The sequence below is a fragment of the Triticum aestivum genome, chromosome 6A, assembly GCF_018294505.1.
Source record: "Triticum aestivum cultivar Chinese Spring chromosome 6A, IWGSC CS RefSeq v2.1, whole genome shotgun sequence".
NCBI classification, from domain to species: domain Eukaryota; kingdom Viridiplantae; phylum Streptophyta; class Magnoliopsida; order Poales; family Poaceae; genus Triticum; species Triticum aestivum.
Window position 1 is genome coordinate 549,332,225 of NC_057809.1, and position 71,021 is coordinate 549,403,245.

At 43.1% G+C, this 71,021-nt stretch overlaps 5 protein-coding genes and 1 long non-coding RNA gene across 11 annotated transcripts; 1 reads left to right on the top strand and 5 right to left on the bottom strand.

Moving 5' to 3' along the window:
- The first annotated feature begins 11,329 nt into the window (after window positions 1–11,329).
- Window positions 11,330–14,345, top strand: LOC123130986 (cation/H(+) antiporter 15). Its single transcript, XM_044550768.1, has 3 exons — window positions 11,330–11,746; window positions 11,846–12,865; window positions 12,964–14,345. The coding sequence occupies exons 1-3, from the start codon at window positions 11,495–11,497 to the stop codon at window positions 14,269–14,271; spliced, it is 2,580 nt and encodes an 859-aa protein (XP_044406703.1). The 5' UTR covers window positions 11,330–11,494; the 3' UTR covers window positions 14,272–14,345.
- A 237-nt stretch (window positions 14,346–14,582) lies between these two features.
- LOC123130987 (uncharacterized) lies at window positions 14,583–18,882 on the bottom strand. Its single transcript, XM_044550769.1, has 3 exons — window positions 17,167–18,882; window positions 16,820–17,072; window positions 14,583–15,021 (listed from the first exon to the last, which is right to left on the bottom strand). The coding sequence occupies exons 1-3, from the start codon at window positions 18,757–18,759 to the stop codon at window positions 14,747–14,749; spliced, it is 2,121 nt and encodes a 706-aa protein (XP_044406704.1). The 5' UTR covers window positions 18,760–18,882; the 3' UTR covers window positions 14,583–14,746.
- A 3,874-nt stretch (window positions 18,883–22,756) lies between these two features.
- Window positions 22,757–29,579, bottom strand: LOC123128409 (uncharacterized). 3 transcript variants are annotated; one of them, XM_044548396.1, is made up of 9 exons: window positions 29,419–29,579; window positions 28,889–28,980; window positions 28,655–28,729; window positions 27,950–28,441; window positions 27,198–27,560; window positions 24,741–24,832; window positions 24,601–24,647; window positions 24,441–24,529; window positions 22,757–23,203 (listed from the first exon to the last, which is right to left on the bottom strand). In XM_044548396.1, the coding sequence occupies exons 1-9, from the start codon at window positions 29,435–29,437 to the stop codon at window positions 22,787–22,789; spliced, it is 1,686 nt and encodes a 561-aa protein (XP_044404331.1). In that variant the 5' UTR covers window positions 29,438–29,579; the 3' UTR covers window positions 22,757–22,786. The 3 variants fall into 3 exon arrangements, with proteins under 3 accessions (XP_044404331.1, XP_044404332.1, XP_044404333.1); XM_044548397.1 differs by having other exon boundaries at window positions 24,486–24,529; window positions 29,419–29,542; XM_044548398.1 differs by lacking the exon at window positions 28,889–28,980 and having other exon boundaries at window positions 29,419–29,536.
- A 1,595-nt stretch (window positions 29,580–31,174) lies between these two features.
- On the bottom strand, window positions 31,175–38,281 carry LOC123128410 (uncharacterized). Of its 4 annotated transcripts, none has more exons than XM_044548400.1 (10): window positions 38,177–38,281; window positions 37,647–37,738; window positions 37,413–37,487; window positions 36,708–37,199; window positions 35,957–36,319; window positions 33,500–33,591; window positions 33,360–33,406; window positions 33,200–33,288; window positions 31,504–31,962; window positions 31,175–31,280 (listed from the first exon to the last, which is right to left on the bottom strand). In XM_044548400.1, the coding sequence occupies exons 1-9, from the start codon at window positions 38,193–38,195 to the stop codon at window positions 31,546–31,548; spliced, it is 1,686 nt and encodes a 561-aa protein (XP_044404335.1). In that variant the 5' UTR covers window positions 38,196–38,281; the 3' UTR covers window positions 31,175–31,280; window positions 31,504–31,545. The 4 variants fall into 4 exon arrangements, with proteins under 4 accessions (XP_044404335.1, XP_044404336.1, XP_044404334.1 ...); XM_044548401.1 differs by having other exon boundaries at window positions 31,178–31,280; window positions 31,510–31,962; window positions 33,245–33,288; XM_044548399.1 differs by having other exon boundaries at window positions 31,178–31,280; window positions 31,510–31,962.
- Window positions 38,282–39,789: 1,508 nt separating this feature from the next.
- Window positions 39,790–45,063, bottom strand: LOC123130988 (uncharacterized). The gene is made up of 6 exons (XM_044550770.1): window positions 44,701–45,063; window positions 42,257–42,348; window positions 42,117–42,163; window positions 42,002–42,045; window positions 40,260–40,718; window positions 39,790–40,036 (listed from the first exon to the last, which is right to left on the bottom strand). Exons 1-5 carry the CDS (start codon window positions 44,869–44,871, stop codon window positions 40,689–40,691), a joined length of 384 nt encoding a protein of 127 aa, XP_044406705.1. The 5' UTR covers window positions 44,872–45,063; the 3' UTR covers window positions 39,790–40,036; window positions 40,260–40,688.
- Window positions 45,064–45,875: 812 nt separating this feature from the next.
- On the bottom strand, window positions 45,876–47,022 carry LOC123130989 (uncharacterized). Its single transcript, XR_006464045.1, has 3 exons — window positions 46,920–47,022; window positions 46,156–46,230; window positions 45,876–45,942 (listed from the first exon to the last, which is right to left on the bottom strand). It is a non-coding gene; the product is annotated as an uncharacterized lncRNA (long non-coding RNA).
- Window positions 47,023–71,021: the final 23,999 nt, after the last annotated feature.

Consider the following 71,021-nt stretch of genomic DNA (forward strand, 5'->3'; position numbering starts at 1 on the left):
TCTCAAACTACCCTGCAACCAAATAACAAAGAGTCTCTTGTGTCCCCAACACACCCAATACAATGGTAAATTGTATAGGTGCACTAGTTCGCCGAAGAGATGGTGATACAAGTGCAATATGGATAGTAGATAATAGTTTTTGTAATCTGAAATAATAAAAACAGCAAGGTAGCAAGTGATAAAAGTGAGCGTAAACGATATTGCAATGATAGGAAATAAGGCCTAGGGTTCATACTTTCGCTAGTGTAAGTTCCCTCAACAATAATAGCATAATTGGATCACATAACTATCCCTCAACATGCAACAAAGAGTCACTCCAAAGTCACTAATAGCGGAGAATGAACGAAGAGATTATGGTAGGGTACGAAACCACCTCAAAGTTATTCTTTCCAATCAATCCGTTGGGCTATTCCTATAAGTGTCACAAACAGCCCTAGAGTTCGTACTAGAATAACACCTTAAGACACAAATCAACCAAAACCCTAATGTCACCTAGATACTCTAATGTCACCTCAAGTATCCGTGGGCATGATTATACGATATGCATCACACAATCTCAGATTCATCTATTCAACCAACACAAAGGACCTCAAAGAGTGCCCCAAAGTTCTACCGGAGAATCACGACGAAAACATGTGCCAACCCCTATGCATAGGTTCATGGGTGAAACCCGCAAGTTGGTCACCAAAACATACATCAAGTGAATCACGTGATATCCCATTATCACCACAGATATCCATGACAAGACATACATCAAGTGTTCTCAAATCTTTAAAGACTCAATCTGATAAGATAACTTCAAAGGGGAAACTCAATTCATTACAAGAGAGTAGAGGGGGAGGAGAAACATAAGATCCAACTATAATAGCAAAGCTCGCGATCCATCAAGATCGTGCCAAATCAAGAACACGAGAGAGAGAGAGAGATCAAACACATAGCTACTGGTACATACACTCAGCCCCGAGGGAGAACTACTCCCTCCTCGTCATGGAGAGCACCGGGATGATGAAGATGGCCACCGGAGAGGGATTGCCCCCTCCGGCAGGGTGCCGGGACAGGGTCCCGATTGACTTTTGGTGGCTACGGAGGCTTCTGGCGGCGGAACTCCTGATCTATCTTGCGTTCTGGAAGTTTTAGGGTATATGGAGTTATATAGGCAGAAGAAGCATGTCAGGGGAGCCATGGGGGCCCCATGAGACAGGGGGTGCGCCCCCCACCCTCGTGGGCAGCTCCCGTATCTTCTGACGTGGGGTCCAAGTCCATCAGGTGTGTTTCCTTCCAAAAATAACTTCTCCAGTTGATTTCGTTCCGTTTCGACTCTGTCTGATATTCCTTTTCTTCAAAACACTGAAATAGGCATAAAACAGCAAATCTGGGCTGGGCCTCCGGTTAATATAAAAGTGGATAATAAAGCCCAATATTGCCCAAAACAGTAGATAATATAGCATGGAGCAATCAAAAATTATAGATACGTTGGAGACGTATCAAGCATCCCCAAGCTTAATTCCTGCTCGTCCTCGAGTAGGTAAATGATAAAAAGATAATTTTTGATGTGGAAAGCTAGTTGGCATAATTTCAATGTAATTCTTCTTACTTGTGATATGAATATTCAGATCCGAAAGATTCAAGACAAAAGTTTAATATTGACATAAAAATAATAATACTTCAAGCATACTAATAAAGCAATTATTTCTTCTCAAAATAACACGGCCAAAGAAAGCTATCCCTACAAAATCATATAGTTTGGCTATGCTCCATCTTCACCACACAAAATATTTAAATCATGCACAACCCCGATGACAAGCCAAGCAATTGTTTCAGACTTTTGATGTTCTCAAACTTTTTCAATCTTCACGCAATACATGAGCGTGAGCCATGGATATAGCACTATAGGTGGAATAGAATGGTGGTTGTGGAGAAGACAAAAAAAGGGGGAAGATAGTCTCACATCAACTAGGCGTATCAACGGGCTATGGAGATGCCCATCAATAGATATCAATGTGAGTGAGTAGGGATTGCCATGCAACGGATGCACTAGAGCTATAAATGTATGAAAGCTCAGCAAAAGAAACTAGTGAGTGTGCATCCAACTTGCTTGCTCATGAAGACCTAGGGCACTTGAGGAGGCCCATTACTGGAATATACAAGCCAAGTTCTATAATGAAAGATTCCCACTAGTATATGAAAATGACAAAACAAGAGACTCTCTATATGAAGAACATGGTGCTACTTTGAAGCACAATATATGAGACTCGTTATATGAAGAACATGGTGCTACTTTGGAGCACAAGTGTGGAAAAATGATAGTAGCATTGCCCCTTTTTATTATTATTTTTTTATTTGGCCTTTCTTTTTTTATGGCCTTTCTCTTTTTTTGGCCTTCCTTTTTTTGGGACAATGCTCTATTGAATGATGATCATCACACTTCTATTTATTTACAACTCAATGATTACAACTCGATACTAGAACAAAGTATGACTCTATATGGATGCCTCCGGTGGTGTACCGGGATGTGCAATGATGCATGAGTGACATGTATGAAAGAATTATGAACGGTGGCTTTGCCACAAATACGATGTCAACTACATGATCATGCTAAGCAATATGACAATGATGAAGCGTGTCATAATAAACAGAACGGTGGAAAGTTGCATGGCAATATATCTCGGAATGGCTATGGAAATGCCATAATAGGTAGGTATGGTGGCTGTTTTGAGGAAGGTATATGGTGGGTTTATGGTACCGGTGAAAGTTGAGCGGTACTAGAGAGGCTAGCAAAGGTGGAAGGGTGAGAGTGCGTATAATCCATGGACTCAACATTAGTCATGAAGAACTCACATACTTATTGCAAAAATCTATTAGTTATCGAAACAAAGTACTACACACATGCTCCTAGGGGGATAGATTGGTAGGAAAAGACCATCGCTCGTCCCCGACCGTCACTCATAAGGAGGACAATCAATAAACACCTCATGCTCCGACTTTGTTACATAACGGTTCACCATACGTGCATGCTACGGGAATCACAAACTTCAACACAAGTATCTCTCAAATTCATAACCACTCAACTAGCAGGACTCTAATATCACCATCTCCATATCTCAAAACAATCATCAAGCATCAAACTTCTCTTAGTATTCAACACACTCATAAGAGAATTTTTATTATTCTTGAATACCTAGAATATTAGGATTTTAAGCAAATTACCATGCTATTTAAGACTCTCAAAATAATATAAGTGAAGCATGAGAGTTCATCTATTTCTTCAAAATAAAACTACCACCATGCTCTAAAAGATATAAGTGAAGCACTAGAGCAAATGACAAACTACTCCGAAAGATATAAGTGAAGATCAATGAGTAGTCGAATAATTATGCAACTATGTGAAGACTCTCTAACATTTAATAATTTCAGATCTTGGAATTCTATTCAAACAGCAAGCATAGCAAAATAAAATGACATCTAAGAATAGCAAACATCATGTGAAGAAGCAAAAACTTAGGATCAACTGAAACTAACCGATAATTGTTGAAGAAGATAGGTGGGATGCCAACCGGGGCATCCCCAAGCTTAGATGCTTGAGACTTCTTGAAATATTATCTTGGGGTGCCTTGGGCATCCCCAAGCTTGAGCTTTTGTGTCTCCTTAATTCCTCTCATATCACGGTCTCCCTAAATCTCAAAAGCTTCATCCACACAAAACTCAACAAGGACTCGTGAGATAAGTTAGTATAAACCATTGCCAAAACCTTATCATACTCTACTCTAGCAAATCACTAAAATTATTATTCAACATTGCATACTAAATGCCTATGCATATTTAATAGTCCTATCCTCAAATAGAATCATTAAAGAAGCAAACATATGCAAACAATGCAAACATAACAGCAATCTGCCTAAACAGGATAGTCTGTAAAGAATGCAGCAACATCCATACCTAGATCCAAAAATTATGAAAGAAAATTCTCACTGTAGTAAATTTACCAGAGCTTAATATGCAAAAGGTTTCAACATTTTATCACATTCTGACTTTTCTAGGGAATTATTGCAACAGAGGTAAACTTTTTGTTTTCAAACAGCAACATGTATACTTGTAACATAGGCATAGTAAAGGCTATCAATGCCACTTTTATTGAAATAAAAGATGCAAAACATTGTTCTAAATAACAGAAAGCAAATACTAACAAAATAAATTGACGCTCCAAGCAAAACACATATCATGTGGCGAATAAAAATATAGCTCCAAGTAAAGTTACCGATGAACGAAGACGAAAGAGGGGATGCCTTCCAGGGCATCCCCAAGCTTAGGCTCTTGGCTATCCTTGAATATTACCTTGGGGTGCCTTGTGCATCCCCAAGCTTAGACTCTTGCCACTCCTTATTCCATAGTCCATCGAATCCTTACCCAAAACTTGAAAACTTCTCAACACAAAACTTAATAGAAAACTCGTAAGCTCCGTTAGTATAAGAAAATAAATCACCACTTCAAGGTACTGTAATGAACTCATTATTTATTTATATTGGTGTTAAACCTACTGTATTCCAACTTATCTATGGTTTATAAACTCTTTTACTAGCCATAGATTCATCAAAATAAGTAAACAACACATGAAAAACAGAATCTGTCAAAAACAGAACATTCTGTAGTAATATGGATCAAACGTATACTTCTGGAACTCATAAAATTCTCAAATAAATTGCTGGACCTGAGGAATTTATCTATTAATTATCTTCAGAAATAATTAACTAAATATCACTCTCCAAATAAAAATGGCAGCAGTTCTCATGAGCGCTAAAGTTTCTGTTTTTACAGCATGATCGCAAAGACTTTCCCGAAGTCTTCCCAAAGGTTCTACTTGGCACAAACACTAATTAAACACATAAAACCACATCTAAACAGAGGCTAGATGAATTATTTATTATTAAACAGGAACAAAAAGCAAGGAGCTAAAATAAAATTGTGTTGCCTCCCAACAAGCGCTATCGTTTAATGCCCCTAGCTAGGCATGATGATTTCAATGATGCTCACAGAAAGGATAAGAATTGAAACATAAAGAGAGCATCATGAAGAATATGACTAGAACATTTAAGTCTAGCACTCTTCCTATGCATAGGGATTTTGTGAGCAAACAATTTATGTGAACAATAATCAACTAGCATAGGAGAGCAAAACAAGCATAACTTCAAAATTTTAAGCACATAGAGAGGAAACTTGATATTATTGCAACTCCTACAAGCATATGTTCCTCCCTCATAATAATTTTCAGTAGCATCATGAATGAATTCAACAATATAACCAGCACCTAAAGCATTCTTTTCATGATCTATAAGCATAGAAATTTAATTACTCTCCACATAAGCAAAATTCTTCTCATGAATAATAGTGGGAGCAAACTCAACAAAATAATTATCATGTGAGGCATAATCCAATTGAAAACTAAAATCATGACGACAAGTTTCATGGATATCATTATTCTTTATAGCATACAAGTCATCACAATAATCATCATAGATAGCAACTTTGTTCTCATAATCAATTGGAACCTTTTCCGAAATAGTGGATTCATCACAAAATAAAGTCATGACCTCTCCAAATCCACTTTCATCAATATAATCATCATAAATAGGAGGCATGCTTTCATCATAATAAATTTGCTCATCAAAACTTGGGGGACAAAAAATATCATCTTCATCAAACATAGCTTCCCCAAGCTTGTGGCTTTGCATATCATTAGCATCATGGATATTCAAGAAATTCATACTAACAACATTGCAATCATGCTCATCATTCAAATATTTAGTGCCAAACATTTTATAGATTTCTTCTTCTAGCACTTGAGCACAATTATCCTTTCCATCATACTTACGAAAGATATTAAAAACGTGAAGCGTATGAGACAAACTTAATTCCATTTTTTATATAGTTTTCTTTTATAAACTAAACTAGTGATAAAACAAGAAACTAAAAGACTCAATTGCAAGATCTAAAGATATACCTTCAAGCGCTAACCTCCCCGGCAACGGCGCCATAAAAGAGCTTGATGTCTACTACACAACCTTCTTCTTGTAGACGTTGTTGGGCCTCCAAGTGCAGAGGTTTGTAGGACAGTAGCAAATTTCCCTCAAGTGGATGACCTAAGGTTTATCAATCCGTAGGAGGCGTAGGATGAAGATGGTCTCTCTCAAGCAACCCTGCAACCAAATAACAAAGAGTCTCTTGTGTCCCCAACACACCCAATACAATGATAAATTGCATAGGTGCACTAGTTCGGCGAAGAGATGGTGATACAAGTGCAATATGGATAGTAGATAATAGTTTTTGTAATCTGAAATAATAAAAACAGCAAGGTAGCAAGTGATAAAAGTGAGCGTAAACGATATTGCAATGATAGGAAATAAGGCCTAGGGTTCATACTTTCGCTAGTGTAAGTTGCCTCAACAATAATAGCATAATTGGATCACATAACTATCCCTCAACATGCAACAAAGAGTCACTCCAAAGTCACTAATAGCGGAGAACGAACGAAGAGATTATGGTAGGGTATGAAACCACCTCAAAGTTATTCTTTCCAATCAATCCGTTGGGCTATTCCTATAAGTGTCACAAACAGCCCTAGAGTTCGTACTAGAATAACACCTTAAGACACAAATCAACCAAAACCCTAATGTCACCTAGACACTCCAATGTCACCTCAAGTATCTGTGGGCATGATTATATGATATGCATCACACAATCTCAGATTCATCTATTCAACCAACACAAAGGACCTCAAAGAGTGCCCCAAAGTTCTACCGGAGAATCACGACAAAAACATGTGCCAACCCCTATGCATAGGTTCATGGGCGGAACCCGCAAGTTGGTCACCAAAACATACATCAAGTGAATCACATGATATCCCATTGTCACCATAGATATCCACGGCAAGACATACATCAAGTGTTCTCAAATCTTTAAAGACTCAATCCGATAAGATAACTTCAAAGGGGAAACTCAATTCATTACAAGAGAGTAGAGGGGGAGGAGAAACATAAGATCCAACTATAATAGCAAATCTCGCGATGCATCAAGATCGTGCCAAATCAAGAACATGAGAGAGAGAGATCAAACACATAGCTACTGGTACATACCCTCAGCCCCGAGGGAGAACTTCTCCCTCCTCGTCATGGAGAGCGCCGGGATGATGAAGATGGCCACCGGAGAGGGATTGCCCCCTCCGACAGGGTGCCGGAATAGGGTCCCGATTGACTTTTGGTGGCTACGGAGGCTTCTGGCGGCGGAACTCCCGATCTATCTTGCGTTCTGGAAGTTTTAGGGTATATGGAGTTATATAGGCAGAAGAAGCACGTCAGGGGAGCCACGGGGGCCCCACGAGACGGGGGGGGGGGGCGCCCTAGGGGGTGGGCGCGCCCCCCACCCTCGTGGGCAGCTCCCGTATCTTCTGACATGGGGTCCAAGTCCATCAGGTGTGTTTCCTTCCAAAAATAACTTCTCCAGTTGATTTCGTTCCATTTCGACTCCGTCTGATATTCCTTTTCTTCAAAACACCGAAATAGGCATAAAACAGCAAATCTGGGCTGGGCCTCCGGTTAATAGGTTAGTCCCAAAAATAATATAAAAGTGGATAATAAAGCCCAATATTGCCCAAAACAGTAGATAATATAGCATGGAGCAATCAAAAATTATAGATACGTTGGAGACGTATCAATAACTAAGATGATGTTTCGGCATTAATGACTGCATGCGAATAAACTAAACGACCTACAGACTCCTTTAGGAGTAGAAAATTGGATCGTCCGTCGGTGATTGTTCGGTGGCGTGAAGTAAGATGTTGTATAAGCTTGATCTCTCAAAGGCTTATGATAGGGTGGACTGAAAGTTCTTGAAGTAGGTGATGCAAAAGTTCAATTTCTCTCACCGGTGGGTGGACTGGATAATGTCTTGTGTCACATCAGTGAGATATTCTGTCAAACTTAATCGGGCCCTCTTGGATTCATTTGCACCGACGCGTGGGCTTCAGCAAGGCGATCCTCTTTCTCCATTTCTGTTCCTTTTTGTGGCTGACGGCTTGTCTGCAATTCTTAAGCATTATGTGTCTTTGGGTGATATTACTCTGGTTAAGGTGTGTAGAAGAGCTACTGGGATTTCACATATGCTATTTGCTGACGACACTATGTTATTTTTTGAGGCGTCACGTGTTCAGTCCGAAAAAGTGAAGATGGCATTGGATCTTTATAGTAATGCAATAGGACAAAGTTTGAATTATGATAAGTGTTCTATTCTCTTTGGTGTTGCTTGTCCTATTGATTCTCAAATGGAAGTAAGAGAGGTACTTAAAGTTACTAGTCTGGTCTTTGAAGAGAAGTACCTTGGTCTCCCTACCCCTGATGGACGCATGTCAAAAGGGCGCTTTCAAAATATCCAGATGAGTTTAACAAAATGGTTGATTCAGTGGGGAGATGGTCTCCTCGCCCAGCCTGGGAGGGAGACTGTCATTAAGTATGTCGCTCAGGCTTTACCTACTTATACAATGGGAGTTTTTAAGATACCTTTTTCGGTTTGCGATGAACTTACTAGGATGGTAAGAGGTTTTTATTGGGGAGCTGAGATGGGCAAAAGGAAAGTTCATTGGCGTGCTTGGGATGAACTTATGCAACCAAAATGCAAAGGTGGGGCTGGTTTCGTATCTTCGACCAAGCACTATTAGCTCGGCAAGCATGGAGACTGATTTCTAAACCCAATAGTTTATGTGCACAAGTTTTGAAGGCCAGGTATTATCCGGATGGTAAACTTGAAGATATTGTGTTTCTTGGGAATGCATCTTCTTCGTGGCAAGCTATTGCATATGGTCTTGACCTTCTGAAAAAGGGTCTGATCTTGAGGGTGGGAAACAGAAGGAGTATACAGGCGTGGCATGATAATTGGATCCCATGACCCTTCTCTTATAAATCAATAACAATTCAAGGAATGCGTAGAATCAGATTTGTCTCGGACTTTCTCAATGAGAATGGCTCCTGGAATCTTGCGTTGTTACAACAATATTTCCTTCCGGCGGATGTTGTAGAGATTTTGAAAATTCGTGTGTCGCCACGGCTAGGAGATGACACATTGGCTTGGGGTCCAGGAAAGTACGGCGTGTTTTCTGTTAGGAGCTCTTATCAGTTCGGTTTTGAAGGCACATAGAAGCTCATCTACTGGCTCAAGTTTGCGCCTAGATGGTCGGCGATCTTTCTAGCAATTCATTGGTCCACTGATATACCCCCAAGTGTTCGGAACTTTACTTGGCGTGTGGCTATAGACTCTCTTCCGACTTGGAGAAACAAACATATTCGGGGCCTTGAAATAAATAATCTATGCCCGGTATGTGGAACTGAATCCGAGGATAGTTTTCATGCACTCTGCCGCTGTACGTTGTCAAGGGTTCTTTGGGACGTAATGGCAGAAGCTTGGTCATTGCCTTGTATAAGCACCATGCAAAATAATGGGAAAGAATGGTTGCTACATGCTTTACAGCCTCTTCCTGATATTGAGCGTTCAATGTTGCTTATGCTCCCTTTGGATGTTAGCATTCAGGCCTGGTATTGGGTATTGGCATTCGTGTGGGCCGAATATCCCGAATGCCACCGTTTGGTTGGCCTTGGCATTCGTGTGTGGCATTCGGGCTCGATATCGAGCAAGGCTTTGCTAACGCAAAAAACGCCTAGCCCAATTCAACGGGTAAGTGCTCGACATCGGTAGGTATTGGAAACCAGCCAGGATCGTTCCTCCCATCCCCACTCGAGACAGGTCTCGCCCGTGAGTGCCCAGGAACGGCGGTGGCGCACGCACCCCATCCCGCCCACCTCCACCCCGAGATCCGATGGCCGGCCTGCCTCCACCGCGAGCTCCAGCGGCCAGGCGCAGGTAGCCTAGCCGACCACCTCCACCCCGAGCTCCTGCAGCCGGTGCCACCCTCCTGCCTCGCCTCCACCCCGAGCTCCGACGGCTGGCGTGCCTCCACGCCGAGCACCAGCGGCCGACGCCACCCTCCCGCCCCGCTTCCACACCGAGATTCGGCGGCCAGCGTGCATCCACCCCGAGCTTCAGCAGCCAGGCGCAGGTAGCCCATCTCGCCCACCTCCACCCCAAAGCTCCAGCAGCCGGCGCTACCCCCCAGCCCCGCCTCCATCCCAATCTCCGGCGGCCAGCATGTCTCCACTCAATTTCTCACTTTGATCATCCAAACAACATTTGGCATTCAACCTCAATATCAAGTATGTCTTCTGAATACCTAACCATCCAAACAAAAATATTGGCATTCAATCTCAATATGAATATACTCTGATATTGGTATTCAACCCAATGCAATGCCAAGGCTCCCAATGCAAACATCCAAACAGAGCATTATGGTGCTTTGGCAGGCGTGGCACATCCGTAACGAGGTGGTTCATCATAAACCGCCGCCGCCCATGGAGGCCTCTAAGCGTTTCTTGGTGAGCTATCTTGATTCAATCATTGGCATTAAGGTGGACCTTTCCTCTGAAACAAGTAAGGGAAAATCAGTTGTATCATGTGATAATTTTGCTGCCAGGCCACATGCGATAATAAAAGAAAATTGTCCTAAGTGGAGTGCTCCCAAATCTGGATGGGTCAAGCTATCCACGGATGGGTCATATGGTGATGACGGCTCAACAGGTTCTGGTATGGTACTTCGAGATGACAAAGGTGCGATCATATTTTCTTCATGAAGGAAACTATTTTCATGTCGGGATTCTCTCGAAGAGGAGTTGAGTGCTTTTATGGAAGGACTGTCGTTCGCAGTACAGAGAAGTGACCTTCTAGTGGAGATAGAAATGAATTCAATCGTTGCTTTCAAGTTGATAGATCGGTCTACTCGTCGCTTATTATGGAGATTAGACACCTTATGTCTCTTCGTGATTCTTGTATTACTCATGTTGATCGTAGCCAAAATAAAGTTAGTGATAGCATAGCCAAATTTGCTCGTGTAGGAGGCAGAACCATGACTTGGATTGGTTCGGGTCCTTCGGATGCTATGGAGCTAGCTATGATTGATTGTATGAACTACTTAAGTTGAGTAATACATTATTTCACTCGCAAAAAAAATTAAGATGTTGTATCATCACAGTTTTAAAAGAAAGAGGACGGTGGAGATTGGATCAAAATTTCGATTCACGCTATACGGAAAAAGAAAAGAAAAGAAAACATTCATGCTGCAGCTCCATGTATACGCATGTGGTGTGGGAACCCATTCACGGCCCGCTTCCGAGGGCATCGGCATGTCGTTATTATGCACAACATGGCGTTGCATGCATCCGGCTGAAACAAGGAGCTATCAAAATTACGGCCCAACAATCACTCCTCACCGCAGGTTCTCCGTCCCCCGGCATGCAGTACATCGAACGATCGCTACGTCACCGTCGACCGTGAAGCCGCCGCCGTCGGGCCGTCGCCGGGGTTGGAGTTGGCAGAACGGCCGGCCGAGGACGGGAAACGATCGATGACGACGCAGCCGGCGGTGGGCGACCCCCTGTTGGACCTATGGGAGCACCTGATGTCGCCGAACAGGACGCACCTCTCCTGCTTCTACCCGAGCAAGATCACCATGAGCGGCATCTGGACCGGCGACAACCCTCTCGACTTCTCCCTCCCGCTCATCCTCTTCCAGATGCTCCTCATCACCTCCACCACCCGCGCCGCCACCCTCCTCCTCTCCCCGCTCGGCCTCCCCCGCTACATCTCGGAGATACTCGTACGCCGGCCCGTCTCCATGATCACCGCGTGCATGCACGCGTCCATCATCCATGGCGACGACGACGGCTGACTGTTTGCCATGCATCAATGCGTGCAGGGCGGCTTCGTTCTCGGGCCCTCGGTGCTCGGCCGGCTCCCGCACTATACCGACATCGTCTTCCCCCCGCGCAGCATCTTCATCCTCGACTCCATGGCCCTCCTCGGCCTCGTCTACTACAGCTTCACCATCGGCGTCGAGATCGAGGTCCCCACCATCACCCGCGCCGGCTTCCGCAGCTTCTGGTTCGCCGGCGCGTCGGCGCTCCTGCCTTTCCTTATCGGCGCCACCACCGGCTACGTCGCCCTCGGCACTGACGATTCCCGTCAGAATGCTGGCTTCGTCGACAGACTCTCCTTTCCCATCTTCCTCGGGTCCACCTTCGCCTCCACCGCCTTCTCCGTGCTGGCCCGCAACATCGCCGAGCTCAAGCTCGCCGGCACCGACGTCGGCCAGATCACGCTCTCCACCGCCCTCATCAACGACACTATCGCGTGGACTGGGCTCACCGTCGCCACGGCGCTCTTGTACGCGGAGGACAGTGGGTTGCTCTCGTCCGTGTGGACGCTCCTGTCGGGGCTTGTCATCTTCGGCGCGAGTGTCCTCCTGGTCCGGCCCGCGCTCGTGCGGCTGGCGCAACGCGCAACCACCGAGGGGGAGGTCATCGGTGAGGAGCGCGAGTGCGCCGTGCTTGTCGGCGTCATGGTGGCAGCTCTCGTGGCGGACGCCGGGGGCACACACGTCATCTTCGGGGCCTTCGTGTTTGGGCTCGCCGTGCCCAACGGGCCCGTCGGCGTGGAGCTGGTGGAGAAGGTGGAGGACTACGTGGTGGGGACGCTACTCCCGCTCTTCTTCGCCATGTCCGGCCTCCGCACGGACACCTCCAAAGTTACCAGCATGGAGGCCGCCGTGCTGCTGATGGTTGCCACCTTTGCCGCGGCGGTGTTGAAGGTGGTCGCTTGCATCGGTGTGGCCGCGGGGTTCGGCATGCCGCTGCACGACGGCACGTCCATTGGGCTGCTGCTCAACACCAAGGGGGTCATTGAGCTCGTCATCCTCAACATTGCAAGAAACAAAAAGGTTTCAATTAAGTCGATTAATTCTACCATAGTGTATTGTTGGACAATCATCAATTTGTTGCTCATTCGTGCGTGCATGTCTTTCTCTGCTGCTTGCAGATCATGAGCGACCAGTCGTTCACGGTGCTGGTGTTCATGTCGGCGCTGATCACGGCGCTGGTGAGCCCGTCGCTGACCATGGTTGTCAAGCCGGCACGCCGCCTCGTCTTCTACAAGCGGCGCACCGTGGCGTGGACGCAGCCGGACGCCGAGCTCCGCGTGCTGGCCTGCGTGCACGTGCCCCGCGACGCCCCCGCGGCCATCACGCTCGTCGACGTCCTGTGGCCCTCGCGGCGCTCACCCATCGCCGTGCACGCCCTTCACCTCATCGAGTTTGCCGGTCGCGCCTCGGCCCTCCTCTTGATCAACGCCGCTGCCCCGGCCGCCTCTTCCTCCGAGTTCTCGGACCAGGGCCGGAGCCACGTGGAGATGCAGTTCAAGCACATCGCCCACGCCTTCATGGCTTACGTGGAGAACCACGCGCCAGGCGGCGTCATGGCGCGCACCATGGCCGCCGTGTCGCCGTACACGTCCATGCACGAGGACATCACCGCCGCCGCCGAGGACCAGCACTCGGCGCTCATCGTGCTCCCGTTCCACAAGCACCGGTCGGTGGACGGCGGCATGGAGGTGTCCCACCCGGCCATCCAGTCGCTGAACGCCAGCGTGCAGTCCTGCTCGCCGTGCACGGTGGCCATCCTCGTCGACCGAAGCCTCGGCAGCGGCGGCACCGCGCCGGGTGGAGCCGGCGCGTACCGCGTGGCGGCGCTCTTCTTCGGCGGGCGCGACGACCGCGAGGTGGTGGCCCTGGCCACCCGCATGGCGCGCAACCCGGCCGTCGGCCTCACCGTGATCCGCTTCGTCCAGAAGGGCAGGGCCGGCAGCATGACGTCGAGCGAGTTCGACGCCCTCAAGGAGCGCAAGGCCGACGATGGGTGCATGCGGGAGTTCTTGGACCGGGCCAACGCCGGCGGCGGGGGCGTGGAGTACTGCGAGAGGGGGGTGTTCAACGCGAGCGAGATGGTGGCGGAGATACGGAACGTGGAGGCGGCCGGGAAGGACCTTTTCTTGGTGAGCAGGACGCCGGGGGCGACGGGGCTGACGGCGGGGATGTCGGACTGGAGCGAGTGCCCGGAGCTGGGGCCGATCGGGGACCTGCTTGTGTCCAAGGACTTCCAGACCAAGGCGTCCGTGCTGGTGGTGCAGTCCTATGGGAGGGCGGCGGCGGCGGCGGCCGCGTCGACGTCTTCTGAATTTGCTGTTGGCGAGGCCGTCTTGCCGGCGCCAGAGGCCATCATGCCGGCGACCTCCATGGGGCACCCGCCAAGGCGCCCACGACAACATTCACATTCTGACCTTATGCTTTGATAGTAGTATAGTTTGGTAAAGCTTGCTAGCACATTGATTAATTAATTAATTAATTAGGGAGCGCCTAATTTTTGCAGGGGAATTAGGAAGTGTCTGATGATCAGTCGAGTGATGTTAATTTGGGTGACAGTCAAACATTTAATCTAGTCAGAAGCGTACACGTCTATTAGCTAGCTTTGTTAACAGCGATTTCTTCATACTCCCAACGGAAACTTTGATTCACATACGTATAACACATGCAGACATGCTATCGAAGTATGAAAACGCTTCCCTATTAGCAATGTATAACACTGAAGAAATACAGAGGACACAGGAAATCATTGACCTTGCCAACATCGCCAACAGTACTGAACGGATGATCGATGTATACCCTCGCATAGAAAATGTGAGCATCCTTGATGAACCTAAGGTCTGTGCAACATCCCGGGCATAGTTCAAGCGAAGGTAACAAAGTAGGCTTGAAGCTGAAAGTATACTAAATGAGTCTGGGACCCTGCATAGTCCTACCACGGGAATTCAAGAACTCTGCAAACTTGGCGTCCCTACCGGCATCAAAATAGATGCAATCCTCCTCACATATGTCTACAGCAGAATCAATTATAAACTCGCCATCACTGATAGAATCTTCAGTGGTCGTGCTACTGCGGTCACCGCGAGCCATACGCTCAAAGTCGGTGTCACGCCCAATATACTTCTCTAGATCTGGATGTACAATCTTTGCACCTTCTCTCTCACAGTAATAACAACGGCCTTTTTCCACAAAAAGAAGAAAAGCAATCATCAGTTCAAGCAACAAGAAAATATCTGTGTGAATAAAAGATTATCATCACTTCATAGCCTGCATTAAGATAAGAAGAGGTAAATCCCTAACAGCACCATATAGCTAAAGTGCAGACAACCACATGTACACAAGAACACTGGTCAGTGGCATGTATAAAATGTGTTCAAGCCTAGCAATTCGGAGCATGCTCAGAATGTTTCTTGTAATGATGAAGCTCTAAAAGACAAATTTAATCATATGTTGTTCTCAGATACCATCAGTTATCTGTGCCATGTTACATGTGACGATAAATTCAAGGACAGTGGCAATTTGGATGAGTTTGTATAGGTTATGAATTCTACGGACTTCAGTGAAACACTGCCACGGGTGTTTGGACTGCTGGTGGTGTTAGTGCCAGAATGTTATTACTTATTACTCCCTCCGTTCCTAAATATAAGTCTTTTTAGACATTTCAAATGGACTACAACATACGGACGTATGTAGACATATTTTAGAGTGTAGATTCACTCATTTTGTTTCGTATGTAGTCACTTGTTGGAATCTCTAGAAAGACTTATATTTGGGAACAGAGGGAGTAGATCAGTAGTATTTTTATGGCGAGGTCTTTTTTCTCACATTATTGCTGTGACACCATTTAAATAGATGTGCATAAAGTGTTAACAGAAGTTCTATCCAGGTCAGATGCCTTATTATATCCCTTTTTCCCTTCTTTTTTTGATCATAAAAAGGGCCTCCCCCTCCGATTTTCATTAAAGAAAACCATCTGGTTCAGACATCCCTTTTTTCCTTGACGTCATATATTTTTGAGTTAATTGCACAAAAGTACCACAATTCAGGCATCACATGCAGATTGGTACCACGATTGCTAATTTTTGCGTGTCAGTACCAACATTGGTCCAAATTTTTGCAAATTGGACTAAAACGCGTATTTATACGTATTGACGCCCGATCCGACAGGTCGGGCCCACCCGTCAGGTGCCACGCTGGCCAATCGGCGCGTGCCCGCGTGCTGACTAGGACGAGCCGGTGCGCTGCTGTCCTAACCGGCCCGGTCGCACCAGCTCCAGCCCGGCCGCATCATTCCCCTCCCCCTCCTCCTCCTCGCTCGAACCCTAGTCCATGGCGTCGGCGATTCCGCCAGTCGGCGGCGAGGGCGTCCACGGCGGCGGCGAGGGCGTCCACGGCGGCGGCGAGGGCGTCCACGGCGTCGGAGAGATGCCGTTCTGGCCTCCTAGCGGAACGGTTGGCGTCGACGGGGATGGCGGCGACGAGTCCAGCTCCGCGTACTCGACCGACGACGAGGAGTCGATGTTACTCACCATGGAGCAGCGGTTGCGGTTGGCGCATCAGTGGGTGGCGAACCCTAGCAGCAGCCATGAGTTGACGCATGGACTTGGCGGCGTGCTGTAAGTACCCTTGTCCTACTCCTCTGATTCATCCAATTGGGCATTTTTAGGGTTTGTTCATCTTCTGCTTTATCTAGTTGGGGATTAGGTTTTATCCAATTGAAGTGACTAGACTAACCTAGTAACATAGTGTATTGCACTCTCAATTTAGTTCAATTACTGTGGCTCTCCAAATTGTTCTGTACTGTCTGGTACTGTAATTTAAGCTGTTTTGTACTTTACTGTTGCTCTCCAAAAGGTCACATCTGGTTAGCAGAAGACATTGTCAAAAGGATTAAAGGAACATATGTAACAAGCTAATAGCACATGTTTTGATGAACATACGGTGTAGATTATTCAAATGGAGAGAAATCATATATACCAGGATGTCCTGTGACCGGCCAACATGACGGCTCATCAACGGCATCTTCATCATTGGAGCACTCAGCAAAGAAAAGTATAGGAACCGTGTCAGAAGAATGCAAATCTCTCGGCCTTGCCAAGAAGTTGATGTGAGAATGCTGAGTTTTCTTTGGGCGCCAAGAAAGCAAGGGGCCGTAATGGAGGCCCCAAACAAAAGCTTTGCCTACGTTTGAGTTCAAGCCACAGATGACATGAAGCTCATATTCAGGTCCCTATATATGCATATCATGGTGAAGAAAGAATCAGACATGTTACTATTCATAGTTACAATACTGAAAAACTGAAAGAAGCACCAAATAAACATACCCCAGTTCGCTGCGTGTATTTCTTCAGCATGGCATTGACCTTCGTACAGACAAAGCGTTCCTCTTCGTGGAAATCTCTCAGAATGCACGAGAGGAACTTGGATCCCCCCTCTGAAAGCACAGGAACTGTACTCCGGACTGAATCATCGAGAGCGGTACAGTATTCAGACAGCAGCTGCTGGATGCGATCCACATCCAATACGAATGTCTCTCCATCCTCCATGGGTAGAGGCATCATGGGAAAGGATGACATGAAAAACTCTGCAACGGCATCAGGTTCTGGGTGCTGCGCTGCGGTGGCTGCAGCCTTGTAGGCGCTGTACTGACTCAACATAGTTCCCTCGGTGTGTCCCTGTTGCCTTGCCATTTCCATTGCTCCCCAGAGATTGACCTCTGTGAAGAGCAGACAATGCATGGCTTGGTGTTCAGACATCGTGCGAAAGTAAGCGCGGATGTAAGCAACAAGGCCACGAAGGGAGCGGTATGCGACAAGAACAAGGCTGCGTGAGCAGATCATGGTGGCCTGAGAGGGCCCTCCTGCCGGCGGGAACGTCGTGCTGTACCAGAGAGTGTTGAGCACAATGTTGGAGACGGGATCCGTCAATGGCCCGTAGCAGTGGCCAGCCTTGAGGAGGCCCCGGTGGTGGTGCGTGCGCAGGCCGTCCGTCGGCAGCAACGCGAGTGCCTTGAGGTAGAATCCGTAGATCTTGCGGAGCAGGGTGCTCCGCAGAGCTTTTGTAGGAACGAACGGCGGCGGCCTGTTCAGCTCCAGATGGAACTGTGTCGGTGTTACTCCGGCGAGGTCTTCAAGCTTCTGCCGGGGCTTGTTCAGCAATGCGTGGATGCTGTCAATGGCGTTGCAGGAGAGGCAGCCGCCTTCGGTCGCCAGGAGCTGGGACAGTTGCTCCATCCGAGAGGCGAGCGAGTAGGACCTGTTGACGAGGGCCCTGGGCATGGGGTGGCAGGCAGCCAAGGCGGCGCATTTGAGGGCCGTCTTGGTGGTCCGGGACGCGAAGCTGAAGCTGCCGCTGGAGTTGCGGTCCTCCTCGACGAGCCGCACGGCAGAGAGAAGGTCGGCGTTGGCCAGGCAGAGATACTCGAGCGCCTCGCAGGCGGGGAGGCGGGGGAAGTAGCAGGTGAGGAACGCGACGAGCGCCCTGAGCGACCGCTCGGCGATGGGCATGTCGCGGAGGAGGCGGCGGGGCGGCGGCCAGCGCTTGGCCTTCCCGGTGCCGGAGACCGCCCGGGAGAGCGCCTCCCGTCGCCGCTTTCTCGCCTTCTTCTTCTCCTTCTCGCCGTCGTCGGGCGTGGACGACGGCGCCGCGACCGCGGGCTTGCGGCGGCCGTAGGAGGAGACGGTGTTGACGATGATGTTGGAGACGGGGTCGGCGAAGCCGACGCAGAGACCAGCCTTGAGGAGGCGCGGGGCCAGCGCCGGCATCTCGTCCAGCGGCAGCCTGTCCAGCGCCGCCGCGTAGAACCCGTTGATGGTCTCCAGCGCCGCCGATTTGTTGCGGGCGATGCGCTTCGAGCTGTCGCATCTGTAGAGGCGATCGGCGTGGGCACGCTCGCTCCGGCGACGCTTGAGAACCATGGCCAGGAATTTTCGCGGCGCTGTGATTCGGAATTGACGGCCGGGAGGATTGTTAATTTGTTACAGGGGCGGTTGTTTTTCAGGGCGCCGTCGCCGGCGGGTAGGTGGACTGTGGTAATGGATGTCCGGCCGTACCCTAGCCAGACAGAGCGGTTTTTTCATTGGGTGGATTTATCACATTCTCCCTCCGTTTCTTTTACTCCACATATAAAATTTGTTTGAAGTCAAACTACACAAAATTTGAGAAATTATATATTAAAAAATCAAGATCTACAATAATAAAACTATATAGTATGAAAAATAATTTCATGACGCATCTAATAATATTTATTTCATATTATGACTGTTGATATTTTTTAATATAAAGTCAGTCAAATTTTATAAAGTTTGACTTTGATCAAATTTTATACGAAGACTAAAAAAACTGAGTGAGTATCTCACGTGACCGATAGAGCGGTTCTTTTCATAACACTACTGGACGAAATATTCATGTTTTCTTTTTGTGTGGGAAGACTAGACCATAGCCAAGTACGGATGCGAAGAGGCTTTTGCCCCTGACTTCACCAAAGCCTTATAGATACTAGATCACATGTTGTGTCATTGGCGCAGAGATCAGATTCAGCTGGAAGTTCAACAAACTATTTGAGACTAGCCAGGAACTTAAGGAAATTATGAGTAGCATGAATAAATAGAGAACCCTCGTTAAAGGTTCGCTGAGTAAATTATGAGTAGCATGAATAAATAAAGAACCTTCATTAAAGATTCACTCATGAGGAAGAGGGACGAAGAAGACAAGGATGAATGAGGTCGTGATGTGTCGTTTGTCATGCATCTTCACTGCGATCGAGTCATTACATTATAATTTTTTTAGCAATTATTAGCTGGCAATACCGCTTTATTCAGGTTCATAGTATGATTCAAGATATCTAAGCATGAATACGCGACAATTCAGGCTTAGCAAAACCCGCTAGGGCGGAAGTCTTTGATTTAAATCTGATAGAGCACTTTTCTATTAAGGCCATGTTCGGTTCATGGGATTTGCTGGCATTCCAAAGGAAAGTTTGCTTTCGTAGGTTTTCTTTCCTTTTAGCTGTTCGGTTTAAAGGAAAGGTACTCAACATTCCATCGGAAAGGATCCTCAGGCACGCAGATTTTACAAGATTGAACAAATCCACCCTGGCCTCATTTTTTGGCGGAGTCCCGAGGAAGAGCAGAGGAACTGCACCTGTTGGTAGAATATAATGAAGTATTCAATCATGTGGCTGGTCATGAGGTGCAAGAAGAGATCGACAGGTACGGTGCAAATAAAATATTGTATTAGCTACTGTTCATTACTTGGTCTTCATGCGTTCTCTCTAGGCCATCCGAACGCAAGTTCCGCTCTACTTTCCCTTCTTTTCCTGTTCCAAAGTTTTCAACTGTTCATTCAGTCCGATTCCTACACAGTTTTTCTTTCCGATGTTTTCTGTACCTGCACTCCGAACGGAGCCTAATTTGATTCATTTTTCTTCTTTGTTTCTGAAATACGAGCGCGAGATAGATCGGCCTAGGCATGCACGAGGCCGCTGGCCACAACCTTGCTTTTTCTATTTTTTTTCTTTTTTCTTTTTGTTTATTGCTTTTTTTCTTTTGTATACTTTCAAATATTCTAAATACATATGTTACCAAAAAAACTTTGCAGAAGATATTCATAAAATGTTAACCAATCATTTAAAAAATGTTAAATATATATAGAGAAATGTTCTCATGTATATAAAAAATATACAATGCGTAAAAAGAAATTGATCATGTATTTAAAAAATGTTATCAAACATGTAAAAAAATTAATCAACTAATTGAGAAGTGTTAATCAAGCATTTGAAAGAATATTAAATGTGTACATGTATATGAGAATATATAAAAATATAATGTGTACGGAAAAATATTGATTGTGTATCTAAAAAATGTTAAACATGTATGCGAACCAACCTGTGGATGGATGATCATAGAGACTGTGATATGCCGGCTCAGTCTTTCGAAGGTGCTCACAGGGGTAGAGTGTGTGTGTGTGTGTGTGCATTTTTAGGGGTGAGTGTATGCGCGTGTATATGAGCGCTTGTGTCTGTACTGATGTTAAAAAAATGTTAAACATATATAAAAAAATTAGTGTATACAAAAAATGTACAACATACATTAAATAAGACATAGAAAACAAAATAATTAAAAACGTTAACTTTTACTAAAAAAATGTTAAACATGTATATGAAAATGTTCTTCATGTATACAGAAAAATATGCATCATGTGTGAAGAAATGTTTATTGTCGTTAAAAAATGTTCATCATGCAATGAAAAATGTTTGCTACGTATTTGAAAAATGTTAAACCTGTATTAAACAAATGCATTTTCAAAAGTAGACATAAAATATGTATTTGATGTATATGAAAAAAAGTTGAATTTGTACCCAGAAAAGTTGACATGAAAACGCGATAAAAACCAACCAAAAAAGAAAGAAAAATAAAGGCATCGAATAAAAACCAGAAAAGAAAACCAATGCAAAAGACTGGAAACAGTGAAAACCGAGAAAGAAACAATGAAAAATAATCGAAGAAAACCATGAAATTAAGAAAGAAAAAGAAAGAAAGAAAGGCACAAAAATAGAGAAAACCAAGGAAGAAACAATGAAAAGAAAAGCTAGTGAACATCGTGAAAGAAATGGAAAAAACCAGTGAAAATACAAAGAAACCAGCAAAAAGAAAACCAGAGAAGAAACGGAAAAAAAGAAAAGAAAACAAAAATGATAAAAATCAAAATAAGGCAACGAACCCCTGACCAAGCGAGCGCAGAGAAACAAACCCTAATAACAGGCCGGCCCAGTACTGTACAACCAGGGAAATGTTGAAACTGGCTTTTAGTTATACATTACTACCTTCGTCCTGGTTTATTGGGCAGGATGGAGGTAGTACTATGTTTGGCTTTTAGTTTTACTAACCGAATGTGAAGAAAAACCAAATGACATAAACCAAATTTGTTTCTACCGAATGCCGCCCGATTAGCTAAGCCATAGCCCGTGTTGCGAAAGAGAGCTTGGTCACAAACAACAAGTGCAAGCATGTGTCCTATGCCCCTTCATTTCCTGCATCCGTTTCTTTTTAGTCTGTATATAAAATTTGGTTAAAGTTAAACTTTGTTAACTTTGACTAAGTTTATAGAAAAACTATCAAGATTCACAATATGAAATCAATATCGTTAGATGCATCATGAAACTAATTTTTATACCATGTAGCTTTAGTATTGTAGATGTTGATAGTTTTTTCTACAAAGTTGGTCAAATTTTTACAAAGTTTGACTTTGACCAAATCTTATATGCAAACTAAAAAAGAATGAAGGGAGTATGTTACTCTAAACATCTCTCTCTTTATTAACTATATGCCATATAAGCAAAATTTTCTTAAAGTGCACTATGTTACTACCTAAATTACTCCCACTATGACTAGCCTAATGAAGACCAGTGACCCTCCACCGGCCTGATAACAGCAAATGAGAGGCATTTGATACCATCATATTTTACAAACGATGCCCAGCCTCAGCTCGCGCGTTAAAGAGACGCCTGACCGAGCTCTCTGCCCAACCTATTTCTGGTTGCCGTGCAAGCTCCCCGAACAGCCTGTCACTCTCATCTTCCCATGCTCTTACAAGCTGCAGAAAAATGCACGCGCACAGCCGTGAATCAGCAGCCTCATCTTCCCATCTAGGAGAAAAATGCACCTAGTGTCCCCAGCAACCTGCTCAAACAAAAACAAGATAACGAGATTCAGATTAAAGTCTGCAGATTCACATGAAGATTTTTCTCCATAAATAAAAATAAGTGATAGGTGAAAGAAAGAGGCCATACAGACTAAAACACAAGAAAACTAAGATGCAACTAAGCCTATCAAACAACTCACTTGTTTGCATAAGCTTATGTTGGTCACATTCAAAAACTTCAAATGGAAGGACACAACTCACCACAATCTTCATGGCCAACTGCTCACGCTTTCCTTGCCACCTTCAGGAGGATGGACGCAGCAGTACCAAAGAGTCTTCTAGATTGACCATGATTATTTGTTGCTTGTGTAACTCTTCCAGCAGTGAAAGGTTGTGATTTTGACTTGGAGTCCTGTCCATTGAGCTTCCCCGAGGGCAACGAAGTTCTTCATAACCAAGTGCAGACCTAGCTGCGGATGCGTCGGTACCAAAAAGTCTTCTGGATTGACGATTGCTTAACAGTTGTGGAGCTTTTCCCAGCGAGGGAAGCTTATGGCCTGGAACTGGAGTAGGCACAGTAGGTCGACTGGCATCTGCTGTTGCATAGGCTGGATACACCCGCAGAAAAGCCCGGGCCTGTAGCACCGATCTCCAATATGGGAAGAACTTTCTCCTTGTGAATGTGTTATCCCATCCTTTAGGCAGATACTTTTCCGCAGCCTGTCCCACAATGACATAAAGCACAAGCATCAGAAAACCAAAAAAACATCCATATTCAGCATCATCAGCCAACAACACTCGCTGTTTGATATGGTATACGTTATTTGCATTATTATTGAACAAGTTTGTTCTTAAGCTATACAGCATCATTTTGTTGCTACGAATTATGTTTGTAGCAAGCTTAATGAACATGAAAAGCTGTCGAACCAGCTTGATACATGGGACAGATGTAGCAACTGAAACATGCGTTGCCGTTGTCTCTAAAGATTACTCTCCATTTCAAATTCTAAGTTGTTTTATCTTTGTACTTACTCAAACTTGTCTCATTTTGATCAAGCCTATAGAAAAATGCACTGTCAAGGCATATTTCATGGAGTATCTATCATCACATTCCGCTTCTACCTACGTCAACAGGTTGATGGGAAACAGATACCACTAGTCCCCGTCACATTAGCATGACAGACTAATCATAGTTCAAATGCCATGGGATCGTAAATAGGCAATTTGCATATAGAGGCAATTTAAAGCAATTGGAATAGTAAATTTCAGTGAATATTCCTCGGTTAATAATTATGAAATAACACATGTCCCCAAACAGAAAAAATCCTAAAGATTTCTTTGTTCACCACAATATGAACTCGTACTGAATATTATGATTCTGACCACTTCACCAAATTCATGACCAAAAACAAGCAAGATAATTTCTAAAAAGGTCACCACAATACCACAAACACAAAAGGATGGTAAAAAGACCTGGAAGAATAGATTTTAGCACAAGAGGAATCAACTCCGGTATAAGAAAGGCATACATTCCACTAACTACTCCATTCACAGGGTATTGAATTGTAGGGCTGCTATATAAATGCGTTGCCCCATTCAAAGGATAAACTAAAAGATGAAGCATACAGAAACTGAGGCATGTAGATAACTGCAGTGTAAACACCGCTGGGGGGACAGGTGGTGATGAATTCCTTGGGCGAAGACAGAGATTAGAGATGGGACCAGTTTTGCTTTTCTAATCAAGAGATAATATATTGGCTTCTATGTAACATCCTGTACCAATAGTTAACTAAAGAGTGATTTGATCCAACCAAGGGACAGAGATTAGAGATGAGACCAGTTTTGCCTTTCTAATCAAGAGATAAATTTTTGGCTTCTATTGTAACATCATGTACCGATAGTTAACTGAGAGTGTTTTTATCCAACTTAGAGATAAAAAATAACAATCAATGCTCACAAGGCATTTGCCAAAAGAACAAGTGAAGATAGAATGCTCCAGTACATGTACTTCTTCCGCTGCACCACCCTTGGTTGAATTCATAAGCCCTGCTTGCCATGAAACAATAGTTAGGGTCCATGTTATTAAATCTGAAAATAATCACTTAAGCCCAACACACCTTGGTGGTATAACTCTTCATCAGACATTACGCAGTTGTAAGGGCAGCTTCAAGAACAAGTGGAAGAAATAATTAGATAATCAACAAGCTAAATAAAGTATTTGCATAGAAAATTATTATAGGAAGCAACACAATAGTACAGGTTCTTAACATCAACGATTTCTCCAGTCGGGCAAAACCCATACTCCTTGAGGATAGAAGAAACCCGCTCCAGAACCTCCATGTGGGGCGCCTGCATGACATACAAGCTGCTGTTACAAGATATAATAGGAAGAAAAAGTTAAAGACAACGCATAGGTAGCACATATAATGTGGCAATCATGTGATCAATTGTAGCAGCGAGATGATGGAAATAATGGTTTGGAGGATAAACTTGCAATTATGCCATATGAGCTGGAAGGCAATAGAACAGTATGCCAACACTGTTATAAACATATATGACACTAAGAATAAATGTACTTGGTCCAATAAAGTACATAACAACATATTAAAATTTACTCCATTGACTCATCATGAATTCCTTAAGAAAAAATTATTAGCTTCCACATGTATTGTAATCTCGCAATCTAGACACTTCACAAAGTGGGAGTCATGAACTGCATCTTACTTGTACTAGTAAGTGGTACGTGCTACCAAGTGTTTTCTCGGAAAGTTTTCAAAAAACAAATCAGCATACCAGTTTGGCATGAATACCTGTTTAATTTGCCTTCCATAAGAAATAGATTAGTGTTATGTTCTACTCCCTCCATTCCTTTATATTAGGTGTATTTGTTTTTTGATAAAATTTCATAATGTAAGGTGCATTTCTTCTAATTTCACATAATTCCCTTATTAGCCATCCAGAAAAAGGGAAGCATCTCTTTCCTGATTGTGTGTATCTCTTCTTGTAGCAAAAGAAGGAAAGTATCTCTCTGGCGATTGCATGTATATCTGATTTTCCTGGACTAACTGATTTACTTTCCACTAAACAAAGATTTGCCAAGGGTAATTTTGTCCTACCTTTTCTATAATTGTGTGCCTTGGTCACCATGCCAAAACTAATACACCTTATATAAAGGAACGGAGGGAGTAGTACGGCAGACATGATCCATACTGCTGCCATCTCTCTAAAGCCTTAAGGACAAGGGATACGGAGGGTTCTGAGGCCATCTGCGGACGGATGATGTAGTTACTAGTTTTATTTACATGAAAGAAGAATTTGAAAAAAGTAAACTGATTTGCTGGGGATACTGGCTGGGATGTGAGGCTGTGAACTTTGCAGTTGTTGGTTTCTTTTAATGGAAATAATCAAGGGAAACCCTTCTATAAAAAAATCATTTCCTGTGTAGATCAATGCTAGCAAGCCATAGTGAATTAAGTAGTGTCTCAACAAACTGTATTAGAATCTTCCTCTCTTTTCTCCCAGTGTATCTCATCTGAACTTGACATGATTTATCATTTATCCATGAAAAGCCACTTATTCACGCCTATAAAACTGTCTTTTCAGGAAGATAGCACGATGCTAATTGGTCCGATTAATGCTTTATTTATTTTGCCGAGTGGTGCTAATGCAGGATATCAAATGACCGGTGCTTGAAAAAATAAGTGATGATGGGTTTTGCAATCCAAAGAAGTAAAACCATTACCCTACAAAGCAACAATATATGTTTCTTTTTTAAAATGGATCAAGCAGCAAGATATGTATGGTATATATAGCTTTATGAAAAATTGCTTCAAGGACGACCGCAGCTTGATTGCTTTAAAAGTACATGTGCAATCACCTACATGTATTTCCGGTGCGGGGAAGGGCACTTAACCATCTCCGCTTCATTCAGCCAAACTGAACCTGCCAATCAAATGACTCAGCCGATGTACAGCCTGCTTATAACTTATAAGCGCATGCCAAACCGCCAGCTTCCTGTCACGGCGAAGCGCGTGTCTCTCTCTAGTGAATACCAACCCAAGCATAGTGAAATGCTGCTGCTATACGTATGTACACAGGGTATTGTGCTCCAGTGCATATCGGAGCTGACCGTGGCATTGACGCCTTTATTTATTTAGCTATTAGCTACTCCGCATGGGCCAGTAAGGCAGTAAGCACGGCAGGTCTTAGTTCACTTATGGTGTAGGCTTGTCAGTCTAGTATGACAGGGTACATTGCTCTGCACGAATGCAATCCGTGGGATGAAATAAATACGGCTGATGTTGCAGGGATTCGCTCATGTTTTCACCGTCTGATTCATTCAATCGATGGGTAGAACTGCTCAGAATTTAGCATGAACACTGTAGATGCAGGGTAAAATCAGATTCAAAAACTGGTATACTAAATGGGGTATAGATATCTCTAACGATTAAACAATTCTTCCTTTACTCAAATCTCAACTTCATAAATTAAAGAGATTTTTGCAAAGTACATGGAGATACTTTTCCGAAACAAAATCATAACATAGAAGTCTGTTAAATAAACAAGTATTGTTGCTTTTCTCTCAATAGACATGATAAGTACTAGCATTCTTCTTGCCACAGTTAGTTCATGATCTTTCAAAGACATCTTCTATAATGTAATTTAGATATTAAGGTTTAAGAACTGCAACTACAATAGACAAGAAAGGTGGTACCTTTGAATGTGCCTGAATGTATGCAGAAAGGGCTTCACCAGCTTGCGAAACAATATCAACAAGCAGGCCCGTAAACTCCATAAATATTCTCTCTTCCTCACGCAGCTTCCGTGTATTTGTATTTTTGTTCTCCGATCTTAGGGTAACCAAATGTCTCACTATATGGCACATGATAATATCAAACCCATCACGCTTATTATTGCCGTTGCGTTTGGAGGAACAGCCCCCACGGATTTGCGCTTGAGCTGACAGAAGTAAAACTGCAGACTGGACAAGTTTTCCATCCTTCACGTAATTCCATATCTCATCAACTAGATTATCTGTTCTTTCTGCTAGCAGTCTAACCGTATCCAAAAAGATTTTCTGTAAAGCAATCACCACATAAAAATAATCTTAGTGCCTTTAAGCATATGTATGCAAATAAGTGGTAAAGAACAATTTCCTATTTATCACCTCAATTCCTCCCATCAAAGTAACTACTGGAATGGGGATAATCTTCAGGGCAAAAAAAAAAGCTGAACGGAATAGAATTGCTGACTGCAAGCCTCTAAAGAAGAATATTCAACAACAGATGGATACATACAAAATATAAGAACAATTCAGTATCTGGCAACTGAAGATGTAATATTCTAGCCCTTTGGTATCATTATTAACTTATTAACAGCAATTCATGATCTATGACAATACCAAAGCTTTCCTTTTATTTATAATGCTGCAAAACCACATTGTCTAGAGAGGGAAGTGAAACAAACCATTTCAGGCATGCATAGCAGATGGATAATCTTGTAGATATAATCCCAATGGTTCTGGTATGGAAATAAATTATCCTCCAAATACTTATGCAGGCAAGTATTTTCGACCGCAACATGGAGTGGGAGTAGGTTCTCAATGATGTTATCCCCGACTGTGCGTACACTGGCTGATGCACCATGACGAAAGAGTAACTTGATCATGTCAACAGAAAACCTTTCGGCAGCTTCATGGAGCGGGAAGTATCCATATGGGTTAATGCAGTTGGGATTGGCATGGTGTCCATTGAGCCTTGGTGCCTTGCCCTCCAATATAACTTTTGCACATCGTAGGGCATCATAACTGATCATGTAAGTTAAGGTTTGTGAGGTGATGGTATGTTTCCATGTCATACCCCGCTTGCTCACCAAAAAGTTGAGTAAGCACCGGACGCTGTCCTTCTCTAAGATGGGCCACAATTGGGGAGATAGCTCATAGAAGACCGCGTGTAGCGACTAAATCATGCACAGTTAACAAAAGGTGAAAAGGGATCAGTTATCCCATTAACAAAACACAACAGAATAAGCAAAATCCTGTTGACGTGTATTTTGACAACAAAAAACATGTTTTTCAGTAGACAACTTGAGTAGCCATAATAATAATAAAGGATAGACACTAAACAATTAACCAATATGGCAAAACTGAATTTTGTATAAGGCGGGAAAAACCTTAGGAGTAGGATCTTGGGTGATTATATCATTTGGCATGGACCGGGCGATCAAAGCATATTCTTGAAAAATATCCTGAAAGAGATAATGTCAGCGACAGATTATATCATTTGGTGGACTTGGCAAACAAAGCATACTGTTGAAAAATAACCTGAAAGAGATAATGTCAAAGCCAGCAATAAAGAAAGAAAATAGAAGGGCAAGAAAGATCATAGAGATGCCTAGTTACAATACCTCCTGAAACTTATTGAAATCAAATTTAACAGGAATGTTAACAGATGGGTCCTTTAAACTGGCCCTGGATTTCACTTCCATCGTTCCTTCGTCTAAAACAAGGATGTTTAATCTCAAATTTACACTCCATAAAGGATTACAAATTTACACTGTAGGTAGTATGCTGTAGAACAAACAATGGTTAAATAGTGAACCCAATACTATGAAGGGAAAATGGGACCTTATATTTTAAATGAAACAGTCAAGAAAAAGACTGCGACAACAAAACGGGGCGCAACAAATTAAGCTCGGTTTCATTCAAAATTTGAGATTTTGACATTGAGGAACACCTCCAGATCTGAGGGCTGTGACTAACAGCTATTGACCCCGACTTTAAAGTAGCAATAGATAGCTGCTCACCATAGAAATAGGTGCCCTGATTCACAGATCCTTTCCAAGAAAGCGAGACGCAACAATATACAAACTCCTATATGAAACGAACAAAGAAAAGAACTACTCGTGCAGAGAGAAACCACAAATTAATGCATTACCGTGGTCCAATTCCGTCATGATTATGCTGAATGTGATGAAACAAACTGGGAAGTTGTGGAAGGTAGTCGCCCGAGGGCAGCCAGGAGTTCGCGATGGTAAGAGACGGAGTGAGCTAGGGTTTTCCGGAACATCAAGCTGACTTTTTTTTTTGAGAAAAACATCAGGCTGACTTGATGCGGGGAATCTGCGGCCCGGCAGCCTGTAGGCCTGATTTTGCTGAGAACCTCCCGTAGGCCTTCTTGCTCGGCGCCTGTTACCGTGTTTTTTACAAACGGGCGCCTGAAGCGTCCCGCGCTGGGCCGGCCCATATAGTTTTTTTTTCGTGTTCTTATAATCGGCCGAAAAAGCTCGCGCTCCCTGCGATTCGAACCAGCGACACCTAGCAGGATCTGCTAAGTTTCAACCTTTTCTTTCTTTTATCCCTAAAAAACATTTTCCTTCTTTATTCTTACTTTTTCCATTTTTCCTTTTATTTCTTCCTGGATCGACGAATTTCTTGCAAATGTGTGAACTTTTTATTCAAATCGATGAACTTTTTCGATTTTTATGTACTTTTTCGGAAAATCCATGAACATTTTTTCAATTTTTAATAAGCTTTTTCAAAATTGATGATTTTTTTTCAACTTCGATAAACTTTTTTCAAATTAGATGAACTTTTTTTCAAATTATCAAAATCGATGAATTTTTTTTTCCAAAATTGATGAACTCTTTTGTCGATTCTGTGAACTATTTTCACTTGATCTCTGGTGCGTCTCCTCCTGATTTCTTATATCTCCTCTTTCACTTCTTTTCCGTGTTCTCATTTGATCTCGTCCATATTTAGCCCATTCTTTATGAAAACACACAAAAAAAGGATTTGTGAAAACATTTGCATTCATTAGTCATTAATAGCAATATCAAAACGAATATTTCAGTTAATTGAAATATCTCGGTTTAGACAAAGGGTAAATGAGTGTAAAAATATCAACCATCATCCACATACAGGGGGACCAGTCCACGGACACTGATGCGGGAGCCGGCCATCCAACGCTGCTCGCATACATATGTTTGGCTTTTAGTTTTACTAACCGAATGTGAAGAAAAACCAAATGACATAAACCAAATTTGTTTCTACCGAATGCCGCCCGATTAGCTAAGCCATAGCCCGTGTTGCGAAAGAGAGCTTGGTCACAAACAACAAGTGCAAGCATGTGTCCTATGCCCCTTCATTTCCTGCATCCGTTTCTTTTTAGTCTGTATATAAAATTTGGTTAAAGTTAAACTTTGTTAACTTTGACTAAGTTTATAGAAAAACTATCAAGATTCACAATATGAAATCAATATCGTTAGATGCATCATGAAACTAATTTTTATACCATGTAGCTTTAGTATTGTAGATGTTGATAGTTTTTTCTACAAAGTTGGTCAAATTTTTACAAAGTTTGACTTTGACCAAATCTTATATGCAAACTAAAAAAGAATGAAGGGAGTATGTTACTCTAAACATCTCTCTCTTTATTAACTATATGCCATATAAGCAAAATTTTCTTAAAGTGCACTATGTTACTACCTAAATTACTCCCACTATGACTAGCCTAATGAAGACCAGTGACCCTCCACCGGCCTGATAACAGCAAATGAGAGGCATCTGATACCATCATATTTTACAAACGATGCCCAGCCTCAGCTCGCGCGTTAAAGAGACGCCTGACCGAGCTCTCTGCCCAACCTATTTCTGGTTGCCGTGCAAGCTCCCCGAACAGCCTGTCACTCCCATCTTCCCATGCTCTTACAAGCTGCAGAAAAATGCACGCGCACAGCCGTGAATCAGCAGCCTCATCTTCCCATCTAGGAGAAAAATGCACCGAGTGCCCCCAGCAACCTGCTCAAACAAAAACAAGATAACGAGATTCAGATTAAAGTCTGCAGATTCACATGAAGATTTTTCTCCATAAATAAAAATAAGTGATAGGTGAAAGAAAGAGGCCATACAGACTAAAACACAAGAAAACTAAGATGCAACTAAGCCTATCAAACAACTCACTTGTTTGCATAAGCTTATGTTGGTCACATTCAAAAACTTCAAATGGAAGGACACAACTCACCACAACCTTCATGGCCAACTGCTCACGCTTTCCTTGCCACCTTCAGGAGGATGGACGCAGCAGTACCAAAGAGTCTTCTAGATTGACCATGATTATTTGTTGCTTGTGTAACTCTTCCAGCAGTGAAAGGTTGTGATTTTGACTTGGAGTCCTGTCCATTGAGCTTCCCCGAGGGCAACGAAGTTCTTCATAACCAAGTGCAGACCTAGCTGCGGATGCGTCGGTACCAAAAAGTCTTCTGGATTGACGATTGCTTAACAGTTGTGGAGCTTTTCCCAGCGAGGGAAGCTTATGGCCTGGAACTGGAGTAGGCACAGTAGGTCGACTGGCATCTGCTGTTGCATATGATGGGTACACCCGCAGAAAAGCCCGGGCCTGTAGCACCGATCTCCAATATGGGAAGAACTTTCTCCTTGTGAATGTGTTATCCCATCCTTTAGGCAGATACTTTTCCGCAGCCTGTCCCACAATGACATAAAGCACAAGCATCAGAAAACCAAAAAAACATCCATATTCAGCATCATCAGCCAACAACACTCGCTATTTGATATGGTATACGTTATTTGCATTATTATTGAACAAGTTTGTTCTTAAGCTATACAGCATCATTTTGTTGCTACGAATTATGTTTGTAGCAAGCTTAATGAACATGAAAAGCTGTCGAACCAGCTTGATACATGGGACAGATGTAGCAACTGAAACATGCGTTGCCGTTGTCTCTAAAGATTACTCTCCATTTCAAATTCTAAGTTGTTTTATCTTTGTACTTACTCAAACTTGTCTCATTTTGATCAAGCCTATAGAAAAATGCACTGTCAAGGCATATTTCATGGAGTATCTATCATCACATTCCGCTTCTACCTACGTCAACAGGTTGATGGGAAACAGATACACTAGTCCCCGTCACATTAGCATGACAGACTAATCATAGTTCAAATGCCATGGGATCGTAAATAGGCAATTTGCATATAGAGGCAATTTAAAGCAATTGGAATAGTAAATTTCAGTGAATATTCCTCGGTTAATAATTATGAAATAACACATGTCCCCAAACAGAAAAAAATCCTAAAGATTTCTTTGTTCACCACAATATGAACTCGTACTGAATATTATGATTCTGACCACTTCACCAAATTCATGACCAAAAACAAGCAAGATAATTTCTAAAAAGGTCACCACAATACCACAAACACAAAAGGATGGTAAAAAGACCTGGAAGAATAGATTTTAGCACAAGAGGAATCAACTCCGGTATAAGAAAGGCATACATTCCACTAACTACTCCATTCACAGGGTATTGAATTGTAGGGCTGCTATATAAATGCGTTGCCCCATTCAAAGGATAAACTAAAAGATGAATCATACAGAAACTGAGGCATGTAGATAACTGCAGTGTAAACACCGCTGGGGGGACAGGTGGTGATGAATTCCTTGGGCGAAGACAGAGATTAGAGATGGGACCAGTTTTGCTTTTCTAATCAAGAGATAATATATTGGCTTCTATGTAACATCCTGTACCAATAGTTAACTAAAGAGTGATTTGATCCAACCAAGGGACAGAGATTAGAGATGAGACCAGTTTTGCCTTTCTAATCAAGAGATAAATTTTTGGCTTCTATTGTAACATCATGTACCGATAGTTAACTGAGAGTGTTTTTATCCAACTTAGAGATAAAAAATAACAATCAATGCTCACAAGGCATTTGCCAAAAGAACAAGTGAAGATAGAATGCTCCAGTACATGTACTTCTTCCGCTGCACCACCCTTGGTTGAATTCATAAGCCCTGCTTGCCATGAAACAATAGTTAGGGTCCATGTTATTAAATCTGAAAATAATCACTTAAGCCCAACACACCTTGGTGGTATAACTCTTCATCAGACATTACGCAGTTGTAAGGGCAGCTTCAAGAACAAGTGGAAGAAATAATTAGATAATCAACAAGCTAAATAAAGTATTTGCATAGAAAATTATTATAGGAAGCAACACAATAGTACAGGTTCTTAACATCAACGATTTCTCCAGTCGGGCAAAACCCATACTCCTTGAGGATAGAAGAAACCCGCTCCAGAACCTCCATGTGGGGCACCTGCATGACATACAAGCTGCTGTTACAAGATATAATAGGAAGAAAAAGTTAAAGACAACGCATAGGTAGCACATATAATGTGGCAATCATGTGATCAATTGTAGCAGCGAGATGATGGAAATAATGGTTTGGAGGATAAACTTGCAATTATGCCATATGAGCTGGAAGGCAATAGAACAGTATGCCAACACTGTTATAAACATATATGACACTAAGAATAAATGTACTTGGTCCAATAAAGTACATAACAACATATTAAAATTTACTCCATTGACTCATCATGAATTCCTTAAGAAAAAATTATTAGCTTCCACATGTATTGTAATCTCGCAATCTAGACACTTCACAAAGTGGGAGTCATGAACTGCATCTTACTTGTACTAGTAAGTGGTACGTGCTACCAAGTGTTTTCTCGGAAAGTTTTCAAAAAACAAATCAGCATACCAGTTTGGCATGAATACCTGTTTAATTTGCCTTCCATAAGAAATAGATTAGTGTTATGTTCTACTCCCTCCATTCCTTTATATTAGGTGTATTTGTTTTTTGATAAAATTTCATAATGTAAGGTGCATTTCTTCTAATTTCACATAATTCCCTTATTAGCCATCCAGAAAAAGGGAAGCATCTCTTTCCTGATTGTGTGTATCTCTTCTTGTAGCAAAAGAAGGAAAGTATCTCTCTGGCGATTGCATGTATATCTGATTTTCCTGGACTAACTGATTTACTTTCCACTAAACAAAGATTTGCCAAGGGTAATTTTGTCCTACCTTTTCTATAATTGTGTGCCTTGGTCACCATGCCAAAACTAATACACCTTATATAAAGGAACGGAGGGAGTAGTACGGCAGACATGATCCATACTGCTGCCATCTCTCTAAAGCCTTAAGGACAAGGGATACGGAGGGTTCTGAGGCCATCTGCGGACGGATGATGTAGTTACTAGTTTTATTTACATGAAAGAAGAATTTGAAAAAAGTAAACTGATTTGCTGGGGATACTGGCTGGGATGTGAGGCTGTGAACTTTGCAGTTGTTGGTTTCTTTTAATGGAAATAATCAAGGGAAACCCTTCTATAAAAAAATCATTTCCTGTGTAGATCAATGCTAGCAAGCCATAGTGAATTAAGTAGTGTCTCAACAAACTGTATTAGAATCTTCCTCTCTTTTCTCCCAGTGTATCTCATCTGAACTTGACATGATTTATCATTTATCCATGAAAAGCCACTTATTCACGCCTATAAAACTGTCTTTTCAGGAAGATAGCACGATGCTAATTGGTCCGATTAATGCTTTATTTATTTTGCCGAGTGGTGCTAATGCAGGATATCAAATGACCGGTGCTTGAAAAAATAAGTGATGATGGGTTTTGCAATCCAAAGAAGTAAAACCATTACCCTACAAAGCAACAATATATGTTTCTTTTTTAAAATGGATCAAGCAGCAAGATATGTATGGTATATATAGCTTTATGAAAAATTGCTTCAAGGACGACCGCAGCTTGATTGCTTTAAAAGTACATGTGCAATCACCTACATGTATTTCCGGTGCGGGGAAGGGCACTTAACCATCTCCGCTTCATTCAGCCAAACTGAACCTGCCAATCAAATGACTCAGCCGATGTACAGCCTGCTTATAACTTATAAGCGCATGCCAAACCGCCAGCTTCCTGTCACGGCGAAGCGCGTGTCTCTCTCTAGTGAATACCAACCCAAGCATAGTGAAATGCTGCTGCTATACGTATGTACACAGGGTATTGTGCTCCAGTGCATATCGGAGCTGACCGTGGCATTGACGCCTTTATTTATTTAGCTATTAGCTACTCCGCATGGGCCAGTAAGGCAGTAAGCACGGCAGGTCTTAGTTCACTTATGGTGTAGGCTTGTCAGTCTAGTATGACAGGGTACATTGCTCTGCACGAATGCAATCCGTGGGATGAAATAAATACGGCTGATGTTGCAGGGATTCGCTCATGTTTTCACCGTCTGATTCATTCAATCGATGGGTAGAACTGCTCAGAATTTAGCATGAACACTGTAGATGCAGGGTAAAATCAGATTCAAAAACTGGTATACTAAATGGGGTATAGATATCTCTAACGATTAAACAATTCTTCCTTTACTCAAATCTCAACTTCATAAATTAAAGAGATTTTTGCAAAGTACATGGAGATACTTTTCCGAAACAAAATCATAACATAGAAGTCTGTTAAATAAACAAGTATTGTTGCTTTTCTCTCAATAGACATGATAAGTACTAGCATTCTTCTTGCCACAGTTAGTTCATGATCTTTCAAAGACATCTTCTATAATGTAATTTAGATATTAAGGTTTAAGAACTGCAACTACAATAGACAAGAAAGGTGGTACCTTTGAATGTGCCTGAATGTATGCAGAAAGGGCTTCACCAGCTTGCGAAACAATATCAACAAGCAGGCCCGTAAACTCCATAAATATTCTCTCTTCCTCACGCAGCTTCCGTGTATTTGTATTTTTGTTCTCCGATCTTAGGGTAACCAAATGTCTCACTATATGGCACATGATAATATCAAACCCATCACGCTTATTATTGCCGTTGCGTTTGGAGGAACAGCCCCCACGGATTTGCGCTTGAGCTGACAGAAGTAAAACTGCAGACTGGACAAGTTTTCCATCCTTCACGTAATTCCATATCTCATCAACTAGATTATCTGTTCTTTCTGCTAGCAGTCTAACCGTATCCAAAAAGATTTTCTGTAAAGCAATCACCACATAAAAATAATCTTAGTGCCTTTAAGCATATGTATGCAAATAAGTGGTAAAGAACAATTTCCTATTTATCACCTCAATTCCTCCCATCAAAGTAACTACTGGAATGGGGATAATCTTCAGGGCAAAAAAAAAGCTGAACGGAATAGAATTGCTGACTGCAAGCCTCTAAAGAAGAATATTCAACAACAGATGGATACATACAAAATATAAGAACAATTCAGTATCTGGCAACTGAAGATGTAATATTCTAGCCCTTTGGTATCATTATTAACTTATTAACAGCAATTCATGATCTATGACAATACCAAAGCTTTCCTTTTATTTATAATGCTGCAAAACCACATTGTCTAGAGAGGGAAGTGAAACAAACCATTTCAGGCATGCATAGCAGATGGATAATCTTGTAGATATAATCCCAATGGTTCTGGTATGGAAATAAATTATCCTCCAAATACTTATGCAGGCAAGTATTTTCGACCGCAACATGGAGTGGGAGTAGGTTCTCAATGATGTTATCCCCGACTGTGCGTACACTGGCTGATGCACCATGACGAAAGAGTAACTTGATCATGTCAACAGAAAACCTTTCGGCAGCTTCATGGAGCGGGAAGTATCCATATGGGTTAATGCAGTTGGGATTGGCATGGTGTCCATTGAGCCTTGGTGCCTTGCCCTCCAATATAACTTTTGCACATCGTAGGGCATCATAACTGATCATGTAAGTTAAGGTTTGTGAGGTGATGGTATGTTTCCATGTCATACCCCGCTTGCTCACCAAAAAGTTGAGTAAGCACCGGACGCTGTCCTTCTCTAAGATGGGCCACAATTGGGGAGATAGCTCATAGAAGACCGCGTGTAGCGACTAAATCATGCACAGTTAACAAAAGGTGAAAAGGGATCAGTTATCCCATTAACAAAACACAACAGAATAAGCAAAATCCTGTTGACGTGTATTTTGACAACAAAAAACATGTTTTTCAGTAGACAACTTGAGTAGCCATAATAATAATAAAGGATAGACACTAAACAATTAACCAATATGGCAAAACTGAATTTTGTATAAGGCGGGAAAAACCTTAGGAGTAGGATCTTGGGTGATTATATCATTTGGCATGGACCGGGCGATCAAAGCATATTCTTGAAAAATATCCTGAAAGAGATAATGTCAGCGACAGATTATATCATTTGGTGGACTTGGCAAACAAAGCATACTGTTGAAAAATAACCTGAAAGAGATAATGTCAAAGCCAGCAATAAAGAAAGAAAATAGAAGGGCAAGAAAGATCATAGAGATGCCTAGTTACAATACCTCCTGAAACTTATTGAAATCAAATTTAACAGGAATGTTAACAGATGGGTCCTTTAAACTGGCCCTGGATTTCACTTCCATCGTTCCTTCGTCTGAAACAAGGATGTTTAATCTCAAATTTACACTCCATAAAGGATTACAAATTTACACTGTAGGTAGTATGCTGTAGAACAAACAATGGTTAAATAGTGAACCCAATACTATGAAGGGAAAATGGGACCTTATATTTTAAATGAAACAGTCAAGAAAAAGATTGCGACAACAAAACGGGGCGCAACAAATTAAGCTCGGTTTCATTCAAAATTTGAGATTTTGACATTGAGGAACACCTCCAGATCTGAGGGCTGTGACTAACAGCTATTGACCCCGACTTTAAAGTAGCAATAGATAGCTGCTCACCATAGAAATAGGTGCCCTGATTCACAGATCCTTTCCAAGAAAGCGAGACGCAACAATATACAGACTCCTATATGAAACGAACAAAGAAAAGAACTACTCGTGCAGAGAGAAACCACAAATTAATGCATTACCGTGGTCCAATTCCGTCATGATTATGCTGAATGTGATGAAACAAACTGGGAAGTTGTGGAAGGTAGTCGCCCGAGGGCAGCCAGGAGTTCGCGATGGTAAGAGACGGAGTGACCTAGGGTTTTCCGGAACATCAGGCTGACTTTTTTTTTGAGAAAAACATCAGGCTGACTTGATGCGGGGAATCTGCGGCCCGGCAGCCTGTAGGCCTGATTTTGCTGAGAACCTCCCGTAGGCCTTCTTGCTCGGCGCCTGTTACCGTGTTTTTCACAAACGGGCGCCTGAAGCGTCCCGCGCTGGGCCGGCCCATATAGGTTTTTTTTCGTGTTCTTATAATCGGCCGAAAAAGCTCGCGCTCCCTGCGATTCGAACCAGCGACACCTAGCAGGATCTGCTAAGTTTCAACCTTTTCTTTCTTTTATCCCTAAAAAACATTTTCCTTCTTTATTCTTACTTTTTCCATTTTTCCTTTTATTTCTTCCTGGATCGACGAATTTCTTGCAAATGTGTGAACTTTTTATTCAAATCGATGAACTTTTTCGATTTTTATGTACTTTTTCGGAAAATCCATGAACATTTTTTCAATTTTTAATAAGCTTTTTCAAAATTGATGATTTTTTTTCAACTTCGATAAACTTTTTTCAAATTAGATGAACTTTTTTTCAAATTATCAAAATCGATGAATTTTTTTTTCCAAAATTGATGAACTCTTTTGTCGATTCTGTGAACTATTTTCACTTGATCTCTGGTGCGTCTCCTCCTGATTTCTTATATCTCCTCTTTCACTTCTTTTCCGTGTTCTCATTTGATCTCGTCCATATTTAGCCCATTCTTTATGAAAACACAAAAAAAAGGATTTGTGAAAACATTTGCATTCATTAGTCATTAATAGCAATATCAAAACGAATATTTCAGTTAATTGAAATATCTCGGTTTAGACAAAGGGTAAATGAGTGTAAAAATATCAACCATCATCCACATACAGGGGGACCAGTCCACGGACACTGATGCGGGAGCCGGCCATCCAACGCTGCTCGCATACATATGTTTGGCTTTTAGTTTTACTAACCGAATGTGAAGAAAAACCAAATGACATAAACCAAATTTGTTTCTACCGAATGCCGCCCGATTAGCTAAGCCATAGCCCGTGTTGCGAAAGAGAGCTTGGTCACAAACAACAAGTGCAAGCATGTGTCCTATGCCCCTTCATTTCCTGCATCCGTTTCTTTTTAGTCTGTATATAAAATTTGGTTAAAGTTAAACTTTGTTAACTTTGACTAAGTTTATAGAAAAACTATCAAGATTCACAATATGAAATCAATATCGTTAGATGCATCATGAAACTAATTTTTATACCATGTAGCTTTAGTATTGTAGATGTTGATAGTTTTTTCTACAAAGTTGGTCAAATTTTTACAAAGTTTGACTTTGACCAAATCTTATATGCAAACTAAAAAAGAATGAAGGGAGTATGTTACTCTAAACATCTCTCTCTTTATTAACTATATGCCATATAAGAAAAATTTTCTTAAAGTGCACTATGTTACTACCTAAATTACTCCCACTATGACTAGCCTAATGAAGACCAGTGACCCTCCACCGGCCTGCTAACAGCAAATGAGAGGCATCTGATACCATCATATTTTACAAACGATGCCCAGCCTCAGCTCGCGCGTTAAAGAGACGCCTGACCGAGCTCTCTGCCCAACCTATTTCTGGTTGCCGTGCAAGCTCCCCGAACAGCCTGTCACTCTCATCTTCCCATGCTCTTACAAGCTGCAGAAAAATGCACGCGCACAGCCGTGAATCAGCAGCCTCATCTTCCCATCTAGGAGAAAAATGCACCGAGTGCCCCCAGCAACCTGCTCAAACAAAAACAAGATAACGAGATTCAGATTAAAGTCTGCTGATTCACATGAAGATTTTTCTCCATAAATAAAAATAAGTGATAGGTGAAAGAAAGAGGCCATACAGACTAAAACACAAGAAAACTAAGATGCAACTAAGCCTATCAAACAACTCACTTGTTTGCATAAGCTTATGTTGGTCACATTCAAAAACTTCAAATGGAAGGACACAACTCACCACAACCTTCATGGCCAACTGCTCACGCTTTCCTTGCCACCTTCAGGAGGATGGACGCAGCAGTACCAAAGAGTCTTCTAGATTGACCATGATTATTTGTTGCTTGTGTAACTCTTCCAGCAGTGAAAGGTTGTGATTTTGACTTGGAGTCCTGTCCATTGAGCTTCCCCGAGGGCAACGAAGTTCTTCATAACCAAGTGCAGACCTAGCTGCGGATGCGTCGGTACCAAAAAGTCTTCTGGATTGACGATTGCTTAACAGTTGTGGAGCTTTTCCCAGCGAGGGAAGCTTATGGCCTGGAACTGGAGTAGGCACAGTAGGTCGACTGGCATCTGCTGTTGCATAGGCTGGATACACCCGCAGAAAAGCCCGGGCCTGTAGCACCGATCTCCAATATGGGAAGAACTTTCTCCTTGTGAATGTGTTATCCTATCCTTTAGGCAGATACTTTTCCGCAGCCTGTCCCACAATGACATAAAGCACAAGCATCAGAAAACCAAAAAAACATCCATATTCAACATCATCAGACAACAACACTCGCTATTTGATATGGTATACGTTATTTGCATTATTATTGAACAAGTTTGTTCTTAAGCTATACAGCATCATTTTGTTGCTACGAATTATGTTTGTAGCAAGCTTAATGAACATGAAAAGCTGTCGAACCAGCTTGATACATGGGACAGATGTAGCAACTGAAACATGCGTTGCCGTTGTCTCTAAAGATTACTCTCCATTTCAAATTCTAAGTTGTTTTATCTTTGTACTTACTCAAACTTGTCTCATTTTGATCAAGCCTATAGAAAAATGCACTGTCAAGGCATATTTCATGGAGTATCTATCATCACATTCCGCTTCTACCTACGTCAACAGGTTGATGGGAAACAGATACCACTAGTCCCCGTCACATTAGCATGACAGACTAATCATAGTTCAAATGCCATGGGATCGTAAATAGGCAATTTGCATATAGAGGCAATTTAAAGCAATTGGAATAGTAAATTTCAGTGAATATTCCTCGGTTAATAATTATGAAATAACACATGTCCCCAAACAGAAAAAAATCCTAAAGATTTCTTTGTTCACCACAATATGAACTCGTACTGAATATTATGATTCTGACCACTTCACCAAATTCATGACCAAAAACAAGCAAGATAATTTCTAAAAAGGTCACCACAATACCACAAACACAAAAGGATGGTAAAAAGACCTGGAAGAATAGATTTTAGCACAAGAGGAATCAACTCCGGTATAAGAAAGGCATACATTCCACTAACTACTCCATTCACAGGGTATTGAATTGTAGGGCTGCTATATAAATGCGTTGCCCCATTCAAAGGATAAACTAAAAGATGAAGCATACAGAAACTGAGGCATGTAGATAACTGCAGTGTAAACACCGCTGGGGGGACAGGTGGCGATGAATTCCTTGGGCGAAGACAGAGATTAGAGATGGGACCAGTTTTGCTTTTCTAATCAAGAGATAATATATTGGCTTCTATGTAACATCCTGTACCAATAGTTAACTAAAGAGTGATTTGATCCAACCAAGGGACAGAGATTAGAGATGAGACCAGTTTTGCCTTTCTAATCAAGAGATAAATTTTTGGCTTCTATTGTAACATCATGTACCGATAGTTAACTGAGAGTGTTTTTATCCAACTTAGAGATAAAAAATAACAATCAATGCTCACAAGGCATTTGCCAAAAGAACAAGTGAAGATAGAATGCTCCAGTACATGTACTTCTTCCGCTGCACCACCCTTGGTTGAATTCATAAGCCCTGCTTGCCATGAAACAATAGTTAGGGTCCATGTTATTAAATCTGAAAATAATCACTTAAGCCCAACACACCTTGGTGGTATAACTCTTCATCAGACATTACGCAGTTGTAAGGGCAGCTTCAAGAACAAGTGGAAGAAATAATTAGATAATCAACAAGCTAAATAAAGTATTTGCATAGAAAATTATTATAGGAAGCAACACAATAGTACAGGTTCTTAACATCAACGATTTCTCCAGTCGGGCAAAACCCATACTCCTTGAGGATAGAAGAAACCCGCTCCAGAACCTCCATGTGGGGCGCCTGCATGACATACAAGCTGCTGTTTCAAGATATAATAGGAAGAAAAAGTTAAAGACAACGCATAGGTAGCACATATAATGTGGCAATCATGTGATCAATTGTAGCAGCGAGATGATGGAAATAATGGTTTGGAGGATAAACTTGCAATTATGCCATATGAGCTGGAAGGCAATAGAACAGTATGCCAACACTGTTATAAACATATATGACACTAAGAATAAATGTACTTGGTCCAATAAAGTACATAACAACATATTAAAATTTACTCCATTGACTCATCATGAATTCCTTAAGAAAAAATTATTAGCTTCCACATGTATTGTAATCTCGCAATCTAGACACTTCACAAAGTGGGAGTCATGAACTGCATCTTACTTGTACTAGTAAGTGGTACGTGCTACCAAGTGTTTTCTCGGAAAGTTTTCAAAAAACAAATCAGCATACCAGTTTGGCATGAATACCTGTTTAATTTGCCTTCCATAAGAAATAGATTAGTGTTATGTTCTACTCCCTCCATTCCTTTATATTAGGTGTATTTGTTTTTTGATAAAATTTCATAATGTAAGGTGCATTTCTTCTAATTTCACATAATTCCCTTATTAGCCATCCAGAAAAAGGGAAGCATCTCTTTCCTGATTGTGTGTATCTCTTCTTGTAGCAAAAGAAGGAAAGTATCTCTCTGGCGATTGCATGTATATCTGATTTTCCTGGACTAACTGATTTACTTTCCACTAAACAAAGATTTGCCAAGGGTAATTTTGTCCTACCTTTTCCATAATTGTGTGCCTTGGTCACCATGCCAAAACTAATACACCTTATATAAAGGAACGGAGGGAGTAGTACGGCAGACATGATCCATACTGCTGCCATCTCTCTAAAGCCTTAAGGACAAGGGATACGGAGGGTTCTGAGGCCATCTGCGGACGGATGATGTAGTTACTAGTTTTATTTACATGAAAGAAGAATTTGAAAAAAGTAAACTGATTTGCTGGGGATACTGGCTGGGATGTGAGGCTGTGAACTTTGCAGTTGTTGGTTTCTTTTAATGGAAATAATCAAGGGAAACCCTTCTATAAAAAAATCATTTCCTGTGTAGATCAATGCCAGCAAGCCATAGTGAATTAAGTAGTGTCTCAACAAACTGTATTAGAATCTTCCTCTCTTTTCTCCCAGTGTATCTCATCTGAACTTGACATGATTTATCATTTATCCATGAAAAGCCACTTATTCACGCCTATAAAACTGTCTTTTCAGGAAGATAGCACGATGCTAATTGGTCCGATTAATGCTTTATTTATTTTGCCGAGTGGTGCTAATGCAGGATATCAAATGACCGGTGCTTGAAAAAATAAGTGATGATGGGTTTTGCAATCCAAAGAAGTAAAACCATTACCCTACAAAGCAACAATATATGTTTCTTTTTTAAAATGGATCAAGCAGCAAGATATGTATGGTATATATAGCTTTATGAAAAATTGCTTCAAGGACGACCGCAGCTTGATTGCTTTAAAAGTACATGTGCAATCACCTACATGTATTTCCGGTGCGGGGAAGGGCACTTAACCATCTCCGCTTCATTCAGCCAAACTGAACCTGCCAATCAAATGACTCAGCCGATGTACAGCCTGCTTATAACTTATAAGCGCATGCCAAACCGCCAGCTTCCTGTCACGGCGAAGCGCGTGTCTCTCTCTAGTGAATACCAACCCAAGCATAGTGAAATGCTGCTGCTATACGTATGTACACAGGGTATTGTGCTCCAGTGCATATCGGAGCTGACCGTGGCATTGACGCCTTTATTTATTTAGCTATTAGCTACTCCGCATGGGCCAGTAAGGCAGTAAGCACGGCAGGTCTTAGTTCACTTATGGTGTAGGCTTGTCAGTCTAGTATGACAGGGTACATTGCTCTGCACGAATGCAATCCGTGGGATGAAATAAATACGGCTGATGTTGCAGGGATTCGCTCATGTTTTCACCGTCTGATTCATTCAATCGATGGGTAGAACTGCTCAGAATTTAGCATGCAGGGTAAAATCAGATTCAAAAACTGGTATACTAAATGGGGTATAGATATCTCTAACGATTAAACAATTCTTCCTTTACTCAAATCTCAACTTCATAAATTAAAGAGATTTTTGCAAAGTACATGGAGATACTTTTCCGAAACAAAATCATAACATAGAAGTCTGTTAAACAAACAAGTATTGTTGCTTTTCTCTCAATAGACATGATAAGTACTAGCATTCTTCTTGCCACAGTTAGTTCATGATCTTTCAAAGACATCTTCTATAATGTAATTTAGATATTAAGGTTTAAGAACTGCAACTACAATAGACAAGAAAGGTGGTACCTTTGAATGTGCCTGAATGTATGCAGAAAGGGCTTCACCAGCTTGCGAAACAATATCAACAAGCAGGCCCGTAAACTCCATAAATATTCTCTCTTCCTCACGCAGCTTCCGTGTATTTGTATTTTTGTTCTCCGATCTTAGGGTAACCAAATGTCTCACTATATGGCACATGATAATATCAAACCCATCACGCTTATTATTGCCGTTGCGTTTGGAGGAACAGCCCCCACGGATTTGCGCTTGAGCTGACAGAAGTAAAACTGCAGACTGGACAAGTTTTCCATCCTTCACGTAATTCCATATCTCATCAACTAGATTATCTGTTCTTTCTGCTAGCAGTCTAACCGTATCCAAAAAATTTTCTGTAAAGCAATCACCACATAAAAATAATCTTAGTGCCTTTAAGCATATGTATGCAAATAAGTGGTAAAGAACAATTTCCTATTTATCACCTCAATTCCTCCCATCAAAGTAACTACTGGAATGGGGATAATCTTCAGGGCAAAAAAAAAGCTGAACGGAATAGAATTGCTGACTGCAAGCCTCTAAAGAAGAATATTCAACAACAGATGGATACATACAAAATATAAGAACAATTCAGTATCTGGCAACTGAAGATGTAATATTCTAGCCCTTTGGTATCATTATTAACTTATTAACAGCAATTCATGATCTATGACAATACCAAAGCTTTCCTTTTATTTATAATGCTGCAAAACCACATTGTCTAGAGAGGGAAGTGAAACAAACCATTTCAGGCATGCATAGCAGATGGATAATCTTGTAGATATAATCCCAATGGTTCTGGTATGGAAATAAATTATCCTCCAAATACTTATGCAGGCAAGTATTTTCGACCGCAACATGGAGTGGGAGTAGGTTCTCAATGATGTTATCCCCAACTGTGCGTACACTGGCTGATGCACCATGACGAAAGAGTAACTTGATCATGTCAACAGAAAACCTTTCGGCAGCTTCATGGAGCGGGAAGTATCCATATGGGTTAATGCAGTTGGGATTGGCATGGTGTCCATTGAGCCTTGGTGCCTTGCCCTCCAATATAACTTTTGCACATCGTAGGGCATCATAACTGATCATGTAAGTTAAGGTTTGTGAGGTGATGGTATGTTTCCATGTCATACCCCGCTTGCTCACCAAAAAGTTGAGTAAGCACCGGACGCTGTCCTTCTCTAAGATGGGCCACAATTGGGGAGATAGCTCATAGAAGACCGCGTGTAGCGACTAAATCATGCACAGTTAACAAAAGGTGAAAAGGGATCAGTTATCCCATTAACAAAACACAACAGAATAAGCAAAATCCTGTTGACGTGTATTTTGACAACAAAAAACATGTTTTTCAGTAGACAACTTGAGTAGCCATAATAATAATAAAGGATAGACACTAAACAATTAACCAATATGGCAAAACTGAATTTTGTATAAGGCGGGAAAAACCTTAGGAGTAGGATCTTGGGTGATTATATCATTTGGCATGGACCGGGCGATCAAAGCATATTCTTGAAAAATATCCTGAAAGAGATAATGTCAGCGACAGATTATATCATTTGGTGGACTTGGCAAACAAAGCATACTGTTGAAAAATAACCTGAAAGAGATAATGTCAAAGCCAGCAATAAAGAAAGAAAATAGAAGGGCAAGAAAGATCATAGAGATGCCTAGTTACAATACCTCCTGAAACTTATTGAAATCAAATTTAACAGGAATGTTAACAGATGGGTCCTTTAAACTGGCCCTGGATTTCACTTCCATCGTTCCTTCGTCTGAAACAAGGATGTTTAATCTCAAATTTACACTCCATAAAGGATTACAAATTTACACTGTAGGTAGTATGCTGTAGAACAAACAATGGTTAAATAGTGAACCCAATACTATGAAGGGAAAATGGGACCTTATATTTTAAATGAAACAGTCAAGAAAAAGACTGCGACAACAAAACGGGGCGCAACAAATTAAGCTCGGTTTCATTCAAAATTTGAGATTTTGACATTGAGGAACACCTCCAGATCTGAGGGCTGTGACTAACAGCTATTGACCCCGACTTTAAAGTAGCAATAGATAGCTGCTCACCATAGAAATAGGTGCCCTGATTCACAGATCCTTTCCAAGAAAGCGAGACGCAACAATATACAGACTCCTATATGAAACGAACAAAGAAAAGAACTACTCGTGCAGAGAGAAACCACAAATTAATGCATTACCGTGGTCCAATTCCGTCATGATTATGCTGAATGTGATGAAACAAACTGGGAAGTTGTGGAAGGTAGTCGCCCGAGGGCAGCCAGGAGTTCGCGATGGTAAGAGACGGAGTGAGCTAGGGTTTTCCGAAACATCAGGCTGACTTTTTTTTTGAGAAAAACATCAGGCTGACTTGATGCGGGGAATCTGCGGCCCGGCAGCCTGTAGGCCTGATTTTGCTGAGAACCTCCCGTAGGCCTTCTTGCTCGGCGCCTGTTACCGTGTTTTTTACAAACGGGCGCCTGAAGCGTCCCGCGCTGGGCCGGCCCATATAGGTTTTTTTTCGTGTTCTTATAATCGGCCGAAAAAGCTCGCGCTCCCTGCGATTCGAACCAGCGACACCTAGCAGGATCTGCTAAGTTTCAACCTTTTCTTTCTTTTATCCCTAAAAAACATTTTCCTTCTTTATTCTTACTTTTCCCATTTTTCCTTTTATTTCTTCCTGGATCGACGAATTTCTTGCAAATGTGTGAACTTTTTATTCAAATCGATGAACTTTTTCGATTTTTATGTACTTTTTCGGAAAATCCATGAACATTTTTTCAATTTTTAATAAGCTTTTTCAAAATTGATGATTTTTTTTCAACTTCGATAAACTTTTTTCAAATTAGATGAACTTTTTTTCAAATTATCAAAATCGATGAATTTTTTTTTTCCAAAATTGATGAACTCTTTTGTCGATTCTGTGAACTATTTTCACTTGATCTCTGGTGCGTCTCCTCCTGATTTCTTATATCTCCTCTTTCACTTCTTTTCCGTGTTCTCATTTGATCTCGTCCATATTTAGCCCATTCTTTATGAAAACACACAAAAAAAGGATTTGTGAAAACATTTGCATTCATTAGTCATTAATAGCAATATCAAAACGAATATTTCAGTTAATTGAAATATCTCGGTTTAGACAAAGGGTAAATGAGTGTAAAAATATCAACCATCATCCACATACAGGGGGACCAGTCCACGGACACTGATGCGGGAGCCGGCCATCCAACGCTGCTCGCATACATTTCAACCACAGTTGGAACTAACCGGACGAAATTCATGGAAACATGACGGATTTCATATAAACTGAATGAGATTCATTACATTTTAGACATTTTTTAACTAAAAAATATACAGGACTAAAGTAAAATTAGTCTACGGCTGGCGCATGTGAATACATGTTCCCACGACATGAATATCCTTGACTAGTCTACGGCGGGTCGCGGTGGATCTCCATTGTCTTTTCCATGTCCGACAACCCGCTTGTCGGACTGCCGTGAGCCCTAGAGTATATGCTTCGGCGCAAAGGGTGGCTCGCTTCCCCATGTTTGGCGGCGCTGCTTATGAAAGTGGAACCTCTGGGACGTGCTTTAGCGTGAGGGGAAGGGGACGACGGTGGCCTGCCAGTGGGCAAGATATCGGTTGTGTATGCTAGCGTCGCCTCGGTAGTGGCCTTCATGGGACCCAAGCGGTGTTGATGTCTCATGTTCTACTTCTCCTCGATGACGGTGGCGGTCGCGGACGTGCAGGTTGCCGCATCGTCGATCTCCACGAAGCCGGCTTCTTTCTCTGCTAGTAGGGCGCGGTTACGCCAACATTGACGATGGATGACGCGGTCGCAGGCACGGGAGGAGCAGTCTGACACGGCGTCGTCAACGGCAACCACGATGCCCGTGTCGCCGTGCTCCCCCGTGTGCCGGCCTAGAGAAACTCGCTACTCCTCGTCAAGCTGGCTTGGAGCGGCGAGTTGCCGAACGATGCGCCGCCTCGAAGCTTCTGCCTCCGCGAGTTGGCATGCAACGGCCTGGAGCGTCGAGGGTGGTGGAGCGGAGAGTTGTCTGGTTCGTATCCGGCGGGCTTGATGGACCACCCAACCGGTTTTTATACCGGAGAACTCGTCTTCTTGCTCGCCAGATGCCATGAATATTATGAAGAAAATGGTGTGCAAGGACGAGATGGGAGCGTAGTATGGTGCAATTTTGCCTGGCGTCTAGCATTCTTTATGGATAGATCGACAGTTTCTCGCAAAAAAAAATGCGGAGCGCATGAATGCGGGTAGCTGTCGCCCTGCACAGTGGAGGCCGAGGATTTTTGGTGGGCCTAGACGGTTAGATACAGACGTGGCAGCAATCCAAACGTTGTTTGTCTCTCGACGATTATGCGGGTGATTTAGGGGTGGGCGTTGGAGAAGCCCTTTTACCTCGTGGGCGTACATAGATAGAACGTGTTTTCTTTCGTGGGACTTGAGCGCACAGCTAATCTGCCCACCGTGGTGCGCGTGCACCGCCGCTGGCTCCACGAACCACACATCGCTACACGTGTTGTACGTACCGACGCGCGGGCGGCATTCGGCTGCCGGTTACTCCCGCCTCGCCTACACGGCCGGGGTGGATCGACCTACTACACGTCTGCTACCCGCAGATAGCGAAACTGAATTTTGCTTCGTGATTGAACCGAGGCCACTAGCCCTAGCTGGGAAAACGGCCGATGGCCGAACTAACCAAGACCGAGCTCACGGCAGGCACAGTGGCGCACGCACGCACGCTATTAATTCCTTCTCCTAGCTAAGCTAGTGCTCGCCAGGTGCAACGGCCGGGCCGGCCGGCCGGTCCCTAACTTTCGCGGTGCGGCGCGTTACATCGCGAACCACCTTATCGTCGTGGTATCTCCACCGGCCATACGTCCGCGAGCGACGACTCATCACCCGATCACTTGCCGAAAAGCTTTCGCCCATTCTCGGTGTGTATTTTTCTAAGGATAATTGGTCACAGAAAGGATGCATGGGCAATGCGACGATATGGTTTAGCTATAGCCTACAGGTAGGATGCCTACGTCTCACCAGTAACTTGGCCCTCATCATTTGTGGGTGTACCCTCGGTCGGTCACTCGCTCGGTAAAAGCAACTCTAAAACAGGTACCCATTTCGTCCGCCGTCGTTTGTTTGAATCGACACAGACAAAAATGAAGGTTTAACACGCCGACCCATTTGCAAAACGCGTCTATCATGTTCACTGCAGAGTGGGTGCGGACGATGATCGATCGGGTTTTGTCCGTCTCGCCTGCCCATGTGCCGTCCTTGTCACCGGCGAAACCATGCAAATTGGGCGCGCAGGGAGCCAAGTCGATCGTTTCCTTCAAGGGATCTCCTTTGGAGATCACCTGCTCCCAGCACAAGCAAAGCCAAAAGAAAGAAGAAAATATACCCAAATTTTGATAGGAACTCGAGGGGTTCGGATGAATATATGTCGCCATCGTCTTTGTCGTGCGTTTTGAAGGGCCAAGTCAATTGTTTCCTGGAACAGACAGCATGAGTACGAGGCTATGTCCTCTCGCAAGGCTAATTAATCAAAGGGCGCCATCATTCTGCAGTGGTCGATCTGACGAGAAGTGATGAATGTAAACCCTCCGCGTGCGAGAGATCATTCCTTCCCTGTCCCTGGGGCTTTGGCTTGCAAAAATCATTCAGCTGCGATTCTTCCATACAGATTCCGCCAAGTATATATACATACATCATCGCTCCGGTGATATCTAGGCATCTAATAATATCCCTATATATTGCTCTAGCTTGGTTATATTCGTTTGGCTCCACGTACGTACTCGATTAAGACTTTCAGAGTACGCATATGTAGCAGCACTATAGTTTATGCATGAGGTCATGATCGAGTAGATAAGTCATTTTCCGTAAAACAAGAGAGCATTTAAGCCACTATATAATTGTGAAAGGCTACCAGAATCAAGACAAAATCCGCTTAAATATGGATTGTTACAGCCAATGGTATGGCTTGGAATAGCACATAGCGCGTTGCATGTGGTATATCGTCGCGGCTGATGCATGCCAGGACTAACGACCAGGGCCGGCCCTGGGGGATGGGCAGGGGGGCGACGGCCCAGGGCCCAGCCCAGGGAGAGGCCCATGATGTAGTGCACATATATAATATAGCCAAGCAAAAATAGGTGAGAAAAAATTTATGAGAGAATAAAAACGAGATGAAGTAGGCCCATCAGATAGCAGGTAGCGATTAACGAAGCCTCACGCACGCCGCACGGCAGGGCCGCTCGTTTCGATTGTGAAACAAATCAGATCTCGCGGACGCCTTGCTCGTCTGTTCGTCCTCTCGTCGCTGTGGTCGCCTCGGTCACCGCTGTGTGCGTCGCCCGCCGTGCTGCAACCCAGCAGCCGCAGCCCGCAGCAGTATGTATACGTATGTATGTGAACATTGAGCGAAGCCCACAGCAGTACATATACGTATCCATGCATAACTCTCCATCCCTGCAAACCCCAATTTCAGCAATTTCTTTTATTTTTTAGAACGTATTCAACTATTTATCCATGATCCATCCTCTAATTTCAGTGTACACGAAGTTCCAAAATTTTAATGTATAGTTTTCGAATTCAATCTTTCATAGTATGTATTCAACCATCCTTTTTTTCTCATTTTGTGCACATGTCTAGGGTTCTAATCATTCAAATCATTCTATGTATAAATTTCTAATTCCTTGAATAATTTTTTCTTCATAATATATTAGGACATTAGCCCGCCATGTTGTCTAAGAAGCATTTGTCAGTTGCTCAAACAAGGAGAAAAAAAGATAGAAAGGGATCGGAAGATTCAACAACTGAAGAGTACTTAAGTATTATTGTTGTCGATGGAGTCAGTTGAATTTGGTTCTTATTTGAGGTAATCATATCATGTTAGTTTCAATTTTCTATCTTTTTAGTATTTCTATTGTAATATGGCATTGCCTAACAATTATTATGTTTAAGTTTATGTACCAAGCACACGCATACATATATATGATCTTAGGACATAGGGGCACATGGCGTCGAGTTCGCCTAGGGCCTCCCGAAACACAGGGCCGGCCCTGCTAACGACCAATTCATGTTCAAGTGACGCATCCAATTTTTTTCTCCAAGTCCACCGCAAAAAAAAATTACCAAGGAAAACAGATATGACTTAATTAAAGTAACAAAGTGTAGCATTAGATACTTCAGGGAACTATTACACATGTGACATGTCTGCGAAAATGAATAAATGCATGAACTAAAATAGAGAAAAGGTCCATGGCCCTCTGGTCTCCACTTGAGGGGTGTTCAGGAATCCTGTGAAAGTTGAACTATTTCTGCAGAATGCCTGTAATGTGAAATTTATGTGCTTGTTCAATTGTGGTATTTTATGAGGAACTAAAAAAATATCCATCATTTTTGTTTGCAGGGGTCTTTCTATTTTTCGCAGACGAAAGAGTCGAGTATTTTAACATGCTAGTAGTCGTTAGATAGATAGCTAAATTCTTGAAAAGGACATCGAGTGCACATAGTTATGACCTTGTATATGCATGAATGGTGTTCATGTGTTAAGCATACCGTCGGCGTTTATACCGAGGCAAGATTGAACTATCCATGTTCGAGCACAAAGAGCAGCCAAAGCGACCCATCAGTGAGCTAGTTTTTACAAGCATTTCAGCAAACACCTGTGTGATGTAGGAAAACTGAAGCATATGATACTTGCAAGCTATCCGACGTTCACTATCACAAGATACTTGCAAGAACAACTTGCTATAAGATGAATGACCTATTATAATTATCAACATATCAAAGAATAGATGTATGTCATGTCTCCAATGTCAAAACAATCAAAACAATGCCAAACTTGAGCAATATGTATCAATAACAAGCAAGGATTTGATCAGCAAACAATATGATGAGAAGAACATCAAATCTAAGGGGCACAATAATTCACGTGTAAACCCCTTGCAGAGAAAAACCACTAGCAGGGTGAGCGATATTTCACGAAGATGAATCAGGTACAAGGTAAAACCCAAGAAGTAGGTGAGACTCCAAATCTCCAATTTTAACACTCAAATTTGAATGGATTAATAGATCAAATGGCCTCACTTCTATCCCTACCCTAGAACTTGTTGGGGAACGTAGCAGAAATTCAAAATTTTCCTACGTGTCACCAAGATCTATCTATGGAGAAACCAGCAACGAGGGGAAGGAGAGTGCATCTACATACCCTTGTAGATCGCTAAGCGGAAGCGTTCAAGAGAACGGGGTTGATGGAGTCGTACTCGTCGTGATCCAAATCACCAATGATCCTAGCGCCGAACGGACGGCACCTCCGCATTCAACACACGTACGGAGCAGTGACGTCTCCTCCTTCTTGATCCAGCAAGGGGGAAGGAGAGGTTGATGGAGATCCAGCAGCACGACGGCGTGGTGGTGGAAGTAGCGGGATTCCAACAGGGCTTCGCCAAGCGCTGCGGGAGGAGGGAGATGTGTCATGGGAGGGAGAGGGAGGCGCCAGGGCTTGGGTTATCTTTGCCCTCCCTTCCCCCCACTATATATAGGGCCAAGGGAGAGGGGGAGGGCGCAGCCTTGCCCCTTCCTCCAAGGAAGGGTGCGGCCAAGGGGGGGAGTAGTCCATCCTCCCCAAGGCACCTCGAAGGTGCCTTCCCCTTTTAGGACTCTCCCCTCCTCGTGTCCCTTTGGCGCATGGGCCTCTAGGGGCTGGTGCCCTTGGCCCATGTAGGCCAAGGCGCACCCCCTACAGCCCATGTGGCCCCCGGGGCAGGTGGCCCCACCCGGTGGACCCCCGGGACCCTTCCGGTGGTTCCGGTACAATACCGGTGACCCCGAAACTTGTCCCGATGGCCGAAATAGCACTTCCTATATATAATTCTTTACCTCCGGACCATCCCAGAACTCCTCGTGATGTCCAGGATCTCATCCGGGACTCCGAACAACTTTCGGGTTACCGCATACTAATATCTCTATAACCCTAGCGTCACTGAACCTTAAGTGTGTAGACCCTACGGGTTCGGGAGACATGCAGACATGACCGAGATGACTCTCCGACCAATAACCAACAGCGGGATCTGGATACCCATGTTGGCTCCCACATGTTCCACGATGATCTCATCGGATGAACCACGATGTCAAGGACTTAATCAATCCCGTATACAATTCTCTTTGTCTAGCGGTACGATACTTGCCCGAGATTCGATCGTCGGTATCCCGATACCTTGTTCAATCTCGTTACCGGCAAGTCTCTTTACTCGTTTCATAACACATCATCCCGTGATCAACTCCTTGATCACACTATGCACATTATGATGATGTCCTACCGAGTGGGCCCAAAGACACCTCTCCGTCACACGGAGTGACAAATCCCAGTCTCGATTCGTGCCAACCCAACAGACACTTTCGGAGATACCCGTAGTGTACCTTTATAGCCACCCAGTTACGTTGTGACGTTTGGCACACCCAAAGCACTCCTACGGTATCCGGGAGTTGCACAATCTCATGGTCTAAGGAAATGATACTTGACATTAGAAAAGCTTTAGCATACGAACTACACGATCTAGTGCTATGCTTAGGATTGGGTCTTGTCCATCACATCATTCTCCTAATGATGTGATCCCGTTATCAATGACATCCAATGTCCATGGTCAGGAAACCGTAACCATCTATTGATCAACGAGCCAGTCAACTAGAAGCTTACTAGGGACATGGTGTTGTCTATGTATCCACACATGTATCTGAGTTCCCTATCAATACAATTCTAGCATGGATAATAAACGATTATCATGAACAAGGAAATATAATAATAACTAATTTATTATTGCCTCTAGGGCATATTTCCAACAGTCTCCCACTTGCACTAGAGTCAGTAATCCAGTTCACATCGATATGTGATTAACACTCAAGGTCACATCCCCATGTGACTAACACCCAAAGAGTTTACTAGAGTCAATAATCTAGTTCACATTACCATGTGATTAACACTCGATGAGTTCTGGGTTTGATCATGTTATGCTTGTGAGAGATGTTATAGTCAACGGGTCTGAATCTTTCAGATCCGTATGTACTTCGCAAATTTCTTATGTCATCTAGTAGATGCAACTACTACGCTACATTTGGAGCCATTTCAAATAACTGTTCTACTTGGAGCTATTCTAAATTGTTGCTCCATTATACGTATCCGGTATCTCTACTCAGAGCTATCCGGATAGGCGTTAAGCTTGCATCGACGTAACTCTTTACGTGGAGCTCTTTATCACCTCCATAATCGAGAAAATTCCTTAGTCCACTAGTTACTAAGGATAACTTTGACCGCTGTCCTGTGATCCATTCTTAGATCACTCTTGTACCCCTTGACTGACTCATGGCAAGGCACATTTCAGGTGCGGTACACAGCATAGCATACTGTAGAGCCTATGTCTTAAGCATACGGGACGACCTTCGTCCTTTCTCTCTATTCTGCCGTGGTCGAGCTTTAAGTCTTAACTTCATACCTTACAACTCAGGCAAGAACTCCTTCTTTGACTGATCCATCTTGAACACCTTCAAGATCATGTCAAGGTATGTGCTCATTTGAAAGTACCATTAAGCGTTTTGATCTATCCTTATAGATCTTGATGCTCAATGTTCAAGTAGCTTAATCCAGGCTTTCCATTGAAAAACACTTTCCAAATAACCCTATATGCTTTCCAGAAATTCTACATCATTTCTGATCCATAATATGTCAACAACATATACTCATCAGAAATTCTATAGTGCTCCCACTCACCTTTTTGGAAATACAAGTTTCTCATAAACTTTGTATAAACCCAAAATCTTTGATCATCTCATCAAAGCGTACATTCCAACTCCGAGATGCTTACTCCAGTCCTTAGAAGGATTGCTGGAGATTTGCATACTTATTAGCATCTTTCAGGATTGACAAAACCTTCCGGTTGTATCACATACAACCTTTCCTCAAGAAAATCGTCGAGGAAACAATATTTTGACATCCTATCTGCAAGATTTCATAAATAATGCAGTAATCGCTAATATAATTCCAACAGACTCTTAGCATCGCTACGAGTGAGAAAGTCTCATCGTAGTCAACTCCTTGAACTTGTCGGAAAACATCTTAATGACAAGTCGAGCTTTCTTAATGGTGATACTTACCATCATTGTCCGTCTTCCTTTTAAAATCCATATGTACCTAACAGCCTTACGACCATCAAGTATTTCTTCCAAAGTCTACACTTTGTTTTCATACATGGATCCTATCTCGGATTATATGGCCTCGAGCCATTTTGGAATCCAGGCCCACCATCGCTTCTCCATTGCTCGTAGGTTCATTGTTGTCTAGCAACATGACTTCCAAGACAGGATTACGTACCACTCTGAAGTAGTACGCATCCTTGTCATCCCACGAGGTTTGGTAGTGACTTGATCTGAAGTTTCATGATCACTATCATAAGCTTCCACTTCAATTGGTGTAGGTGCCACAGGAACAACTCCCTGTGCCCTGTCACACACTAGTTGAAGAGACGGTTCAATAACTTCATCAAGTCTCCACCATCCTCCCACTCAATTCTTTCGAGAGAAACTTTTCCTCGAGAAAGGACCCGATTCTAGAAACAATCCCTTATTGCTTTCGAATCTGAGACAGGAGGTATACCCAACTGTTTTGGGTGTCCTATGAAGATGCATTTATCCGCTTTGGGTTCGAGCTTATCAGCCTGAAACTTTTCACATAAGCGTCGCAGCCCCAAACTTTTAAGAAATGACAGCTTAGGTTTCTCTAAACCATAGTTCATACGGTGTCATCTCATCGGAATTACGTGGTGCCCTATTTAAAGTGAATGTGGTTGTCTCTAATGCCTAACCCATAAACTATTGTGGTAATTCGATAAGAGACATCATGGTATGCATCATATCCAATAGGGTGCAGTTATGATGTTCGGACACACCATCACACTATGGTGTTCCAGGCTGTATTAGTTGTGAAACAATTTCCACAATGTCTTAATTCTGTGCCAAACTCGTAATTCAGATATTCATCTCTATGATCATATCATAGATCTTTTATCCTCTTGTCACGACGATCTTTCAACTTCACCCTGAAATTACTTGAACCTTTCAATAATTCAGACTCGTGATTCATCAAGTAAATATACTCAACATCTACTCAAATCATCTGTGAAGTAAGAACATAACGATATCCACTACACGCCTCAGCACTCATTGGACTGCACACATCAAAATGTATTACTTCCAACAAGTTGCTTTCTAGTTCCATTTTACTGAAAACGAGGCTTTCAGCCATCTTGCCCATGTGGTATGATTTGCATGTCTCAAGTGATTCAAAATCAAGTGAGTCCAAACGATCCATCTGTATAGAGTTTCTTCATGCATATCTACCAACAAACATGGTTCGCATGTCTCAATCCTTTCAAAAATGAGTGAGTCCAAAGATCCATCAACATGGAGCTTCTTCATGCGTTTTATACCGATATGACTTACGTGGCAGTGCCACAAGTAGGTGGTACTATCATTACTATCTTATATCTTTTGGCATGAACATGTGTATCACTACGATCGAGATTCAATGAACCATTCATTTTAGGTGCAAGACCATTGAAGGTATTATTCAAATAAACAGAGTAACCGTTATTCTCCTTAAATGAATAACCGTATCGCGATAGACATAATCCAATCATGTCTATGCTCAACGCAAACACCAATCTCGATGGTAGAGGGAGCGTGCGATGCTTGATCATATCAACATTGGAAATACTTCCAACACATATCGTCAGCTCACCTTTAGCTAGTCTCCGTTTATTCCGTAGCTTTTATTTCGAGTTACTAACACTTAGCAACCGAACCGGTATCTAATACCCTGGTGCTACTAGGAGTACTAGTAAAGTACACATCAACACAATGTATATCCAATATACTTCTATCGACCTTGCCAGCCTTCTTATCTACCAAGTATCTAGGGTAATTCTGCTCCAGTGGCTGTTCCCCTTATTACAGAAGCACTTAGTCTCGGGTTTGGGTTCAACCTTGGGTTTCTTCACTAGAGCAGCAGCTGAATTGCCGTTTCATGAAGTATCCCTTCGTGCCCTTGCCCTTCTTGAAACTAGTGGTTTCACCAACCATCAACAATTGATGCTCCTTCTTGATTTCTACTTTTGTGGTGTCAAACATCGCGAATTTCTCAAGGATCATCATATATGTCCCTGATATATTATAGTTCATCACGAAGCTCTAGCAGCTTGGTGGTAATGACTTCGGAGAAACATCACTTTCTTATCTGGAAGATCAACTCCCACTCGATTCAAATGATTGTTGTACTCAGACAATCTGAGCACAAGCTCAACAATTGAGCTTTTCTCCTTAGTTTGTAGGCTAAGAAAATCGTCGGAGGTCTTATACCTCTTGACGTGGGCACGAACCTGGAATCCCAATTTTAGCCCTCGAAACATCTCATATGTTTCGCGACGTTTCAAAACATCTTCGGTGCCTCAACTCTAAGCTGTTTAACTGAACTATCATGTAGTTATCAAAATGTGTATGTCAGATGTTCGCAACATCCACAGACAATGTTCGAGGCTCAGCACACTGAGCGGTGCATTAAGGACATAAGCTTTCTATGAAGCAATGAGGACAAACCTCAGTTTACGGACCTAGTCCGCATAATTACTACTATCAACTTTCAACTAAATTTTCTCTAGGAACATAACTAAACAGTAGAACTGAAGCGCGAGCTATGACATAATTTGTGAAGACCTTTTGACTATGTTCAGGATAATTAAGTTCATCTTATGAACTCCCACTCAGATAGACATCCCTCTAGTCATCTAAGTGATTACATGATCCGAGTCAACTAGGCCGTGTCCGATCATCATGTGAGACGGACTAGTCAACATCGGTGAACATCTTCATACTGGTCGTATCTATCATACGACTCATGCTCGACCTTTCGGTCTTCTATGTTCCGAGGCCATGTCTGTACACATGCTAGGCTCGTCAAGTCAACCTAAGTGTTTCGCGTGTGTAAATCTGTCTTACACCCGTTGTATGTGAACGTTAGAATCTATCACACCCGATCATCACGTGGTGCTTCGAAACAACAAACTGTCGCAACGGTGCACAGTTAGGGGGAACACTTTCTTGAAATTATTATGAGGGATCATCTTATTTACTACCGTCGTTCTAAGTAAACAAGATGCAAAAACGTGATAAACATCACATGCAATCAAATAGTGACATGATATGGCCAATATCATATTGCTCCTTTTGATCTCCATCTTCGGGGCTCCATGATCATCATCGTCACCGGCATGACACCATGATCTCCATCATCGTGTCTTCATGAAGTTGTCTCGCCAACTATTACTTCTACTACTATAGCTAACGGTTAGCAATAAAGTAAAGTAATTACATGACGTTTATGTTGACACGCAGGTCATAAATAAATTAAGACAACTCCTATGGCTCCTGCCGGTTGTCATACTCATCGACATGCAAGTCGTGATTCCTATTACAAGAACATGATCAATCTCATACATCACATATATCATTCATCACATCCTTTTGGCCATATCACATCACATAGCATACCCTGCAAAAACAAGTTAGACGTCCTCTAATTGTTGTTTGCATGTTTTTACGTGGCTGCTATGGGTTTCTAGCAAGAACGTTTCTTACCTACGCAAAAACCACAACGTGATATGCCAATTGCTATTTACCCTTCATAAAGACCCTTTTCATCGAATCCGATCCGACTAAAGTGGGAGAGACAGACACCCGCTAGCCACCTTATGCAACTAGTGCATGTCAGTCGGTGGAACCAGTCTCACGCAAGAGTACGTGTAAGGTCGGTCCAGGCCGCTTCATCCCACGATGCCGCCGAATCAAGATAAGACTAGTAACGGCAAGCATATTGAACAAAATCAACGCCCACAACTACTTTGTGTTCTTCTCGTGCATAGAAACTACGCATAGACCTAGCTCATGATGCCACTGTTGGGGAACGTAGCAGAAATTCAAAATTTTCCTACGTGTCACCAAGATCTATCTATGGAGAAACCAGCAACGAGGGGAAGGAGAGTGCATCTACATACCCTTGTAGATCGCTAAGCGGAAGCGTTCAAGAGAACGGGGTTGATGGAGTCGTACTCGTCGTGATCCAAATCACCGATGATCCTAGCGCCGAACGGACGGCACCTCCGCGTTCAACACACGTACGGAGCAGCGACATCTCCTCCTTCTTGATCCAGCAAGGGGGAAGGAGAGGTTGATGGAGATCCAGCAGCACGACGGCGTGGTGGTGGAAGTAGCGGGATTCCAACAGGGCTTCGCCAAGCGCTACGGGAGGAGGGAGATGTGTCATGGGAGGGGGAGGGAGGCGCCAGGGCTTGGCTTATCTTTGCCCTCCCTTCCCCCCACTATATATAGGGCCAAGGGAGAGGGGGAGGGCGCAGCCTTGCCCCTTCCTCCAAGGAAGGGTGCGGCCAAGGGGGGGAGGAGTCCATCCTCCCCAAGGCACCTCGGAGGTGCCTTCCCCTTTTAGGACTCTCCCCTCCTCTTGTCCCTTTGGCGCATGGGCCTCTAGGGGCTGGTGCCCTTGGCCCATGTAGGCCAAGGCGCACCCCCTACAGCCCATGTGCCCCCCGGGGCAGGTGGCCCCACCCGGTGGACCACCGGGACCCTTCCGGTGGTCCCGGTACAATACCGGTGACCCCGAAACTTGTCCCGATGGCCGAAATAGCACTTCCTATATATAATTCTTTACCTCCGGACCATTTCGGAACTCCTCGTGACGTCCGGGATCTCATACGGGACTCCGAACAACTTTCGGGTTACCGCATACTAATATCTCTATAACCCTAGTGTCACCGGACCTTAAGTGTGTAGACCCTACGGGTTCGGGAGACATGCAGACATGACCGAGATGACTCTCCGGCCAATAACCAACAGCGGGATCTGGATACCCATGTTGGCTCCCACATGTTCCACGATGATCTCATGGGATGAACCACGATGTCAAGGACTTAATCAATCCCGTATACAATTCCCTTTGTCTAGCGGTACGATACTTGCCCGAGATTCGATCGTCGGTATCCCGATACCTTATTCAATCTCGTTACCGGCAAGTCTCTTTACTCGTTTCGTAACAATCATCCCGTGATCAACTCCTTGATCACATTGTGCACATTATGATGATGTCCTACCGAGTGGGCCCAGAGACACCTCTCCGTCACACGGAGTGACAAATCCCAGTCTCGATTCGTGCCAACCCAACAGACACTTTCGGAGATACCCGTAGTGTACCTTTATAGCCACCCAGTTACGTTGTGACGTTTGGCACACCCAAAGCACTCCTACGGTATCTGGGAGTTGCACAATCTCATGGTCTAAGGAGATGATACTTGACATTAGAAAAGCTTTAGCATACGAACTACACGATCTAGCGCTATGCTTAGGATTGGGTCTTGTCCATCACATCATTCTCCTAATGATGTGATCCCGTTATCAATGACATCCAATGTCCATGGTCAGGAAACCGTAACCATCTATTGATCAACGAGCCAGTCAACTAGAGGCTTACTAGGGACATGGTGTTGTCTATGTATCCACACATGTATCTGAGTTTCCTATCAATACAATTCTAGCATGGATAATAAACAATTATCATGAACAAGGAAATATAATAATAACTAATTTATTATTGCCTCTAGGGCATATTTCCAACACTGTTGGGGAACGTAGCATAAATTCAAAATTTTCATACGTATCACCAAGATCTATCTATGGAGTCATCTAGCAACGAGGGAGGAGTGGATCTACATACCCTTGTAGATCGCGCGCGGAAGCGTTCAAGAGAACGGGGTTGATGGAGTCGTACTCGTCGTGATCCAAATCACCGATGATCCTAGCGCCGAATGGACGGCACCTCCGCGTTCAACACACGTATGGAGCAGCGAAGTCTCCTCCTTCTTGATCCAGCAAGGGGGGAGGAGAGGTTGATGGAGATCCAGCAACACGACGGCGTGGTGGTGGAAGTAGCGGGATTCCAACAGGGCTTTGGCAAGCGCTGCGGGAGGAGGGAGATGTGTCATGGGAGGGAGAGGGAGGCGCCAGGGCTTGGGTTTGGTTGCCCTCCCTTCCCCCCACTATATATAGGGCCAAGGGAGAGGGGGAGGGCGCAGCCTTGCTCCTTCCTCCAAGGAAGGGTGCGGCCAAGGGGGGGAGGAGTCCATCCTCCCCAAGGCACCTCGGAGGTGCCTTCCCCCTTTAGGACTCTCCCCTTTCCCTCTCTCTTGGCGCATGGGCCTCTTGGGGCTGGTGCCCTTGGCCCATGTAGGCCAAGGCGCACCCCCTACAGCCCATGTGCCCCCCCCCCCGGGGCAGGTGGCCCCACCCGATGGACCCCCGGGACCCTTCCGGTGGTCCCGGTACAATACCGGTGACCCCGAAACTTGTCTCGATGGCCGAAACAGCACTTCCTATATATAATTCTTTACCTCCAGACCATTCCGGAACTCCTCGTGACGTCTGGGATCTCATCCGGGACTCCGAACAACATTCGGGTTACCGCATACTAATATCTCTATAACCCTAGCGTCACCGAACCTTAAGTGTGTAGACCCTACGGGTTCGGGAGACATGCAGACATGACCGAGATGACTCTCCGGTCAATAACCAACAGCGGGATCTGGATACCCATGTTGGTTCCCACATGTTCCTCGATGATCTCATCGGATGAACCACGATGTCAAGGACTTAATCAATCCCGTATACAATTTCCTTTGTCTATCGGTACGATACTTGCCCGAGATTCGATCGTCGGTATCCCGATACCTTGTTCAATCTCATTACCGGCAAGTCTCTTTACTCGTTCCGTAACACATCATCCCGTGATCAACTCCTTGATCACATTGTGCACATTATGATGATGTCCTACCGAGTGGGCCCAGAGATACCTCTCCGTCACACGGAGTGACAAATCCCAGTCTCGATTCATGCCAACCCAACAGACACTTTCAGAGATACCTATAGTGTACCTTTATAGCCACCCAGTTACGTTGTGATGTTTGGCACACCCAAAGCACTCCTACGGTATCTGGGAGTTGCACAATCTCATGGTCTAAGGAAATGATACTTGACATTAGAAAAGTTTTAGCATACGAACTACACGATCCAGTGCTATGCTTAGGATTGGGCCTTGTCCATCACATCATTCTCCTAATGATGTGATCCCGTTATCAACGACATCCAATGTCCATGGTCAGGAAACTGTAACCATCTATTGATCAACGAGCTAGTCAACTAGAGGCTTACTAGGGACATGGTGTTGTCTATGTATCCACACATGTATCTGAGTTTCCTATCAATACAATTCTAGCATGGATAATAAACGATTATCATGAACAAGGAAATATAATAATAATCAATTTATTATTGCCTCTAGGGCATATTTCCAACAGTCTCCCACTTGCACTAGAGTCAATAATCTAGTTCACATCGCCATGTGATTAACACTCACAGGTCACATCGCCATGTGACTAACACCCAAGAGTTTACTAGAGTCAGTAGTCTAGTTCACATCACTATGTGATTAACACTCGATGAGTTCTAGGTTTGATCATGTTATGCTTGTGAGAGAGGTTATAGTCAATGGGTCTGAACCTTTCAGATCCGTGTGTGCTTTACAAATCTCTATGTCATCTCCTAGATGTAGCTACCACGCTCTATTTGGAGCTATACCAAAAAACTGTTCTACTATACGAATCCAGTTTACTACTCAGAATAATCTGGATTAGTGTCAATGTTTGCATCGGCGTAACCCTTTACGACGAACTCTTTTACCACCTCCATAATCGAGAAAATTCCTTAGTCCACTAGTTACTAAGGATAACTTTGACCGCTGTCCTGTGATCCCTTCTTGGATCACTCTTGTACCCCTTGACTGACTCATGGCAAGGCACACTTCAGGTGCGGTACACAGCATAGCATACTGTAGAGCCTATGTCTTAAGCATAGGGGATGACCTTCATCCTTTCTCTCTATTCTGCCGTGGTCGAGCTTTAAGTCTTAACTTCATACCTTACAACTCAGGCAAGAACTCCTTCTTTGACTGATCCATCTTGAACACCTTCAAGATCATGTCAAGGTATGTGCTCATTTGAAAGTACGATTAAGCGTTTTGATCTATCCTTATAGATCTTGATGCTCAATGTTCAAGTAGCTTAATCCAGGCTTTCCATTGAAAAACACTTTCCAAATAACCCTATATGCTTTCCAGAAATTCTACATCATTTCTGATCCATAATATGTCAACAACATATACTCATCAGAAATTCTATAGTGCTCCCACTCACTTCTTTGGAAATACAAGTTTCTCATAAACTTTGTATAAACCCAAAATCTTTGATCATCTCATCAAAGCGTACATTCCAACTCCGAGATGCTTACTCCAGTCCTTAGAAGGATTGCTGGAGCTTTGCATACTTATTAGCATCTTTCAGGATTAACAAAACCTTCCGGTTGTATCACATACAACCTTTCCTCAAGAAAATCGTCGAGGAAACAATGTTTTGACATGCTATCTGCAAGATTTCATAAATAATGCAGTAATCGCTAATATAATTCCAACAGACTCTTAGCATCGCTACGAGTGAGAAAGTCTCATCGCAGTCAACTCCTTGAACTTGTCGGAAAACATCTTAACGACAAGTCGAGCTTTCTTAATGGTGACATTTACCATCATTGTCCGTCTTCCTTTTAAAATCCATATGTACCTAACAGCCTTACGACCATCATGTAGTTCTCCCAAAGTCTACACTTTGTTTTCATATATGGATCCTCTCTCGGATTATATGGCCTCGAGCCATTTTGGAATCCAGGCCCACCATCGCTTCTCCATAGCTCGTAGGTTCATTGTTGTCTAGCAACATGACTTCCAACACAAGATTACGTACCACTCTGAAGTAGTACGCATCCTTATCATCCCACGAGGTTTGGTAGTGACTTGATCTGAAGTTTCATGATCACAATCATAACCTTCCACTTCAATTGGTGTAGGTGCCACAGGAACAACTCCTGTGCCCTGCCACACACTAGTTGAAGAGACGGTTCAATAACCTCATCAAGTCTCCACCATCCTCCCACTCAATTCTTTCGAGAGAAACTTTTCCTCGAGAAAGGACCCAATTCTAGAAACAATCCCTTATTGCTTTCGGATCTGAGACAGGAGGTATACCCAACTGTTTTGGGTTTCCTATGAAGATGCATTTATCCGCTTTGGGTTCAAGCTTATCAGCCTGAAACTTTTTCACATAAGCGTCGCAGCCCCAAACTTCTAAGAAATGACAGCTTAGGTTTCTCTAAACCATAGTTCATACGGTGTCATCTCATCGGAATTACGTGGTGCCCCTTTTAAAGTGAATGTTGTTGTCTCTAATGCCTAACCCATAAACTATCGTGGTAATTCGATAAGAGACATCATGGTATGCATCATATCCAATAGGGTGCAGTTATGATGTTCGAACACACCATCACACTATGGTGTTCCAGGCTGTATTAGTTGTGAAACAATTTCCACAATGTCTTAATTCTGTGCCAAACTCGTAATTCGGATATTCATCTCTATGATCATATCATAGATATTTTATCCTCTTGTCACGACGATCTTTCAACTTCACCCTGAAATTACTTGAACCTTTCAATAATTCAGACTCATGATTCATCAAGTAAATATACTCAACATCTACTCAAATCATCTGTGAAGTAAGAACATAACGATATCCACTACATGCCTCAGCACTCATTGGATTGCACGCATCAAAATGTATTACTTCCAACAAGTTGCTTTCTAGTTCCATTTTACTAAAAACGAGGCTTTCAGTCATCTTGCCCATGTGGTATGATTTGCATGTCTCAAGTAATTCAAAATCAAGTGAGTCCAAACGATCCATTTGTATAGAGTTTCTTCATGCATATCTACCAACAAACATGGTTCGCATGTCTCAATCCTTTCAAAAATGAGTGAGTCCAAAGATCCATCAACATGGAGCTTCTTCATGCGTTTTATACCGATATGACTTAAGTGGCAGTGCCACAAGTAGGTGGTACTATCATTACTATCCTATATCTTTTGGCATGAACATGTGTATCACTACGATCGAGATTCAATAAACCATTCATTTTTGGCGTAGGACCATTGAAGATATTATTCAAATAAACAGAGTAACCATTATTCTCCTTAAATGAATAACCGTATCGCGATAGACATAATCCAATCATGTCTATGCTCAACGCAAACACCAAATAACAATTATTTAGGTTTTAATACCAATCTCGATGGTAGAGGGAGCGTGCGATGCTTGATCATATCAACCTTGGAAACACTTCCAACACATATCGTCAGCTCACATTTAGCTAGTCTCCGTTTATTCCGTAGCTTTTATTTCGAGTTACTAACACTTAGCAATCGAACCGGTATCTGATACCCTGGTGCTACTAGGAGTACTAGTAACGTACACATTAACATAATGTATATCCAATATACTTCTATCGACAGTCTTCTCATCTACCAAGTATATAGGGTAATTCTGCTCCAGTGGCTGTTCCCCTTTAATACAGAAGCACTTAGTCTCGGGCTTGGGTTCAACTTTGGGTTTCTTCACTTGAGCAGCAACTGACTTGTCATTTCATGAAGTATCCCTTTCTTGCCCTTGCCCTTCTTGAAACTAGTGGTTTCACAAACCATCAACAGTTGATGCTCCTTCTTGATTTCTACTTTTGTGGTGTCAAACATCGCGAATATCTCAAGGATTATCATATATGTCCCTGATATATTATAGTTCATCATGAAGCTCTAGCAGCTTGGTGGTAATGACTTCGGAGAAACATCACTATCTCATCTGGAAGATCAACTCCCACTCGATTCAAATGATTGTTGTACTTAGACAATCTGAGCACAAGCTCAACAATTGAGCTTTTCTCCCTTAGTTTGCAGGCTAAGAAAATCGTCGGAGGTCTTATACCTCTTGACGTGGGCACGAGCCTGAAATTCCAATTTCAGCCCTCAAAACATCTCATATGTTTTGCGACGTTTCAAAACCGTCTTCGGTGCCTCAACTCTAAACCGTTTAACTGAACTATCACGTAGTTATCAAAATGTGTATGTCAGATGTTCGCAACATCCACAGACGACGTTCGAGGTTCAGCACACTGAGCGGTGCATTAAGGACATAAGCCTTCTATGAAACAATGAGGACAATCCTCAGTTTACGGACCTAGTCCGCATAATTCTACTATCAACTTTCAACTAAATTTTCTCTAGGAACATATCTAAACAGTAGAACTGAAGCGTGTGCTACGACATGATTTGCGAAGACCTTTCGACTATGTTCAGGATAATTAAGTTCATCTTATGAACTCCCACTCAGATAGACATCCCTCTAGTCATCTAAGTGATTACATGATCCGAGTCAACTAGGCCGTGTCCGATCATCACGTGAGACGGACTAGTCATCATCGGTGAACATCTTCATGTTGATCGTATCTACCATACGACTCATGCTCGACCTTTCGGTCTCTTGTGTTCTGAGGCCATGTCTGTACATGCTAGGCTCGTCAAGTCAACCTAACTATTTCGCGTGTGTAAATCTGTCTTACACCCGTTGTATGTGAACGTAAGAATCTATCACACCCGATCATCACGTGGTGCTTCGAAACGACAAACTTTCGCAACGGTGCACAGTTAGGGGGAACACCTTCTTGAAATTTTAGTGAGGGATCATCTTATTTACTACCGTCGTTCTAAGCAAATAAGATGTATAAACATGATAAACATCACATGCAATCAAATAGTGACATGATATGGCCAATATCATATTGCTCCTTTTGATCTCCATCTTCGGGGCTCCATGATCATCATCGTCACCGGCATGACACCATGATCTCCATCATCATGATCTCCATCATCGTGTCTTCATGAAGTTGTCTCGCCAACTATTACTTCTACTACTATGGCTAACGATTAGCAATAAAGTAAAGTAATTACATGGCGTTTATGTTGACACGCAGGTCATAAATAAATTAAGACAACTCCTATGGCTCCTGCCGGTTGTCATACTCATCGACATGCAAGTCGTGATTCCTATTACAAGAACATGATCAATCTCATACATCACATATATCATTCATCACATCCTTTTGGCCATATCACATCACATAGCATACCCTACAAAAACAAGTTAGACGTCCTCTAATTGTTGTTTGCATATTTTACGTGGCTGCTATGGGTTTCTAGCAAGAACGTTTCTTACCTACGCAAAAACCACAACGTGATATGCCAATTGCTATTTACCCTTCATAAGGACCCTTTTCATCGAATCCGATCCGACTAAAGTGGGAGAGACAGACACCCGCTAGCCATCTTATGCAACTAGTGCATGTCAGTCGGTGGAACTAGTCTCACGTAAGAGTACGTGTAAGGTCGGTCCGGGCCGCTTCATCCCACGATGCCGCAGAATCAAGATAAGACTAGTAACGACAAGCATATTAAACAAAATCAACGCCCACAACTACTTTGTGTTCTACTCGTGCATAGAAACTACGCATAGACCTAGCTCATGATGCCACTGTTGGGGAACGTAGCATAAATTCAAAATTTTCCTACGTATCACCAAGATCTATCTATGGAGTCATCTAGCAATGAGGGAGGAGTGGATCTACATACCCTTGTAGATCGCGCGCGAAAGCGTTCAAGAGAACGGGGTTGATGGAGTCGTACTCGTCGTGATCCAAATCACCGATGATCCTAGCGCCGAACGGACGACACCTCCGCGTTCAACACACGTACGGAGCAGCGACGTCTCCTCCTTCTTGATCCAGCAAGGGGGGAGGAGAGGTTGATGGAGATCCAGCAGCACGACGGTGTGGTGGTGGAAGTGGCGGGATTCCAACAGGGCTTCGCCAAGCGCTGCGGGAGGAGGGAGATGTGTCATGGGAGGGAGAGGGAGGCGCCGGGGCTTGGGTTTGGTTGACCTCCCTTCCCCCCACTATATATAGGGCCAAGGGAGAGGGGGAGGGTGCAGCCTTGCCCCTTCCTTCAAGGAAGGGTGCGGCCAAGGGGGGGAGGACTCCATCCTCCCCAAGGCACCTCGGAGGTGCCTTCCCCCTTTAGGACTCTCCCCTTTCCCTCTCTCTTGGCGCATGGGCCTCTTGGGGCTGGTGCCCTTGGCCCATGTAGGCCAAGGCGCACCCCCTACAGCCCATGTGGCCCCCCGGGGCAGGTGGCCCCACCCGGTGGACCCCCGGGACCCTTCCGGTGGTCCCGGTACAATACCGGTGACCCCCGAAACTTGTCCCGATGGCCGAAACAGCACTTCCTATATATAATTCTTTACCTCCGGACCATTACGGAACTCCTCGTGACGTCCGGGATCTCATCCGGGACTCCGAACAACATTCGGGTTACCGCATACTAATATCTCTATAACCCTAGCGTCACCGAACCTTAAGTGTGTAGACCCTACGGGTTCGGGAGACATGCAGACATGACCGAGATGACTCTCCGGTCAATAACCAACAGCGGGATCTGGATATCCATGTTGGTTCCCACATGTTCCACGATGATCTCATCGGATGAACCACGATGTCAAGGACTTAATCAATCCCGTATACAATTCCCTTTGTCTATCGGTACGATACTTGCCCGAGATTCGATCGTCGGTATCCCGATACCTTGTTCAATCTCGTTACCGGCAAGTCTCTTTACTCGTTCCGTAACACATCATCCCGTGATCAACTCCTTGATCACATTGTGCACATTATGATGATGTCCTACCGAGTGGGCCCAGAGATACCTCTCCGTCACACGGAGTGACAAATCCCAGTCTCGATTCATGCCAACCCAACAGACACTTTCAGAGATACCTGTAGTGTACCTTTATAGCCACCCAGTTACGTTGTGACGTTTGGCACACCCAAAGCACTCCTACGTCCGGGAGTTGCACAATCTCATGGTCTAAGGAAATGATACTTGACATTAGAAAAGCTTTAGCATACGAACTACACGATCCAGTGCTATGCTTAGGATTGGGTCTTGTCCATCACATCATTCTCCTAATGATGTGATCCCGTTATCAATGACATCCAATGTCCATGGTCAGGAAACCGTAACCATCTATTGATCAACGAGCTAGTCAACTAGAGGCTTACTAGGGACATGGTGTTGTCTATGTATCCACACATGTATCTGAGTTTCCTATCAATACAATTCTAGCATGGATAATAAACGATTATCATGAACAAGGAAATATAATAATAATCAATTTATTATTGCCTCTAGGGCATATTTCCTGTGTGATGTAGGAAAACTGAAGCATATGATACTTGCAAGCTATCCGACGTTCACTATCACAAGATACTTGCAAGAACAACTTGCTATAAGATGAATGACCTATTATAATTATCAACATATCAAAGAATAGATGTATGTCATGTCTCCAATGTCAAAACAATCAAAACAATGCCAAACTTGAGCAATATGTATCAATAAGAAGCAAGGATTTGATCAGCAAACAATATGATGAGAAGAACACCAAATCTAAGGGGCACAATAATTCACGTGTAAACCCCTTGCAGAGAAAAACCACTAGCAGGGTGAGCGATATTTCACTAAGATGAATCAGGTACAAGGTAAAACCCAAGAAGTAGGTGAGACTCCAAATCTCCAATTTTAACACTCAAATTTGAGTGGATTAATAGATCAAATGGCCTCACTTCTATCCCTACTCTAGAACTATCATGCGTACATAAAAAAAACTCAACTCCCACACTAGTTCTCGGGTTGGGAAAGAGACATATATTTATTGCTTTACAAAAAGCGCCCTCAACTCACTAGACATATTGCACAACCAAGTTTATTGTTAAGTTCCTTGCGTAGCCAACCCTAGCCTATCATATCACTCCCACAAGCCTCTTATCCATTCCCTTCCATCATACTCCTGCATGAGAGTCCCTTCCTAGACTTGATGAAAACTTATCTCTTTCATCTCAATTTATCATTTTACGAAAGACGGCTAAGCCGGGGCAGAGCAAAAATGCTACTCCAATCTATCCCCTTAGACATTTTTATGTCAATATTGGACATATCAGCTATCTCACCTATGGAGTGAGTAAACAAAATAGTCTCGACACCGGATAAGGCTCTTCAGGTCTAATCTCTGGTAGCCACATGCCAATCCTGCTTGGAAACCATGCCACATTGTCAACGAAACCACTTCGA

What these genes read in the sequence shown, in the direction of transcription:
- LOC123130986 (XM_044550768.1), top strand. Translation starts at nt 11,495, where the DNA reads ATGACGACGCAGCCGGCGGTGGGCGACCCCCTGTTGGACCTATGGGAG. An exon ending in GCTACATCTCGGAGATACTC is followed by an intron (nt 11,747 to 11,845) that starts GTACGCCGGCCC and finishes CAATGCGTGCAG; the next exon opens with GGCGGCTTCGTTCTCGGGCC. An exon ending in ACATTGCAAGAAACAAAAAG is followed by an intron (nt 12,866 to 12,963) that starts GTTTCAATTAAG and finishes TGCTGCTTGCAG; the next exon opens with ATCATGAGCGACCAGTCGTT.
- LOC123130987 (XM_044550769.1), bottom strand. Translation starts at nt 18,759, where the DNA reads ATGGTTCTCAAGCGTCGCCGGAGCGAGCGTGCCCACGCCGATCGCCTC. An exon ending in AATACACGCAGCGAACTGGG is followed by an intron (nt 17,073 to 17,166) that starts GTATGTTTATTT and finishes ATGCATATATAG; the next exon opens with GGACCTGAATATGAGCTTCA. An exon ending in GCCGGTCACAGGACATCCTG is followed by an intron (nt 15,022 to 16,819) that starts GTATATATGATT and finishes TTGTGGAAAAAG; the next exon opens with GCCGTTGTTATTACTGTGAG.
- LOC123128409 (XM_044548396.1), bottom strand. An exon ending in CCCAAGATCCTACTCCTAAG is followed by an intron (nt 28,442 to 28,654) that starts GTTTTTCCCGCC and finishes TGCATGATTTAG; the next exon opens with TCGCTACACGCGGTCTTCTA. An exon ending in ATCGTTGATGTTAAGAACCT is followed by an intron (nt 24,648 to 24,740) that starts GTACTATTGTGT and finishes TTGTTCTTGAAG; the next exon opens with CTGCCCTTACAACTGCGTAA.
- LOC123128410 (XM_044548400.1), bottom strand. An exon ending in CCCAAGATCCTACTCCTAAG is followed by an intron (nt 37,200 to 37,412) that starts GTTTTTCCCGCC and finishes TGCATGATTTAG; the next exon opens with TCGCTACACGCGGTCTTCTA. An exon ending in TGAAGAGTTATACCACCAAG is followed by an intron (nt 33,289 to 33,359) that starts GTGTGTTGGGCT and finishes CATGGCAAGCAG; the next exon opens with GGCTTATGAATTCAACCAAG.
- LOC123130988 (XM_044550770.1), bottom strand. Translation starts at nt 44,871, where the DNA reads ATGTGCCATATAGTGAGACATTTGGTTACCCTAAGATCGGAGAACAAA. An exon ending in ACATTCAGGCACATTCAAAG is followed by an intron (nt 42,349 to 44,700) that starts GTACCACCTTTC and finishes TATGTCATGCAG; the next exon opens with GCGCCCCACATGGAGGTTCT. An exon ending in TGAAGAGTTATACCACCAAG is followed by an intron (nt 42,046 to 42,116) that starts GTGTGTTGGGCT and finishes CATGGCAAGCAG; the next exon opens with GGCTTATGAATTCAACCAAG.